General features: G+C 46.9%; 1 pseudogene; it reads right to left on the bottom strand.

Annotated features, from left to right (window-relative positions):
* Nucleotides 1–13763: 13763 nt before the first annotated feature.
* Nucleotides 13764–69687, bottom strand: LOC142258824 (uncharacterized; annotated as a pseudogene).
* Nucleotides 69688–72089: the final 2402 nt, after the last annotated feature.

Below are 72089 nucleotides of genomic sequence, written 5' to 3'. Positions count from 1 at the left end.
TTTTCTCCACTTTTTCCTCCACTTTTTATCCATTTTTTTATCCATTGTTTCTCCGCTTTTACTCCACTTTTTCTCCACTTTTTCTCCATTTTTTTCTCTACTTTTTCTCCACTTTTTCTCCACTTTTTCTCAACTTTTTCTCCACTTTTTCTCCACTTATTCCCCACTTTTTATCCATTTTTTCTCCACTTTTTCTCCACTTTTTATCCACTTTTTATCCACTTTTTATCCATTTTTTCTCCACTTTTTCTCCATTTTTACTCCACTTTTTCTCCATTTTTTTCTCTACTTTTTCTCTACTTTTTCTCCACTTTTTCTCCACTTTTTCTCCACTTTTTCTCCACTTTTTCTCCACTTTTTCCCCATTTTTTTCTCCACTTTTTCTCCACTTTTTCTACATTTTTTTCTCCACTTTTTCTCCACTTTTTCTCCATTTTTACTCCACTTTTTCTCCACTTTTTCTCCATTTTTTTCTCCACTTTTTCTCCACTTTTTCTCCACTTTTTCTCCATTTTTTTCTCCACTTTTTCTCCACTTTTTCTCCACTTTTTCTCCATTTTTTTCTCCACTTATTCTCCACTTTTTCTCCATTTTTTTCTCCACTTATTCTCCACTTATTCTCCACTTTTTCTCCATTTTTTTCTCCACTTATTCTCCACTTATTCTCCACTTTTTCTCCACTTTTTCTCCACTTTTTCTCCACTTTTTCTCCATTTTTTTCTCCACTTTTTCTCCATTTTTTCTCCACTTTTTCTCCACTTTTTCTCCACTTTTTCTCCACTTTTTCTCCACTTTTTCTCCACTTTTTCTCCACTTATTCTCCACTTATTCTCCACTTTTTCTCCATTTTTTTCTCCATTTATTCTCCACTTTTTCTCCATTTTTTTCTCCACTTTTTCTCCACTTTTTCTCCACTTTTTCTCCACTTTTTCTCCTTTTTTTTCTCCACTTTTTCTCCACTTATTCTCCACTTTTTCTCCACTTTTTCTCCACTTTTTCTCCATTTTTTTCTCCACTTTTTCTCCACTTTTTCTCCACTTATTCTCCACTTTTTCTCCATTTTTTTCTCCACTTATTCTCCACTTTTTCTCCATTTTTTTCTCCACTTTTTCTCCACTTTTTCTCCATTTTTTTCTCCACTTTTTCTCCACTTTTTCTCCATTTTTTTCTCCACTTATTCTCCACTTTTTCTCCATTTTTTTCTCCACTTTTTCTCCACTTTTTCTCCACTTTTTCTCCACTTTTTCTCCACTTTTTCTCCATTTTTTTCTCCACTTATTCTCCACTTTTTCTCCATTTTTTTCTCCACTTTTTCTCCATTTTTTTCTCCACTTTTTCTCCACTTTTTCTCCACTTTTTCTCCACTTTTTCTCCACTTTTTCTCCGTTCTTTTTCTATGGTCGGTCTACCCATTAGCTCTGCCATGCATACTGTAGCTCTACACCTACTGCACATGTTACTTTATGATTGACATCTCTTTCGTACCAGAGCTGTCTAAGTCTACTCTGACCCCATATTTGTCATTACTATATTGTCCTTGTACTGTATTATGACATTTGTATCATGTGTTTCATTTCTTGCTGTGTTGCAATTTTTTTGCTGCATCCCAATTGTACCTCTACATTGTTCGAGTTTATGTTATTGTTCTCTCACTCTTATGTGATACTGATTATTGTCATTTTTCATGATTACATGCAGATAAGTCCACTCTGACGAAGGCTCAGGCTGAAACGTCATTTGTAACTTGTTTTGGACAAAAACATATATGCTTATGAAAAAAATTTTTTTCTTAATACGGACCAATAAAGAGTGATTTTGCATTACTATCCGTTGTGACTTACTGACTTAGTCTGGGAGATTTAGAGTGCCGAGGTTACTCACTAATTTTATCTATTATTACCTCTGAGCACCTATATACCAGTGAGCAGAGCTTCCTCTACAGTAGTTCTCCTGATTAGGCATGCCCTTACCTCATGAGCAGGGCATTGCAGCTTTGGTAGCAACCATTACGACATGGACTCTGCTGCTGTGGACCCGGGGAGAGTGAGTGCAGATTCATTGCACCCACACTCCTCACATGAAGGGTCCGCACTCCTAGAAAATGGGGGATACGTTCCCTGAGTGTCTCCCCCCCATATTCTAGATGGTCCAGAGTCGTCGTGGGACCCCTTTATTTTTTTTCTTACAATAAATTGGTGAAAGAGGAAATGTTTTGGGGACTGTTTTTTCAAATAAATTTCTTTTGTCGATTTTTTTTTTTTTGTTAGTACTGACAGTTTATGATGTTGGGTATCTAATAGACGCCATAACATCACAAACTGCTGGGCTTGATCTCAGGTGACTTTACAGCTAGTATCAACCCGATTTATTACCCCGTTTGCCACTGCACCAGGGCACGGGATGAGCTGGGGTGAAGCGCCAGGAGTGGCGCATCTAGTGGATGCGCCACGTCTGGGGTGCCTGCGGCCTGCTATTTTTAGGCTGTGAAGGCCCAATAACTATGGACCTTCCCACCCTGAGAATACCAGACCACAGCTGTCCGCTTTACCTTGGCTGGTGATCCAATTTGGGGGGGACCCTACTTTTATTGTGTAATTATTAATATTTATAAAATAATTATAAAAAAGAGCCTGAGGGGACCTCCACATTGGATCCCCAACCACGGTAAAGCTGCCAGCTGTGGTTTTCAGGCTACAGCCGTCTGCTTTACCCTAGCTGGCTATCAAAAATGGGGGGACCCAACGTCATTTTTTTTTTTAACCATTTTTTAAATAGAAAAAATTATTGGGCTTCCCTGTATTTTGATTGCCAACCAAGGTAACGGCAGGCAGATGGGGGTGGCAACCCATAGCTGTCTGCTTTATCTGCGCTGAGAATGAAAAATACCGCGGAGCGCTACGTCATTTTTTTAAAGATTTATTTTTACAGCACTGTGATGTCTAGCAATCAAAATACAGGGAAGCCCATTTTATTTTTAGTTATTTAAATAAATAATTAAAAAAAATATATATGGGCTCCCGCTGCATTTTTTGTATTGCTAGCTAAGGGTAATCCAAGCAGCTACTGGCGGCTAACCCCCACTGCTTGGTGTTACCTTCACTGGCAATGGAAAATCCAGGGAAGCATTTTTTATTTTTTTTGCCAAAAAACTACAAAAAAAAGGACGTGAGCTTCGCCATATTTTTGTATGCTAGCCAGGTACAGCAGGCAGCCACGGTCTGCCTCCAACCCCCAGTTGCCTATTTGTACCCGGCTGGGAACCAAAAATATAGGGAAGCCCGTTTTTTTTTAATTATTTCACTTATTTCATGAAATAATTAAAAAACAAATGACGTGGGCTTCGCCCCATTTTTGTGTCCAGCCGGGTACAACTAGGCAGCTGGGGATTGGAATCCGCAGCACAGGTTAGCCCGAGGTTTCTGGGCGCCTCTACTGCAGATTTCAGTCCGCAGCCTCCCCAGAAAATGGCGCTCTCATAGAAGCGCCATCATCTGGCGCTGTATCCAACTCTTCCAACAGCCCTGGAGCCGGGTGGCTTGTTGGGTAATCATGAGTTAATACTGGCTTTGTTTTACTAGCCAGTATTAAGCCAGAGATTCTTAATGTCAGGCACGTTTGACCCGGCCATTAAGAATCTCCAATAAAGGGTTAAAAAAACACCACACAGAGAAAAAATACTTTAATAGAAATAAATACACAGACACATTAGATACTCCATCTTTATTACCCCCTGTCAGCCCTCCACGATCCTGCTCTTCTGTCTTCTTTCTTTCTAGTGTAGTAGTAGTGACGATTGTAGTGAGGATGAGATTCACCAGCTCATCACTTGGGGCTGGGGAACCTCCATCCTCACTACAATGCTCACTACAATCCTCACTAGTGTAGTAGTAGTGACGATTGTAGTGAGGATGAGATTCACCAGCTCATCACTTGGGGCTGGGGAACCTCCATCCTCACTACAATGCTCACTACAATCGGGAAGCAGCGTGCAGCCTTCACTCCGTGAGTGATCAGTGCTGGCTGTCAGCGGTAACAGCGGTAACGCTGACAGACGCGTTACCATAGCAACGGTGCTCTCGGAGCCGCGGTTAGCGGTGACATCACCGCTAACTGCGTTGCTATGGCAACGGTGATCTCCGTTAATGACCGGCTGTGACAGCCGGTCCCTAACGGAACGGGGAGTCGACCGTGTGCTAGAGCATGTCGCCGGTACACGGCGATACACATATGTGCACCGTGTACCGGAGAGATGCACTCGCAGGTCCTACATGACGTGTCATAGTCATGTGACCAGTCTGTAGCCAATGAGATAATAGCCACGTGACTGGTCACATGGCTATTCTGACGTCATGACAGGTCCTGCATCTCTGCTGGCAGTGCCGGTCACGGGAGGATTCAGCGATCATCGGATGGAATAGCGGCAGGAGACAGAGTGCAGAAGGGATCGCGAGGACCGGTAAGTGTTATGGCAATGTTTATTAACTGTTTGTGTACATTTATCATGCATTTTTCTGTGTTTGTGATTGCCTCCCATTATAGCCTATTGGCTCGAGTTCGGTTCGTCGAACGTTCGACGAACCGAACTCGAACGGGACACCCGTTCGGCGAGCCGACCTCGAGCCGAACCGCGACCGGTTCGCTCATCTCTACTCAGTGTGCAGAGCGGGATCCCACAAATCTCTGCACCTGCTCTAAGTGTGCCGCCCCCGTGCCAGCAGCCGAGCTGCTCGGATCCGGATCCGCAATGTGGCTCGAGGGGTCTCCGGACCCGGGGGTCTTGCGGACACGTCGAAAAAGGGGATTGTTTATATGTGGGATTTTCAATACAGTCCGTGACGCCACCCACGGTGTGTGGTAAAATGGGGTACCACCGCTGCTATTAGGGAGCTCCTGGGGGAGTTGGGATGGCAGCTAGTTGTTATTAACCCTCCATGGGTAGGCATGGATGCCCCGGGCCCAGTGTCACTGTGCTGACGATGGTGGCTGCAGGGGCCGGCGCGCCCGGTCGGACCGGGGGATGTTAGTGTACTCACAGTCAAGAAATCCCCCAAGTCGTTAACCAAGGTGCCAGTGGCCGGAGCTCCGCGGCCGGGTGTATTCTGGTCCCTCACCCGAGGTGATGGTCTGTGTCACTTTTCTCTGCACTATTGTTAGTTCTCCTTGGACTTCTCGGTATGGAACCCGGGAGTCCGCTCCCAGAACTACGGGTGGGAGCCTTGCCCGCAAACGCTGATTCTTGGGATCTAACGGGCCCTGGCGGATGCCCTATCCCCACGGTGGGCTGCTGGTCTGCTTTTGGGACTTTGGGTGGGACAGGACCTGTAATCCTGTCCTCAACTGGTTAAATAACATAGCCGGTGGTTCCGGTCGTTGCTTCAGGGTCCAGGTACCCCCTCTGTGCACGGTTTCCGGGTCGGTTATCCGGTGTCGATACCGGCGGGCTCCTACCCTGCCCCAGTCCACCTCAGATCTCCGGCAGCCGTCTTCCCGTCTCCTGCAGACACGGACCACCGTCTGCCACCTAGCCAGTACGTCGGGGCTCCAACCTCGACGCATTTCCTGTCTGGCTGACACTCCACTTTCTCCAGGGAGCTCCAACTCCCTCTTGTCACTGTCAACTCTCCTCAGCTTCAACTTAAAACTGCACTTCTTCCCGCCCCGGGTTCTCTAGACCCCTAGGTGGGCGCTCTCCTTCCGCCTGGTCCCGCCCACTGGTGTGTCTTTCCTGTCTTTCCTACCCTGGGGGGATAACTAGGGTTTTGTCTTCTTGGATGTAACTCTGTTAGGGAAGGTGTTGTGTGGGGGCCTATTGTGTGTGACCACCTGGGGGCGCCAGGGCGTCACATTCCCCCTTGGTTTAATACAGACTGTCCGCGGGCTGTCCGACCACTGACATTTATTGAACAGGAACTGCAAATAGAAAAAAGGTAACATGTAAAGCATCCTAAAACATCTCTTCCCTTACGGGAGGCACACTTCTGAAACATTACGGAAACGGACCACATTCTTATTGCACCCACCACCCAAACAAACCTGTTTCCTGGTGCCACCTCTAAAACTGGTTGGCACCCCTTTTCCCAAGTCCAGAAACTGTTCCGGGTGATGCCCACTTGGGCCGGGTAAAAAGTTCCTTACCTGGCAGTCCTTTGCAAGGGCCCCATAGTCCGGGGACCCCTGGCCTGGAGGTTAGTCACCGGTCTTTGTAGTGACTGGGCCTCGGCCTACTCTACCGCAGGCCCTTCCTCCAATCTGCCTCTCCAGAAACCGTGCCGGTGCACAACAAAGAAGTGGTTGGGGATTATTTACAAGGCCCAAAAGTTTTTGGGTTGGCCTGTCAGTTCTCAGCCATGGTCCATATTTAAATCTGTAACAACACAACGGGGAACATAAACAACTGGGGTAGCCGGGAAACCGCTACCACTGCTGCACAGTGCCGTACAGCTCACTCAGCTCTTCAGGGGCAGCATCCCTTGAACAGCCGCAGCACATCCCGGGGCCCTGGTCCTCCATCGGGAACGGAGGCGGTATGGCAGGCAATACCTTCACTTCGGGGAGCTGTGTCGGCTGGTGTTCTGCGGCCATCTTGGGAACGGGCTCTGGCTCCAGGAAGGTCAGCGAGGCCAGGAGTGTCTGTGTTCCTCTCTCCCAACACGACGATGCGTGGGCGCCTCGGTTCTCCCAGGCCCACACCACTGCCACCATTCTCCGTATCTCCGTTTTCCAGTCTAGCACTTGTTGCATCGACTAGACCTGCACCCAGACACAGAACCGCGCTAGTTCTCGCTCTAGCCAGGCAGCGGTCCCTGGTGGAAGGCGGTCTGACTCTTGCTCCAATGCGGGAGCCACCGCTCCACCTCCGTCACTGCGAGGCGCTGCCATCCATCCGGTGCTTCTCCCCCTTGGTTTTTCAGGAGCCGTCCCTTAGCATGTCTCGCTTATTTCGCTTTCAGTTTCAGAGTCACTTCTTTCCGCACGCATTTCCCAGGGGGCGGGGCTTCCTCTTTGCGCTCTTTCTCAGAACACAGGAGCTGTGGAAAATAAGCGCAATAGGGTCTTACCCTTATAGGTACAGGGCACGGGCAGGGGGAGCAATAATACTCACCAACTGTAGTTGTGAAAGTCACAACTACTATAATCGCATGTAGAAATGGACCACGGCAGCAGCAACCCAAGTGGCTGATAACAGAGAGAAGTGTAGAAATAGGGTTTCTATAAGCCGCGCCAATGATCACAGTCAGGAATCAGATTAATGTGACTTTATTGCAGCATAGGTCTACGCGTTTCAGGAGCTCTGCCCCCTTCCTCAGGACCATAGAAAAGACAACATCAAATCTACCATGGTAGATACAAGTGTACATTAAATAGACACAGTGACATCAGAGTACCGCCCCATATAGAAAAAACGAGCGGGAAAGAGAGCATCGTGTTCAAAACATGACGCAATACAAGGGGGAACAAGATAAAGGAACAAAACATGAATATTTGTACAATACAGGTAACCCACGTATTAAATAATCATAATAAATTGGGTGAAAATAAATTATATGTACCCAACCGCATTGTGTGTGATCCAACCATATAAAAAAATATATATGTATATATATACAGTTAGGTCCAGAAATATTTGGACAGTGACACAATTTTCGCGAGTTGGGCTCTGCATGCCACCACATTGGATTTGAAATGAAACCTCTACAACAGAATTCAAGTGCAGATTGTAACGTTTAATTTGAAGGTTTGAACAAAAATATCTGATAGAAATTGTAGGAATTGTACACATTTCTTTACAAACACTCCACATTTTAGGAGGTCAAAAGTAATTGGACAAATAAACTAAACCCAAAAAAAAATTTTTAGTTTCAATATTTTGTTGCGAATCCTTTGGAGGCAATCACTGCCTTAAGTCTGGAACCCATGGACATCACCAAACGCTGGGTTTCCTCCTTCTTAATGCTTTGCCAGGCCTTTACAGCCGCAGCCTTCAGGTCTTGCTTGTTTGTGGGTCTTTCCGTCTTAAGTCTGGATTTGAGCAAGTGAAATGCATGCTCAATTGGGTTAAGATCCGGTGATTGACTTGGCCATTGCAGAATGTTCCACTTTTTTGCACTCATGAACTCCTGGTTAGCTTTGGCTGTATGCTTGGGGTCATTGTCCATCTGTACTATGAAGCGCCGTCCGATCAACTTTGCGGCATTTGGCTGAATCTGGGCTGAAAGTATATCCCTGTACACTTCAGAATTAATCCGGCTACTCTTGTCTGCTGTTATGTCATCAATAAACACAAGTGACCCAGTGCCATTGAAAGCCATGCATGCCCATGCCATCACGTTGCCTCCACCATGTTTTACAGAGGATGTGGTGTGCCTTGGATCATGTGCCGTTCCCTTTCTTCTCCAAACTTTTTTCTTCCCATCATTCTGGTACAGGTTGATCTTGGTCTCATCTGTCCATAGAATACTTTTCCAGAACTGAGCTGGCTTCATGAGGTGTTTTTCAGCAAATTTAACTCTGGCCTGTCTATTTTTGGAATTGATGAATGGTTTGCATCTAGATGTGAACCCTTTGTATTTACTTTCATGGAGTCTTCTCTTTACTGTTGACTTAGAGATAGATACACCTACTTCACTGAGAGTGTTCTGGACTTCAGTTGATGTTGTGAACGGGTTCTTCTTCACCAAAGAAAGTATGCGGCGATCATCCACCACTGTTGTCATCCGTGGACGCCCAGGCCTTTTTGAGTTCCCAAGCTCACCAGTCAATTCCTTTTTCCTCAGAATGTACCCGACTGTTGATTTTGCTACTACTGAGAGTTCCTTAGACCGCATGTTGTCTGGTCACAGCAACAGCTTCCAAATGCAAAACCACACACCTGTAATCAACCCCAGACCTTTTAACTACTTCATTGATTACAGGTTAACGAGGGAGACGCCTTCAGAGTTAATTGCAGCCCTTAGAGTCCCTTGTCCAATTACTTTTGGTCCCTTGAAAAAGAGGAGGCTATGCATTACAGAGCTATGATTCCTAAACCCTTTCTCCGATTTGGATGTGAAAACTCTCATATTGCAGCTGGGAGTGTGCACTTTCAGCCCATATTATATATATAATTGTATTTCTGAACATGTTTTTGTAAACAGCTAAAATAACAAAACTTGTGTCACTGTCCAAATATTTCTGGACCTAACTGTACGTATAATTCCTCCAAAAGTCAGGGCGAGCCTAGAACTCATGACGAATACCAAGCACAAGATCCAAGGTAGGTATGAATATAAGCAGCGGATGCACTGGCCCGCTCAGCCAGGGGAACTGTGACAAGTCTAGCCGTGTGGAGAAAAAGCAAGAAAAAGAACGGCCAAAAAAAATATATATACAAAACCATTCTATTCACTATTTCTTTAATCATAATAGTCAGAATGGTTTTGTATATATATATTTTTTGGCCGTTCTTTTTCTTGCTTTTTCTCCACACGGCTAGACTTGTCACAGTTCCCCTGGCTGAGCGGGCCAGTGCATCCGCTGCGTATATTCATACCTACCTTGGATCTTGTGCTTAGTATTCGTCATGAGTTCTAGGCTCGCCCTGAATTTTGGAGGAATTATACGTATATATATACATATATATTTTTTTATATGGTTGGATCACACACAATGCGGTTGGGTACATATAATTTATTTTCACCCAATTTATTATGATTATTTAATACGTGGGTTACCTGTATTGTACAAGTATTCATGTTTTGTTCCTTTATCTTGTTCCCCCTTGTATTGCGTCATGTTTTGAACACGATGCTCTCTTTCCCGCTCGTTTTTTCTATACGGGGCGGTACTCTGATGTCACTGTGTCTATTTAATGTACACTTGTATCTACCATGGTAGATTTGATGTTGTCTTTTCTATGGTCCTGAGGAAGGAGGCAGAGCTCCTGAAACGCGTAGTCACATTAATCTGATTCCTGACTGTGATCATTGGCGCGGCTTATAGAAACCCTATTTCTACACTTCTCTCTGTTATCGCTCTTTCTCAGGGAAGAACACGCTGGGCTGTCATTTTTCACGCCCAAAGATGGCAGCAAAATGGCGACTTTTCAAGATTTTTACAGCGGAGCACCGCGAACAGTCCAGAACAAGGCACACTTCCACCAGCTAAGTGGATGGGTTCGTAGCCTGCTCGTGACGCCAAGTTTCGAGGTGTGCCGCCCCCGTGCCAGCAGCCGGGCTGCTCGGATCCGGAATGTGGCTCGAGGGGTCTCCGGACCCGGGGGTCTTGCAAACACTTCGAATAAAAAGGGGATTGTTTATATGTGGGATTTTCTATACAGTCCGTGACGCCACCCACGGTGTGTGGTAAAATGGGGTACCACCGCTGCTATTAGGGAGCTCCCGGGGGCGTTGCGATGGCAGCTAGTTGTTATTAACCCTCTGTGGGTAGGGATGGATGCCCCGGGACCAAGTGTCGCTGTGCTGAGGATGGTGGCTGCAGGGGCCGGCGCGCCCGGTCGGACCGGGGGATGTTAGTGTACTCCTAGTCAAGAAATCACACGTCGTTAACCAAGGTGCCAGTGGCCGGAGCTCCGCTGCCGGGTGTATTCTGGTCCCTCACCCGGGGTGATGGTCTGTCTCACTTTTCTCTGCACTATTTTAGTTCTCTTTAGACTTTTCGGTATAAAACATGGGAGTCCGCTCCCAGAACTAGGTGGGAGCCTTGCCCGCAGGCGCTGACCCTTGGGATCTCCCGGGCCCTGGCGGATGCCCTATCCCCCGCAGTGGGCTGCTGGTCTGCTTTTGGGACTTTGGGTGGGACAGGACCTGTAATCCTGTCCTCAACTGGTTAAATAACAAAGCCCGTGGTTCCGATCGTTGCTTCAGGGTCCAGGTACCCCCTCTATGCATGATTTCCAGGTCAGTTCTCCGGTGTCGGTACTGGTGGGCTCCTACACTGCCCCGGTCAACCTCGGATCTCCGGCAGCTGTCTTCCCGTATCCTGCAGACAAGGACCACCATCTGCGACCTAGCCAGTACGTCGGCGGGGCTCCAACCCCGACACCTTTCCTCTCTGGCTAACACTCCACTTTCTCCAGGGAGCTCCAACTCCCTCCTGTCACTGTCAACTCTCCTCAACTTCAACTTAAAACTGCACTTCTTCCCGCCCTGGGTTCTCTAGACCCCTAGGTGGGCGTTTTCCTTCCGCCTGGTCCCGCCCATTGGAGTGTCTTTCCTACCCTGGAGGGGGTGACTAGGGTTTTGTCGGCTTGGATGTAACCCTGTGAGGGAAGGTGTTGTGTTGGTGCCTGTTGTATGTGACCACCTGGGGGCGCCAGGGCATCACATTAGCACGAGACATTGCTCTCTCCACAAATCCAGCGCGGTCACATACTTTTTAAGGTTTTACTGAACTGCTTAAGAAGGATGCAGCAGAGCTGGGGTCGTAGAGCTCACTCTATCACTGTGAGAGTGATCACTGAGGGCACTGGGATCTCACAATCTGGAATCTTTCTTTTGGGGGACATTAGGGGCACTTCTAAAAATTGTCAGAGTAGTTTAGTGAAAGAGGGTGGTGCCTGAATGGTAAGACAGATTCATAATAATTTTTGCCCTTTTTATTACAGCATATAGGATTGGCGCTGTCACCGCCTGATTAACCCAGTGTAGGTTTACTCCTAAATGCTCCCCTGATGAATGGTGTACAAGAAACGCGTCGGGAGAAGGGAGAAGGAGACTCTGGGAGAGGACAGTGAGTCCATTCATAAGGGGTCCTAGACCTGTTTGATGAGGGTCTTTTGGACTACGCCGGATATGAGGACACACTGACCTTCTGGGAAACAAGATACCAGGAATTGGGTGAGATTGTTCCCTTTTAGACAATATCAGGTTAACAAATTGAATTTCTGCATCCCTGGATATTGTTTATCAGTTTCAACCGGATGTGATGTGACCTATTGTATGTTGGAGAATAAGGTCACTTATAAAAACTACCTCTTAATAGCAACTAGAGGATACTATTTGTTGTGAATAACACCACTGCCATTATTGTGAACAAGAGTTTGAATGAGCGGTTGTGTGAACAAACTTGACCATCTCGGTTGAATGTATGTATATATCTGCCAACACCAATCGTTATTTAGGTGTGTTTGCAACTTCACAGGGTCTGCTGATCTCTCCTAATAATCTGGAGAATTTTAGCAACTGATTTAATCCCTGTAGTGATTTTTTATGCATAGGCAAGGTGATCCTTCCCTATTTTTAGAGGAACTATTAAATGTTATATTTTAGGTATTATTGCTGTATTTCAGGTCCTTATAATTGATATACCATACCAGTGGCTGCATTATATTTTGTTCCATTTGTTGACCAATTTTTCGGACTTTGACACATTCACTACCCCCAAAAAAAGTGTAAGGAGGAAGGTTGTCTCATAGTCCAAATGCTCCTGACTGTGGCTGGGTGGGTGGTAGTGGAGGAGTGGGTCACAGGAGGCAGGAACCAGCGCCGGTGCTACCAGGGTGCCCGATAATAACAAAAGTGAATATTCACTGCTGCTCACTCTCATAATCCTGTCTACCTCTAGGCACTGAAGCCGGCATCGAGGGGTGGGAAGAATTATGGGCGTGGTGAGCAGTAACTATTCATTCTCTTTAACAGAGGGCACGCATGACACCCAGCCGCCAACTTAATGCTGCAGCTGGGTGATCATGTGTGTCTGCTTTAGAGAATGAATATTCACTGCTCCCCAAGCCCATAATCCCGGGTGTGGTGAGCAGTGAATATTCTGCCAGGTGATGTCCGCGTGTAACTGCAGGTGCATGGCAGTAACATCATGCGATGTGCCACTTACACACTGACTTCACTTGCCAGCATCAAAGATAACACCGCACACTGGGGGAGCAGAGGGATGGTGAGTGTAATCATATTTTTTTTTATGTCTGCAGTGTGATGAGGGACATATATACAAGGATGACAGCAGGTGCACAAAAATCATTGGTGTAACCTGCACCCAAAGAGGTAAGGGGGTCCAATTTCACCTGTAAACAACAAGATTGGGATCATATATACGAGGATAAAAGACATATATTCCAGAATGGGCCCAGGATGGGGATCATATACGCCAAGATGAGCCCATGATGAGGACCATATATACCAGGATGAGAGCCATACATACCAGGATGAGGATCATGTTTACCATGATGAGGGCCATATATACCAGTATGAGGGCCATATATACCAGGATGGGGATTATATATACCAGGATGAGGGCCATATATACCAGGATGGGACAAAGATGGGGAACAAATATACCAAAAAGAACAACCATCCTTTACACCAGGATGATAGACACATATAACTGAAAGTGAGCCAGGATGGGGGACATTAGTACAGAATTGGGGGTTATTTCCTTCATAACAGTGTCAGCAGCAGATTTCTCCCATAACAGTGCATCATGACTACATTTTTTTCCTTCAATTTGTTTTCCTATTTCCCTCCTCTAAAACCTAGGTGTGTCTTATGGTCAAAATAATACAGTAAGTTTAAAAAGATAGAAAATGGTGCTTTCCCTGACCAATTGTTACTTGAGCAATTGATTTTTGGATAAAACCCTTTGACACAAGGTACATCATGATGCCTTCTCCCATGTAACTTATCTGACAACAAGACCTGACTAATCATAAAAACATTTGCCAAATTCCAAATGCAAGAACGGCTCCTCTACTGTGTGTTTTTTCTCATTGTCGACAAGAATTCACAAGTTAAACATTTAATAATATTTTCCACATTCAGAACATAAAAATGCTTTATCCCGTGTGAAGCTTTCCATGGTCAACAAGAGTTGATTTCCTAGTGAAACATTTACCACATTCCAGGCATGAAAATGGCTTCTCCCCTGTATGAGATCTTTGATGCCTAACAAGATGTGATTTCTGAATAAAACATTTCCCACATTCTGAACATGAAAATGGCTTCACCCCTGTGTGAGATCTTTGATGCACAATAAGTTCTGATTTCCAAATAAAACATTTCCCACACTCGGAACATGAAAATGGCTTCTCCCCTGTATGAATTTTCTGATGTCTAACAAATTCTGATTTCTGAACAAAACATTTCCCACACTCTGTACATGAAAATGGCTTCTCCCCTGTATGGGATCTTTGATGCACAACAAGTTTTGATTTCCAATTAAAACATTTCCCACACTCTAAACATGAAAATGGTTTCTCCCTTGTATGAGATCTTTGATGACTAACAAGATGTGCTTTCTGAATAAAACATTTCCCACATTCTGAACATGAAAATGGCTTCACCCCTGTGTGAGATCTTTGATGTCTAACAAGATGTGCTTTCTGAATAAAACATTTCCCACATTCTGAACATAAAAATGGCTTCACCCCTGTGTGAGATCTTTGATGCATAACAAGTTCTGATTTACAATTAAAACATTTCCCACACTCTGAACATGAAAATGGCTTCTCCCCTGTATGAGATCGTTGATGCCAAAACAGATCTGATTTCCGAATAAAACATTTCCCACACTTTGAACATGAAAATGGCTTCTCCCCTGTGTGATTTTTCTGATGCATAACAAGACTTGATTTTTGACTAAAACATTTCCCACATTCGGAACATGAAAATGGCTTCTCCCCTGTATGAGATCTTTGATGCTCAACAAGTTCTGATTTCCTCATAAAACATTTCTCACATTCTGAACATGAAAATGGCTTCTCCCCCGTGTGATATATTTGATGCACAACAAGTTCTGATTTCCAATGAAAACATTTCCCACACTTTGAGCATGAAAATGGCTTCTCCCCTGTGTGATTTTTCTGATGTCTAACAAGGTGTGATTTCTGAATAAAACATTTTCCACATTCGGAACATGAAAATTGCTTCTCCCCAGTATGAGATCTTTGATGGTTAACAAGATGTGATTTCCTGGTAAAACATTTTCCACATTTTGAACATGAAAATGGTTTCTCCCTTGTAGGAGCCGTTTCATGTTCTACATCACTTCTGTAACTTTTATTTTGCTTAAAATTCTCTGATAAATCAGAATTTTGGACATGTTTGAAAAGATCAGATGATAGAGCTTTCCGAGGAAGGGCTGGAAGTATATCTGGGACAACAGCATGCTCTTCATATATATCATGTGTGATACTTTCATCATCTGTTATAAATTCTGAACATATTAGATTTCCATCTGAACTCCCAATACAGTCATCTGCTAAAAATATAAACAATGTTACTAGTTTTAAATGATATTATCTTAAAAGTACATTTATTTTTTTTTAAACCATAACATTAGAAAATAAATTAAGGAAAAATTATTCTGAATCTGTTTTCCAATTTCGAGATCTAAGGGTAAGTTCACACAGTGCATTTTTCGCGCCGTTTTTGCGCGTTTTTCGGGTGCGTTTTTGCTCAGAAAACTGCATGACTTTGCTTCCCCAGCAAAGTCTATGAGTTTTCATTTTTGCTGTCTGCACACAGCGTTTTTTTTTAGCTGCATTTTTGTAGTGCCCACAAAAACGCAGCATGTCAATTATTTTTGCATTTTTCACTGCGTTTTCCACCCATTGAGTTCAATGAGATGTTCAAAAACGCAATGAAAACAGCAAATTGCAAATATAGCTGCGTTTTACTGCGTTTTTATTACTAAAAACGCAGCTATAAACGCAAGGGGTGGGTAGTAAAGTGACATGTACAGGAAGAGGATTCCTTCTGTCAGTAAACACAGAAGCGTGAATCCTCCCGGTACCATCACCGCCGCTTCCATTTCCCGCCTGGTGCCATGTCCGCTCTCGTGCAGGAGGTGGAAGCGGCTGCTAAATCAAAAGTGAACAGTAGAAAACTGTCATACTCACCTGTCTGCAGACTCCCGGTGCCATGTCCGCTCCCAGCTCCTCTCCCGGTCCCGCCACCCCCGCTCCGGCTGTGTCCCGGCTCCCAGGCACGTCCGATAGCTGCATGAGCTGGCCGTGAGGACCTGGCGGGATCACCAGATGCGGTCACCTGACGCATCAGCTGATCGTAAGTCTCGCGGTGACGCCGGATTTTACCGCCGAGTGACTGATTCCCCAGCGCTTGCAGTCAGTTCATGACAGCTGCAGACAGGCCGGGGTGATCTCCGGAGTTCAGGTGAGAGCACCGGAGATTAGCCCGGGATGTCTGCAGCTGTCATGAACTGAACCGCAAGTGCCTAGGAATCAGTCACTCGACGCTCGCTGTAAAGTCCAGGCTGCACGCCAGAGCTCAGGTGAGAGCTCCGGAGTGCAGTGCAGGTACCTGAATCCAGGCCTGACATTACTGGAGATTCCTCCGGTAGCCAGTCCGACGCTGCACAGAAGTGTTTTTTTTTTTGCACTGATGCATCAGCTGATTGTATAAAAGCCGTTTATACAATCAGCTGCTGTCTCATGTGATTCAGGCCTTGAACCGGACACGTCATCTGATCGCTTTGCCTTCCAGCAAACCGATCAGATGATATTGGATCCGGATTGGACGGCACGGGACCCTTGACCCAGGATTACTGCGGAGGGGGGTTCTTTATTTCAATAAAGATGGAGTCACTAATTGTGTTGTGTTTTATTTCTAATAAAAATATTTTTCTGTTGTGGTTTTTTTTATCTTTACTAGAAATTCATGGTGGCCATGTCTAATATTGGCGTGACACCATGAATTTCAGGCTTAGGGCCAGCTGATAATACACAGCTAGCCCTAACCCCATTGTTACCCAGCAAGCCACTTGGCATCAGGGCAGCTGGAAGAGTTGGATACAGCGCCAGAAAATGGCGCTTCTATGAAAGCGCCATCTTCTGGGGTGGCTGCGAACTGCAATTCACAGCGGGGGTGCCCAGAAAGCTTGGGCACCCTGCATTGCGGATTCCAATCCCCAGCTGCCTAGTTGTACCTGGCTGGACACAAAAATTAGGCGAAGCCCACGCCATTTTTTTTTAATTATTTCATGAAATGATTAAAAAAGAAAAAGGGCTTCCCTATATTTTTGGTTCCCAGCCGGGTACAAATAGGCAGCTCGGGGTTGGGGGCAGCCCATTCCTGCCTGCTGTACCCGGCTAGCATACAAAAATATGGCGAAGCCCACGTCATTTTTTTTGTTTGGGGGGGCAAAGAAATCCTGCAAACAGTCCTGGAAGGAGGATGCTGAGCCTTGTAGTTCGACAGCTGCTGTCTGCTCTCCTGCATACACTATTGGATGGGAGCATGCTGAGCCTTGTAGTTCTGCAGCTGTCTGCTCTCCTGCATACACTAGTGGAGAATGAAGAACATATGGAAGAAGGAAATGACATCAGACCTTTTTTTTTTTTTTTTCCAACAATCTTTAATGGCAATGTTCATTGATAAAAAAAAAACCGCAGAAAAACGCAGCAAAACGCAGCCAAAAACGCACCAAAATGCGGTAACAATGCATGCGTTTTTTCATGCGTTTTTTAAAGACGCTGTGTTTCTGTGTGTTTTTAGCGCTAAAAAACGCACAAAAACGCAGCATCAAAAAAACGCAGTGTTTGCACATAGCCTAAGAGTCACATTTTCTTTAATTCAGACCTCCGATTCCTGTCTCCAAGATATCTCTCCAGTAGTACCAGTTCTCTGGAATGTCCTACAGTAAATAATCTGATTGTCACAATGTGACTGCAGGATAACAAGGGACAGAGGGCTCCTACCCTGTCCCTCACACTAGGAGACCCTAGGCTATCTCTAATCTCTGGATTACCCCTGAAGATAGAGATGCCCTTGTCCTGTACCTTACTATTCTCCTGACTAGATCTAATCTGTGATCCCCCAGGGAAGGAAAGGGAAGGATTATGATGGAAATATAGACTAAGGGGTGCTTCACACATAGCGAGATCGCTACCGAAATCGCTACTACGGCACGGTTTTGGTGACGCAACAGTGACCTCATTAGCGATCTCGCTGTGTGTGACACTGAGCAGCGATCTGGCCCCTGCTGCGAGATCGCTGCTCGTTACACACAGCCCTGGTTCGTTTTCTTCAAAGGCGCTCTCCCGCTGTGACACACAGATTGCTGTGTGTGACAGCGAGAGAGCGACGAAATGAAGCGAGCAGAAAGCAGGAGCCGGCGTCTGGCAGCTGTGGTAAGCTGTATCCAGGGTAAACATCGGGTAACCAAGGTGGTTACCCGATATTTACCTTAGTTACCAGCCTCCGCCGCTCTCACGCTGCCTGTGCTGCCGGCTCCGGCTCTCTGCACATGTAGCTGCAGTACACATCGGGTTAATTAACCCGATGTGTACTGTAGCTAGGAGAGCAAGGAGCCAGCGCTAAGCAGTGTGCGCGGCTCCCTGCTCTCTGCACATGTAGCTGCAGTACACATCGGGTTAATTAACCCGATGTGTACTGTAGCTAGGAGAGCAAGGAGCCAGCGCTAAGCAGTGTGCGCGGCTCCCTGCTCTCGCGGTTATGATCGCTGAGTCGGCTGCTGTGTTTGACAGCTAAGCAGCGATCATAACAGCGACTTACAAGGTCGCTGTTACGTCACAGAAAATGGTGACGTAACAGCGACCTCGTTGTCGCTGTCGCTTAGTGTGAACCAGCCCTAAGCCAGACACTCAGGCACACTGCAAACTCACAGAAATAAACAGTGAGAGACTAAGGAGAAAAGAAAGAGCAGGAAGGCAGAAACAAAAAGACAACAAGGGTTAACACCACAACAGTTCACAGCATTAATTCACAACTACCACTTGTTAGTCTGTATCACAACACCTCATCACCAGACCAGTATAGGTATACTATAGCTGGCATTAATGGAATAATACAGCCAGCATATACAGGAGGGGAGAGAATTATACTGGCTTCCCCGCAGCATGTGATCAAATACACTGCTCACAGACATAAGAGAAATTAGCAGGCAGTAGTTCCACAGATCTTGACACCACCTTGACAGTTTAATACCCTGCAAACATCTCTGTGACATTGATCCACAACATGGAAAAAATCTCTTTGAAATTGTCTAAGATGAAAATAAAATAGTTAAAGACAGATGCTGGAAATTTAACGGGGTTGTCCGGGACTGTAATGTTGATGGCCTATCCTTAAGCTTTATAACCAAAACAGGTAACAGGGTCTTGCTGTCTGTACAGATAAACATTAGGGCTCCAATTCATAAAGACCGGTGATGTACACTGAAAAATGATGTCAGGGACTGGAGTGAGATTTCTGGCATAGGAAACGCCGCAGTTTGTTACGAATTAGAGAAGTGTTGGCATCACAATCTTGTTCTGGCCAAGCTCTGCCCATTTTGGCAAAGCTGGATAAAATTGGCGTGACCACACACAAACACATACACACACACACACACACACACACCAGCCTGTCTCCTCTTCAGCTTGAAACTCCTGCAATTGAAACTTTTGGTCACATGACGTGATGTCACAAAGGTCCTTAAGCGGTCCTTTAATTGGCATAGAAACACTGGGGCTCCTATGAGAATTGGAGCCCTGTGAAACTGCCAAGTTTGCTCTCCTTTTCCCCTAATGCCAGTCCTGCATGCCAGCCTGTGTCCTGTTCAGTTCATTTAGACTCAAGCAATTAAAAGACCTTTGGTTACATCATGTCACATGACTCTGAAGTCACCAAAGGTCCTTAAACAATCAACCTTAGAATACAACTGATGGGGACCGTAAGAGAGTGGGGTTTCTGAGAAATTGTGCAGTTTGACTCCTCCTAACGCCTGACTGTAACTAGGTCTTATTTTCGATACAGGTCTTATTTTCAGGGAAACAGGGAATTCATGAACCCTCTGCAGGTCTCTGAGTTGCCTTCATAATGACATAGAGAAAGCACTAGAAACAAAAGAGCAGAAGCAAAGAAAATACAGCTGAAAAAAACACAGCAGAAAGCCTAAAAATGTAAACACAAAATTAGTGCAGAAAGTACATGAGTAGATATCTCTTACTGGATAGAGCTGTAGGAAACACATCCTGAGGAACATCGGCATCTTCTTGTTTACAGTCCTGTGGGAGAAGAGGACGAGGACATCTCTCTGGTGTTGTCCTCTTACTGGATAGAGCTGGAGGAGACACATACAGGGGCTGAATTAATTCCTTACATACAGATAATTATAGGCCGTGTGTATTTAGTCCTGTCTATTACCTGGTGATGTGAGGGGCTGGGGAACCTCCATCATGACGTCCTTGTACAGATCTTTGTGTCCTTCTAAATACTCCCACTCCTCCATGGAGAAATAGACGGTGACGTCCTGACACCTTATAGGAACCTGACACATACAATGATACCGTCACCCCCAATCCCTTCATAGCGTTACTGTATAATGTCCCAGCATTCCCAGCAGTGTCACCTCTCCAGTCAGCAGCTCAATCATCTTGTAGGTGAGTTCTAGGATCTTCTGGTCATTGATGTCCTCATGTATCGGGGGGTGAGGTGGAGGCCCCGTGATTGGGCTCAGGGGTCTTCCCCATCCCTCAGACACAGGGGCCTGACAGCGCTCACTAGAGGTCTTCTTCACTACTGTGTAATCCTGGTTATGGAGAGACACAGTAATAAATCTCACTCCAGACATTTCCAGAGTCCTCACCTCTCCAGTTCTGTCCATCTGTTATTCCCATAGATAAGAATGATGTAATGTGACGTCATCAGAATCTCTCACCTCTCCAGTAAGCCGGAAGAGGATCTCTAGGGTGAGGTGTAATATCCTCTCCGCCATCTTGTCCCTGTCCATATCCATCTTTCACGGGGCAATCAGGAGAATTCTCTTATATAGAAGATCTCCACTGAGAGGATCCGATATTATAAGGACCTGAATGGGAAGGATATTGTAAAATACTGCAGATAATAAGGGAGGTGAGATATCACTTGAGTAGGAAAAAAATTTCAACATGAAATGTGCTATGTAAGTTGTGAAATCGACCGATAGAAGTCGCACATTATTTTTATAGCAATACACATACATTGAAAAGTGATGAATTATCCATATTGCATCTAATATGGGATCAATGAAAATTTCGCTCATCAAGCAAAAAACAAGTCCTCACTCAACTCCATCGACGCAAAAAGAATAATGTTACCGGTGACAGAAAATGGCGACCCAAACTGATTTTTTCTACAAAAGTGTTTTTTATTCACCACTAGAGATGAACAAATCTGAAGTTGAGTGTTCGATACGAACTCAGCCTTTTCCAAGAAGATGAGGAGATCGGATGCTTTACATATGTAAACCACTCTCGTGAGTATCGCTGTGCTCGGGTACGCTCGGTGCTAAGCCTGGTGTGAGCCGCCTGCAGTGTTTATCGGCTCGCACTGGGGGTAACAACAGCATGATCAGAAGTAGTGTGAACCCCCCCCAAAAAAATAAGAAAATAGAAGAAACCCACGAACTCTCCTGTGGAAGTGATCTGTTTATGGCTGCATGTGGGTGGAGACGCGAACTGCCCAATTAATGACTTCAAATGAAATTAAAGTCAAGTTCAGGTCCTAGCTTCACCAAACACATTTAGCAATGTTTAATAAAAAGAGACTTCAAGCAAAAGTCTCCCTATTAACCTATGGTGGATAAAGGTTTAGCTGCCTGTCAAGCTTCACACGCCTCAGGGCTCGTGTAGGGAGGACAGAACAAGGGCTTATATTTTAAATCTAATCAAAAAGGTCCCCAAAATCCTACTAGGGCTTATTTTCAGGGTTTTACGGAAACAGGGTAGAAAAAGCTGATGGTGCCTTCTCCCTCATACACAGAGGATATGGTCACTGCTGAGTCATTAGATCAGCCCCAGTTACAAGGGAAGTAAGATGAAAATAAAAATTACTTAAATACAGAACTAGCCCCCTCCCCCCAAATGTGTGAAATATAGGAAGATACCACTGTCAATGCAAATCTTATTAGCTCCAATCATCTGGAAAAAACAAAACAAAACAGCCATATATACAAAATAAAAGTGTCACAAAATTGCTAACAATTATTTACCTCTGGTCATAAACATATATTATGACAGTGTCCGGCTTTCAGTCATAGGGATGGCTCAGATGATGTTTTAGTTATTGCTCAGTATACAGTGATCAGTGTTTGTATGCGCACTCTCAGCTCTGACTGACAGCAGGTTCCAATGCTGAGCGGCTGTCAGTCACTGTAGGGGGCTGCAGGGTATATACTGTAGTTTTTATATTATAAGACGCACCGGATTATAAGACGCACCCCAAATTTAGAGAAAAAAAAATAGAAAAAAAACATGGGGTCCGTTTTATAATCCGGTGGTGTCTTACCGGAGGGGTGTAACAGTGGTGGTCACAGGAGGCAGGGGCAGTGCTGGAGTAGGCGATGCTGCAGGTGGTGCAGAGGAGGTCCCAGATACTCACTGCGCTGCTCTGTCCTGGTACTGTGGGTTCTGCTCTTTCCTGGGGCATTGGGCTCTGCTCTTCTCAGTGCTGGGGCTTGTAACAGAGAGTTTGATAGAAGAGGGTTTCTATACCGCGCCAAGGATCACAAGTCTGGATGTCAGATCAATGAGGCTTTATTATATCATAGGTCTACGCGTTTCAGGAGCACTGCCCCCTTCCTCAGGACCATAAAATAGACCACATCAAATCTACCGCAGTAGAAGCATGTATACATTATATAGACCAAATGACGTCATAAACCCGCCCAGTCTAGAAAAAACGGGCGGGAAAAAAATCGTGATCAATACATGACGCAATACAAAAGACATGCATTGAAACAGAAAAAACATAAACATATGTTCAGTATTGATATCCCAGTAATTGCTTAAACGTGATAAAAACAACCAATCTTTGATATTCCCAGTAATAGTCAGTTAACCATCAAAAAAATTTTGAAAAAAATATATATATAATAAAAGTCCAGTCCAGTAGATTACATCGCACATCTCTGATTGTCACATCCTCTGTAGTCTAGCGGGCTTGCTTTCCCAATTCCTTAAATCTCACTCACTCACGGTTATACGGTCGGCATAAGTTCTAGACATACTTTGAGGGTATCGTATCTATGGATTTGGTAAAATATGTCTAGGATAATCCTGGACAAAGGATGTTTAATACATACACTTGTGCACTTTTATTATATATATATTTTTTTCAAAATTTTTTTGATGGTTAACTGACTATTACTGGGAATATCAAAGATTGGTTGTTTTTATCACGTTTAAGCAATTACTGGGATATCAATACTGAACATATGTTTATGTTTTTTCTGTTTCAATGCATGTCTTTTGTATTGCGTCATGTATTGATCACGATTTTTTTCCCGCCCGTTTTTTCTAGACTGGGTGGGTTTAGGACGTCATTTGGTCTATATAATGTATACATGCTTCTACTGCGGTAGATTTGATGTGGTCTATTTTATGGTCCTGAGGAAGGGGGCAGTGCTCCTGAAACGCGTAGACCTATGATATAATAAAGCCTCATTGATCTGACATCCAGACTTGTGATCCTTGGCGCGGTATAGAAACCCTCTTCTATCAAACTCTCTGTTATCAGCTACTGGGTTGCTGCTGCCGGGATCTTATCTCTACATGCGATTACAGTAGTTGTGACTGTCACAACTACAGTTGGTGAGTATATTTGCTCCCCCCTCCTTTGCCCTGTGCCTATAAGGGTAAAACCCTATTGCGCTATTTGTCCACAGTTTCCTATTTCGTTGCAGTGCTGGGGCTTCAAAGAAATGGCGGCCGGAGTCGGCGCCTGCGCTAATGAGAACTTGAGCTGAGATCTCCATCTCTGCACGCGCCGACTCTGGGCGCCATTAGTTGAAGTACTCAGCGCCCTTGGCCGCCCAGATGCCCGCCGTCGTCTGCTACACAGATGCCAGCCGCCGGCTGCACAGATGCTACATTTGGATTTTAAGAAACACCCCTAATTTTCCTCCAAAAGTTTTGGGAAGAAAAGTGTTTCTTATAATCCGAAAAATACGGTATGTGGTAATAACAGACATTTCCCTCATTTTCCCACCAGTATCGCTCGACATCAGCAATAAAAACTCGATGCTGAAGTTGGTTTCTTATTGGTCAGTTTCTTATTCGGGGCTGAAGTCGGTTTCTTATTTGGATTTTTTTCAGGTTTTTTTTTTACAGCTTTAACAACAAATGTAAAACAATCACAATACAGTGTGGAGTCATTAACCCTTTCCATAACGCCCTTCAATGCCACGTTTTATCATTTTTGTTGGTGCTTTTCAGTGTATTCACGTCCGAGCTCCGCACTGCAGTGTAAGGTATTGGTTTTATTTTTCTTGCTAAAAACCTGTAAAAAAAAACCCCTAAAATCAGAAAAGATAATAAGAATCCAACTTCAGCATCATCATAAAAAGCCATTTTTTGTAATTCTGACCAGTGTCACTTTGTGAGGTGATAACTCTGGAGCTTCCTCAGATCCCGGTGATTCTGACATTGTTTTTTCCTCACATATTGTGGACAGTTATAAATTTAGGACAATAATGTTTGCTTTTATTTGTGAAGCAAGCGGCAAATTGATGAAAATTTTGAAAATAATGTTTTAATTTTTCTGCCCATAAACCAGAGAGTTCTGTCACACAAATTGATAATAGATCCCATTCCCCACATGTCAGTTTACATCAGCACAAGTTTTGATACAACATTCTTGGGGTTAGGAAGTTAGAAGGGGTCAAAGTTCATCAGCAATTTCACATTTTATTCAACAAAATTTACAAAAACATTTTTTTAGGGCCACATCACATTTGAAGTGATTTTGAGAGGCCAAGGTGACAGAAAATGCCCAATAGTGACCCCATTCTAAAAACTGCACCCATCAAAGTGCTCAAAACCACGTCCAAGAAGCTTATTAACCCTTCAGGTGCTTCACAGGAACTAAAGCGATGTGGAATGAAAAAAATATATAATTTTACCTAAAAATGTTGCTCTAGCCCCAATTTATTCACTTTTAGAAGAAATAACATAACAAAATGGACCCCAAAATGTGTTCCCCAGGTTTTTCTGAGCGCAGTGAAATCCAACATGTGGTCAGAAACCTCTGTTCGGCGAAATGGGAGGAGCCGGAACAGAAGGAAAAATATTTGAATTTTGTAACAGAAATTTGTCTGAAATAGATTGCGGGCACCATGTAGCATTTGCCAGGCTAATAAGTTACCTAAACAGCAGAAACGTCCCACAAGTGACATCATTCTGGAAACTACACCCCTCAAGGATTTTATCTAGGGGTATAGTGAGCATTTTGAACCCACAGGTACTTCACAGAATTTGACAATATTAGGCCATCATATTGAAAAATGTCTTTTTGTTTTTACAAAAATGTTGCTTTAGCATCAAATTTCTCACTTTTTCAAGAGGTAACACCAAAAAGTGCACACCACAGTTTGTCCTACAATTTCTTATGAGCACAGGGATACCCCACATGTGGCCAAAAACCTCTGTTTGGACAAATGGAAGGGCTCAGAATGGAACGAGCAATATTTGAATTTTGGAAAAGTTGAAATAAATTGCAGGTACCATGTCGCTTTTGCAGGGCCGCTAAGGTAGCTAAACAGCAGAAACCCCCCACAAGTGACCCCATTTTGGAAACTAGACCCCTCAACGATTTTATTCAGGGGTATAGTAAGCACTTTTAGACAATGTGTCCACGATCCAGCAACACTGTGTCTAGGACGCAGTGCCAGCCCTCCTGCAGAGATGTGAGTGTTGTCCACAGGAGAACGCAGCTGCCCCGGCCCACAATCAGGGTTCGGACTGCTTCGGACCTCAGCTATATTGTCAAGGCAGAGAACACTCTCATCCCCACAGCAAACAATTGACATGCTGAGGCTCAGGAAACCACGCCACAAATCAGTTTATGCTACAGAGAAAAGAAGCACAGTGGGCAGGAGATTTCTAAAAATCCTTCCACTGTGCTTGTACTGCACAACGCAGTGTTCTGGACGCAGCCAAAACACTCTGCGTCCAAAACGATGTAAAGACTGATCGTGGACACATAGCCTAAAAAGCTAGGATGGATGGATGGATAGACTGAGGTAAAACACATATATAATGTCTCCCCCCCTGCAAGCTTGCACCCTTTAGTGACTTTCATGTGGCACTAAAGGGTGTTTAGGCTTGCATTTAGCCAAAAAACAAATGATTAAAAAAAAAACGACGTGGGGTTCCACCCATTTTTGATAGCCAGCTAGGGTAAAGCAGACGGCTGCAGCCTGCAGACCCCACCTATCAGCTTCACCTTGGCTGGTGATCCAATTTGGAGGTCACCCCACTTTTTTTAAATTATTTATAAATAATTTAAAAAAAATGTGGGGTCCCCCCCCAAATTGAATTACCAATCAAGGTAAAGCAGACAGCTACGATCTCTCATTCTCAGGGTGGGAAGGTTCATGGTTTTTTGGCACTTCCCAGCCTAAAAATAGCAGGCCTCAGCCGCCCTAGTAGTGGCGCATCCATTAGATGTTCCAATCCTGATGCTTCGTCCCGGCTCATTCCATTGCCCTGGTGCCGTGGCAAACGTAATATATGGGGTAGATACCAGCTGTGTAATGTCACTTGGCATCAAGCCCTGGGGTTAGTAATGTTGCGGCGCCTATCAGATACCTGACATCAATAACCCAGTCAGTAACAAAAAAAAATAAGATGACAAAAAAAAAATGATTTGAAAAGCACCCCCCAATACATTTCCTATTTCACCAATTTATGGAAAAGAAAAAAAATAAACCAGTCCGGCGCAATCAATTTTGGAGGTCCCACGATGACCCTGGACCCCCCAGAATATGGGGGTATGCTCAGGAAACGTATCCACCATTTTCTAGCAGAACAGCTGCAATCCATGTGAGCAGTGTGGCTGCAGTGACCTGAAAATACTGCACTCACACTACCCCGGTCCAATAGAGTGACCTGCAGTATCCTCATTCCAGAATATGGGGGTACGCTCAGGAAACGTATCCACCATTTTCTGGGGGTGCAGGCACTCCATGTGAGGTACGTGGCTGCAGTGACCTGAGAATACTGCACTCACACTCCCACAGTCCACAGCACGGCAGTGTGAGCTGCAGTAAATTCAGTGTCACTGCGTGCAGAGATGGCTGAGAGCCGCTCTGCGCATGAGGCTGACATTTTTTCTGATGACAAGGAGAAGGAGGAGTGGCGAGGGATCGACGCTGCAAGAGAGGTACCAAGGAGACTGGGGATGGACTGGCTGGACCTGGGGATGACTTTTCTGCCTTATCTGATATGTCCGGGGACTGGGGACGTGTCAGATGAGGCAGAAATCAGTGGAGGAGGACGCGTGCAGCCGGCGCACAACACATGTGGTGGCCATGTTAGGTGATCATGAGGGCGAAGGGGGAGGTGGCCGGAGGGTGGGGGGCACTTTGCCACACTGGGAGCGAGGGAGGACATTTATCTCTCATGTGACATTCAATCGGGTGGGAAATAAATCATTATTTACCGACCCTTCCTTTTTCTGCAATGTGATCACGATTCTCCGGTGTATACCGGTGACCACGTGACCGGGGAGCGGAAAAACAGCCCGAATCGTGATCTCCAGGGTCTCCGCTACCCCTGCTAGCTGACACCCCGGAGATTATCTGACGCTGGGGGGCGGTACACACTGTTACCTTACCGCCATTATAATACGGAGATATATAAGAAGTGCCCTTCACTACTGACGTTTTACTCCGTACGGCGATCGTAAAGGGGTTAAACTGCATGTACAAAACAATATGAAAATGATCCCACAATAATAGAGCCCCTGCACCTACCTCCACCTGCAGAGCCGCACACTAGATATATAATACCCTGCACCTACCTCCACCTGCAGAGCCGCACACTAGATATATAATACCCTGAACCTACCTCCACCTGCAGAGCCGCCCACTAGATATATAATACCCTGCACCTACCTCCACCTGCAGAGCCGCACACTAGATATATAATACCCTGCACCTACCTCCACCTGCAGAGCCGCACACTAGATATATAATACCCTGCACCTACCTCCACCTGCAGAGCCGCACACTAGATATATAATACCCTGCACCTACCTCCACCTGCAGAGCCGCACACTAGATATATAATACCCTGCACCTACCTCCACCTGCAGAGCCGCACACTAGATATATAATACCCTGCACCTACCTCCACCTGCAGAGCCGCACACTAGATATATAATACCCTGCACCTACCTCCACCTGCAGAGCCGCACACTAGATATATAATACCCTGCACCTACCTCCACCTGCAGAGCCGCCCACTAGATATATAATACCCTGCACCTACCTCCACCTGCAGAGCCGCCCACTAGATATATAATACCCTGCACCTACCTCCACCTGCAGAGCCGCCCACTAGATATATAATACCCTGCACCTACCTCCACCTGCAGAGCCGCCCACTAGATATATAATACCCTGCACCTACCTCCACCTGCAGAGCCGCACACTAGATATATAATACCCTGCACCTACCTCCACCTGCAGAGCCGCACACTAGATATATAATACCCTGCACCTACCTCCACCTGCAGAGCCGCACACTAGATATATAATACCCTGCACCTACCTCCACCTGCAGAGCCGCACACTAGATATATAATACCCTGCACATACCTCCTCCTGCAGAGCCGCACACTAGATATATAATACCCTGCACCTACCTCCACCTGCAGAGCCGCACACTAGATATATAATACCCTGCACCTACCTCCACCTGCAGAGCCGCACACTAGATATATAATACCCTGCACCTACCTCCTCCTGCAGAGCCGCACACTAGATATATAATACCCTGCACCTACCTCCACCTGCAGAGCCGCACACTAGATATATAATACCCTGCACCTACCTCCACCTGCAGAGCCGCACACTAGATATATAATACCCTGCACCTACCTCCACCTGCAGAGCCGCACACTAGATATATAATACCCTGCACCTACCTCCACCTGCAGAGCCGCACACTAGATATATAATACCCTGCACCTACCTCCTCCTGCAGAGCCGCACACTAGATATATAATACCCTGCACCTACCTCCACCTGCAGAGCCGCACACTAGATATATAATACCCTGCACCTACCTCCACCTGCAGAGCCGCACACTAGATATATAATACCCTGCACCTACCTCCACCTGCAGAGCCGCACACTAGATATATAATACCCTGCACCTACCTCCACCTGCAGAGCCGCACACTAGATATATAATACCCTGCACCTACCTCCACCTGCAGAGCCGCACACTAGATATATAATACCCTGCACCTACCTCCACCTGCAGAGCCGCACACTAGATATATAATACCCTGCACCTACCTCCACCTGCAGAGCCGCACACTAGATATATAATAACCTGCACCTACCTCCACCTGCAGAGCCGCACACTAGATATATAATACCCTGCACCTACCTCCACCTGCAGAGCCGCACACTAGATATAAAATACCCTGCACCTACCTCCTCCTGCAGAGCCGCACACTAGATATACAATACCCTGCACCTACCTCCTCCTGCAGAGCCGCACACTAGATATATAATACCCTGCACCTACCTCCTCCTGCAGAGCCGCACACTAGATATATAATACCCTGCACCTACCTCCACCTGCAGAGCCGCACACTAGATATATAATACCCTGCACCTACCTCCACCTGCAGAGCCGCACACTAGATATATAATACCCTGCACCTACCTCCTCCTGCAGAGCCGCACACTAGATATATAATACCCTGCACCTACCTCCACCTGCAGAGCCGCACACTAGATATATAATACCCTGCACCTACCTCCACCTGCAGAGCCGCACACTAGATATATAATACCCTGCACCTACCTCCACCTGCAGAGCCGCACACTAGATATATAATAACCTGCACCTACCTCCACCTGCAGAGCCGCACACTAGATATATAATACCCTGCACCTACCTCCACCTGCAGAGCCGCACACTAGATATATAATACCCTGCACCTACCTCCTCCTGCAGAGCCGCACACTAGATATATAATACCCTGCACCTACCTCCACCTGCAGAGCCGCACACTAGATATATAATACCCTGCACCTACCTCCACCTGCAGAGCCGCACACTAGATATATAATACCCTGCACCTACCTCCACCTGCAGAGCCGCACACTAGATATATAATACCCTGCACCTACCTCCACCTGCAGAGCCGCACACTAGATATATAATACCCTGCACCTACCTCCTCCTGCAGAGCCGCACACTAGATATATAATAACCTGCACCTACCTCCTCCTGCAGAGCCGCACACTAGATATATAATACCCTGCACCTACCTCCACCTGCAGAGCCGCACACTAGATATATAATACCCTGCACCTACCTCCTCCTGCAGAGCCGCACACTAGATATATAATACCCTGCACACACCTCCACCTGCAGAGCCGCACACTAGATATATAATAACCTGCACCTACCTCCACCTGCAGAGCCGCACACTAGATATATAATACCCTGCACCTACCTCCACCTGCAGAGCCGCACACTAGATATATAATAACCTGCACCTACCTCCACCTGCAGAGCCGCACACTAGATATATAATACCCTGCACCTACCTCCACCTGCAGAGCCGCACACAGATATATAATACCCTGCACCTACCTCCACCTGCAGAGCCGCGCACTAGATATATAATACCCTGCACCTACCTCCACCTGCAGAGCCGCACACTAGATATATAATACCCTGCACCTACCTCCACCTGCAGAGCCGCACACTAGATATATAATAACCTGCACCTACCTCCACCTGCAGAGCCGCACACTAGATATATAATACCCTGCACCTACCTCCACCTGCAGAGCCGCACACAGATATATAATACCCTGCACCTACCTCCACCTGCAGAGCCGCACACTAGATATATAATACCCTGCACCTACCTCCACCTGCAGAGCCGCACACTAGATATATAATACCCTGCACCTACCTCCACCTGCAGAGCCGCACACTAGATATATAATACCCTGCACCTACCTCCACCTGCAGAGCCGCACACTAGATATATAATACCCTGCACCTACCTCCACCTGCAGAGCCGCACACTAGATATATAATACCCTGCACCTACCTCCACCTGCAGAGCCGCACACTAGATATATAATACCCTGCACCTACCTCCTCCTGCAGAGCCGCACACTAGATATATAATACCCAGCACCCACCTCCACCTGCAGAGCCGCACACTAGATATATAATACCCTGCACCCGCCTCCACCTGCAGAGCCGCACACAGATATATAATACCCTGCACCTACCTCCACCTGCAGAGCCGCACACAGATATATAATACCCTGCACCTACCTCCACCTGCAGAGCCGCACACAGATATATAATACCCTGCACCTACCTCCACCTGCAGAGCCGCACACAGATATATAATACCCTGCACCTACCTCCACCTGCAGAGCCGCACACTAGATATATAATACCCTGCACCTACCTCCACCTGCAGAGCCGCACACCAGATATATAATACCCTGCACCTACCTCCACCTGCAGAGCCGCACACTAGATATATAATACCCTGCACCTACCTCCTCCTGCAGAGCCGCACACAGATATATAATACCCTGCACCTACCTCCACCTGCAGAGCCGCACACTAGATATATAATACCCTGCACCTACCTCCACCTGCAGAGCCGCACACTAGATATATAATACCCTGCACCTACCTCCACCTGCAGAGCCGCACACCAGATATATAATACCCTGCACCTACCTCCACCTGCAGAGCCGCACACTAGATATATAATACCCTGCACCTACCTCCACCTGCAGAGCCGCACACTAGATATATAATACCCTGCACCTACCTCCACCTGCAGAGCCGCACACTAGATATATAATACCCTGCACCTACCTCCACCTGCAGAGCCGCACACTAGATATATAATACCCTGCACCTACCTCCTCCTGCAGAGCCGCACACTAGATATATAATACCCTGCACCTACCTCCACCTGCAGAGCCGCACACTAGATATATAATACCCTGCACCTACCTCCACCTGCAGAGCCGCACACTAGATATATAATACCCTGCACCTACCTCCACCTGCAGAGCCGCACACTAGATATATAATACCCTGCACCTACCTCCACCTGCAGAGCCGCACACTAGATATATAATACCCTGCACCTACCTCCACCTGCAGAGCCGCACACTAGATATATAATACCCTGCACCTACCTCCACCTGCAGAGCCGCACACTAGATATATAATACCCTGCACCTACCTCCTCCTGCAGAGCCGCACACTAGATATATAATACCCTGCACACACCTCCACCTGCAGAGCCGCACACTAGATATATAATAACCTGCACCTACCTCCACCTGCAGAGCCGCACACTAGATATATAATACCCTGCACCTACCTCCACCTGCAGAGCCGCACACTAGATATATAATAACCTGCACCTACCTCCACCTGCAGAGCCGCACACTAGATATATAATACCCTGCACCTACCTCCACCTGCAGAGCCGCACACAGATATATAATACCCTGCACCTACCTCCACCTGCAGAGCCGCGCACTAGATATATAATACCCTGCACCTACCTCCACCTGCAGAGCCGCACACTAGATATATAATACCCTGCACCTACCTCCACCTGCAGAGCCGCACACTAGATATATAATAACCTGCACCTACCTCCACCTGCAGAGCCGCACACTAGATATATAATACCCTGCACCTACCTCCACCTGCAGAGCCGCACACAGATATATAATACCCTGCACCTACCTCCACCTGCAGAGCCGCACACTAGATATATAATACCCTGCACCTACCTCCACCTGCAGAGCCGCACACTAGATATATAATACCCTGCACCTACCTCCACCTGCAGAGCCGCACACTAGATATATAATACCCTGCACCTACCTCCACCTGCAGAGCCGCACACTAGATATATAATACCCTGCACCTACCTCCACCTGCAGAGCCGCACACTAGATATATAATACCCTGCACCTACCTCCACCTGCAGAGCCGCACACTAGATATATAATACCCTGCACCTACCTCCTCCTGCAGAGCCGCACACTAGATATATAATACCCAGCACCCACCTCCACCTGCAGAGCCGCACACTAGATATATAATACCCTGCACCCGCCTCCACCTGCAGAGCCGCACACAGATATATAATACCCTGCACCTACCTCCACCTGCAGAGCCGCACACAGATATATAATACCCTGCACCTACCTCCACCTGCAGAGCCGCACACAGATATATAATACCCTGCACCTACCTCCACCTGCAGAGCCGCACACAGATATATAATACCCTGCACCTACCTCCACCTGCAGAGCCGCACACAGATATATAATACCCTGCACCTACCTCCACCTGCAGAGCCGCACACTAGATATATAATACCCTGCACCTACCTCCACCTGCAGAGCCGCACACCAGATATATAATACCCTGCACCTACCTCCACCTGCAGAGCCGCACACTAGATATATAATACCCTGCACCTACCTCCTCCTGCAGAGCCGCACACAGATATATAATACCCTGCACCTACCTCCACCTGCAGAGCCGCACACTAGATATATAATACCCTGCACCTACCTCCACCTGCAGAGCCGCACACTAGATATATAATACCCTGCACCTACCTCCACCTGCAGAGCCGCACACCAGATATATAATACCCTGCACCTACCTCCACCTGCAGAGCCGCACACTAGATATATAATACCCTGCACCTACCTCCACCTGCAGAGCCGCACACTAGATATATAATACCCTGCACCTACCTCCACCTGCAGAGCCGCACACTAGATATATAATACCCTGCACCTACCTCCACCTGCAGAGCCGCACACTAGATATATAATACCCTGCACCTACCTCCACCTGCAGAGCCGCACACTAGATATATAATACCCTGCACCTACCTCCACCTGCAGAGCCGCACACTAGATATATAATACCCTGCACCTACCTCCTCCTGCAGAGCCGCACACTAGATATATAATACCCTGCACCTACCTCCACCTGCAGAGCCGCACACTAGATATATAATACCCTGCACCTACCTCCACCTGCAGAGCCGCACACTAGATATATAATACCCTGCACCTACCTCCACCTGCAGAGCCGCACACTAGATATATAATACCCTGCACCTACCTCCACCTGCAGAGCCGCACACTAGATATATAATACCCTGCACCTACCTCCACCTGCAGAGCCGCACACTAGATATATAATACCCTGCACCTACCTCCACCTGCAGAGCCGCACACTAGATATATAATACCCTGCACCTACCTCCACCTGCAGAGCCGCACACTAGATATATAATACCCTGCACCTACCTCCACCTGCAGAGCCGCACACTAGATATATAATACCCTGCACCTACCTCCACCTGCAGAGCCGCACACTAGATATATGGCTGCTCTGTGCTTACAGGACCTGTGATGATGTCACATGGAGGGGAGGAGTCAGGGTCACATGATCAGCTCCTCAGTGTATGCAGGGCTCTGCTGTGCTGGGTGTCATGGTGCTGGATGAGGGGAAGTTTATGTCAGGGGCTCATAAAGTGCGGCACAGAAATCCACAAACAGACACGTAGCAGAGGTCTGAGAAGATCGGGGACAAGTAGCTGAGATACTGGAGACCTCAGACAGTCACTCCTTTGTGATATTTTGCCGCATTTACTGTAGTGACTTCAGTTGTTGCTTGTTTGTGTTTCTTTCTACCTTACGTTTTGTATTAAGCTTGTACATCTGGTGATTGACTCGGCCATTGCAGAATATTCCACTTCTTTGCCTTAAAAACCTCCTGTGTTGCTTTTGCAGTATATTTTGGGTCATTGTCCATCTGTTCTGTGAATCGCCATGCGATCAACTTTGCTGCAAATGCTTGAACCTGAGCAGAAAGCCTCAGACTCGCCCTGTGCACTTCAGAATTCATCCGCCACCTTCTGTCTTCAGTCACATCATCAATAAACACTAGTGACCCAGGGCCATTGTTAGCCCTGCATGCCCGGCCATCACACTGCCTCCACCATGTGTTACAGTGGCTGTGGTGTGCTTTGGATCATGAGCCGTTCCAAGCCTCCTCCATACTTGCTTCTTCCCATCATTCTGGTACAGATTGATCTTAGTCTCATCTGTCCATAGAACTATTCCAGAACTGAGGCAGCTTCTTTAGATGCTTTTTGAAAAAGTCCAAGCTGGCCTTTTTATTTTTAAGGCTGATTAATGGTTTGCTCCCTTTAGTGAACCCTTTGTATTTGCACTCATGACGTCTTCTCTTTATGGTACTCTTATGTAACACCCCTTTAGGCCTAAGCCACACGGCGAGAAAAGCGGTGCGAGTGGAGTGCGATAAAACATCGCATTCCACTCGGACCAATTTTAGCCTGTGTGTCAGCGCACATGAGCGATTATTTTCTCAGCCCTAATCGGTCTGAGAAAACAATCGCAGCATGCTGCGATTGTAATGCGAGGCTCTTTTCTCTCGCACCCATTCAGGTGTACCACAAGTGCAGAGCAAAAATCGCAATAGCCGGCTACAGAGGAGGAGAGAGGGAGAGAAATCCCTCCCTCCCCTCTGCAGCTCCTGCCCGCCCCTCCTCAGCGTTTGGCAGAGCCCTGCAGCTGAGGTCCGCTCACACGGTCAGACCTCAGTCGCAGGACGCACGCATGACACTCGGCTTTGCTGTGCTGCCAGCGCGAGCAGAGTGTCATGAGAGAGGATCGCAGTAGATCCCCGTGTGGCCCCAGCCTTAATCTGCTGCTGCGGCAGGGTGTTCGGTAGTTCTCACCTTGATATGACGCAGTGCCTCCACCCGAATCTTGCTAGGAACTCTAGGGAAATGCAGAAAGGTCTTTGTCTTCTGCTAGGGGTCGACTCGGGAAACCTCTGCCCACGCTCCGTACACACTAACAATAACAGATGTTAGAAATCTTAACAGGTTTATTTGCAGGACGATGAAAACTGACAATTGCAGGGGAAAAGCAAATAAAAGTGAACAACAGGTAATGTTATACAGTATTCTACAAAAACTAAGGAAGGGCTCTTTGCAATAGACCTGAAGGTTAGGGGTAATGCTTCCTCTTTAACCTACACCACACACTCTGCTGACTAATTACTAGAGATGAGCGAACCGGTCGCGCTTCGGCTCGAGCTCGGTTCGCCGAACGGAGGTCCCGTTCGAGTTCGGTTCGTCGAACGTTCGACGAACCGAACTCGAACCAATAAGCTATAATGGGAGGCAATCACAAACACATAAAAATGCATTATAAATGTACACATACAGTTAATAAACATTGCCATAACACTTACCGGTCCCCGCGATCCCTCCTGCACTCTGTCTCCTGCCGCTATTGCATCCGATGATCGCTGAATCCTCCCGGTGACCGGCACTGCCAGCAGTGATGCAGGACCTATCGTGACGTCAAAATAGCCATGTGACCAGTCACGTGGCTATTATCTCATTGGCTACAGACTGGTCACATGACTATGACGCGTCATGTAGGACCTGCGAGTGCATCTCTCCGGTACACGGTGCACATTTGTGTATCGCCGTGTACCAGCGACATGCTGTAGCACACGGTCGACTCCCCGTTCCGTTAGGGACCGGCTGACACAGCCGGTCATTAACGGAGATCACCGTTGCCATAGCAACGCAGTTAGCGGTGACGTCACTGCTAACCGCGGCTCCGGGAATCACATGATCGGAGCCCTGTTGCTATGGTAACGCGTCTGTCACCGCCAGCAGCCACCAGCACTGATCTCTCACTCCATGAAGGCTGCAAGGTGCTTTCCGTGCAGCCATCACGGAGTGATTTCTGCACGGGAAGCAGCGTCTTCCCCCATTCAGCAGTGATGGAGCAGAGCTGCATTTGTTGAACGAGAAAGACAGAAGACCATGGATCGTGGAGGGCTGACAGGGGGTAATAAAGATGGAGTCTCTAATGTGTCTGTGTATTTATTTCTATTAAAGTATTTTTTCTTTGTTTGGTGTCTTTTTTTAACCCTTTATTGGAGATTCTTAATGGCTGGGTCAAACGTGCCTGACATTAAGAATCTCTGGCTTAATACTAGCTAATAAAACAAAGCCAGTATTAACTCTTGATTACCCAACAAGCCACCCGGCTTCAGGGCTGTTGGAAGAGTTGGATACAGCGCCAGATGATGGCGCTTCTATGAAAGCGCCATTTTCTGGGGCGGCTGCGGACTGCAATTCGCAGCAGAGGCGCCCAGAAACCTCGGGATAACCTGTGCTGCGGATTCCAATCCCCAGCTGCCTAGTTGTACCCGGCTGGACACAAAAATGGAGCGAAGCTTACGTCGTTTTTTTTGGTGGGCAAAAAACTTCTGCATACAGTCCTGGATGGAGTATGCTGAGCCTTATAGTTCTGAAGCTGCTGTCTACTCTTCTCCATACAGACAGACAGCAGCTGCAGAACTACAAGGCTCAGCATACTCCATCCAGGACTGTATGCAGAAGTTTTTTGCCCCCTGAAAAAATTATGTGGGCTTCGCCATATTTTTGTATGCTAGCCAGGTACAGCAGGCAGGTACGGCTGCCCCCAACCCCCAGTTGCCTATTTGTACCCGGCTGGGAACCAAAAATAAAGGGAAGCCCTTTTTTTATTATTTCATGAATTTCATGAAATAATTAGAAAACAAATGACGTAGGCTTCGCCCCATTTTTGTGTCCAGCCAGGTACAACTAGGCAGCTGGGGATTGGAATCCGCAGCACAGGTTGGCCTGAACTTTCTGGGCTCCACTGCTGCGAATTGCAGTCTGCAACCGCCTCAGAAAATGGCACTTTCATAGAAGCGCCATCTTCTGGCGCTGTATCCAACTCTTCCAGCACCTGCCTGCTATACCTGGCTAGCATACAAAAATATGGCGAAGCTCACATCCTTTTTTGTAGTTTTTTGGCAAAAAAAATAAAAAATGCGTCCCTGGATTTTCCATTGCCAGTGAAGGTAACACCAAGCAGTGGGGGTTAGCAGCCAGTAGCTGCTTGGATTACCCTTAGCTAGCAATACAAAAAATGCAGCGGGAGCCCATATATATTTTTTTTAATTATTTATTTAAATAACTAAAAACAAAATGGGCTTCCTTGTATTGCTGGACATCACAGTGCTGTAAAAATAAATCTTTAAAAAAAAATGACGTAGCGCTCCGCGGTATTTTTGATTCTCAGCGCAGATAAAGCAGACAGCTATGGGTTGCCACCCCCATCTGCCTGCCGTTACCTTGGTTGGCAATCAAAATACAGGAAAGCCCATTAATTTTTTCTATTTAAAAAATAGTTAAAAAAAAATGGACGTTGGGTCCCCCCATTTTTGATAGCCAGCTAGGGTAAAGCAGACGGCTATAGCCTGAAAACCACAGCTGGCAGCTTTACCGTGGTTGGGGATCCAATGTGGAGGTCCCCCCAGGCTCTTTTTTATAATTATTTTATAAATATTAATAATTACACAAAAAAAGTAGGGTCCCCCCCCAAATTGGATCACCAGCCAAGGTAAAGCGGACAGCTGTGGTCTGGTATTCTCAGGGTGGGAAGGTCCATAGTTATTGGGCCTTCACAGCCTAAAAATAGCAGGCCGCAGCCACCCCAGATGTGGCGCATCCACTAGATGCGCCAATCCTGGCGCTTCACCCCAGCTCATCCCGTGCCCTGGTGCAGTGGCAAACGGGGTAATAAATCGGGTTGATACTAGCTGTAAGGTCAAGTGACATCAAGCCCAGCAGTTTGTGATATCATGGCGTCTACTAGATACCCAACATCATAAACTGTCAGTACTAACAAAAAAAAAATCGACAAAAGAAATTTATTTGAAAAAACAGTCCCCAAAACATTCCCTCTTTCACCAATTTATTGTAAGAAAAAAAATAAAGGGGTCCCACGACGACTCTGGACCGTCTAGAATATGAGGGGGAGACACTCAGGGAACGTATCCCCCATTTTCTAGGAGTGCTGTCACGCTCCCCGGCTCCCCTGCCACGCTCCCCGGCTCCTTTGCCAGGCGTCCCCCGCTCCACGGCCTCCATGCTCCCTCACCTGCGTCCTCCAGGCAACCCGGTCCCCGGTCCCGGCGCCCATCTGCGATGCTGAGCGCTCCTGCCTCCTGTGCACCGCTCCCTGCTCTGGCTTCTGGCACCCGGGTCTCGCGCATGCGCATTAGGGCGCGCGCGCGGTCATTGACCCTCTCTTAAAGGGCTAGCGTCCTCCAACAGGATATTGAAGATTCAGGTGCAGGGTATACAGGGGGTTCCTTTCCAAGTGGGCGGGGCCTGTTCTTCGTGTTTGCTAAGCTAGGAGTCAGGTCTCCCTGTGCCATTATCTCGTACTTACCTATCTCTCTTGTAGAGCCGCTCCTGTCTCGCCAACCGGTCCTGACGGTTCCAGAACCCCGAATGGACTGTCCGCCATCTTCTCAGTTCCTACCGTCTCAGATCCCTGGATCCGTGTGGTGACCGACCTCCCCGTTCCGCTGGTTTCGGACCCTGCCTGACATCATCTCGGCCTCCGAACCTGCGCTCCGTCACCCGGACTACCTTTAGAGACTCCGTGGTCCCAGGGACTTCTACACCCACTCCTCTGAACAGACTGTCCTGCTACCCGTAGTGCTTCGGCTACCGGGCACCTTGCCCTCGGTGGGGTGCTCAGTCCAGTGGATCCACCTCCTGGGCCTACCCGTCATCCTGGTCCTAACAAGTGCAGACCCTTCATGTGAGGAGTGTGGGTCCAATGAATCTGCACTCACTCTCCCCGGGTCCACAGCAGCAGAGTCCATGTCGTAATGGTTGCTACCAAAGCTGCAATGCCCTGCTCATGAGGTAAGGGCATGCCTAATCAGGAGAACTATTCTACATTTCCAAATATTGGTATTTGCTGATATTATTGCTATTCCACCTACTATATATTGGGGATAGGATCTTGGAGATGGAATACCCCTTTAAGTCCAGTTATCCAGCTGAATGAATACTTAACAACAGAGCTCGCTATTTAGATGTGTTTTCTTGTGGCGTATAACGGACTCTCATGTTTGGTAGTCATTCAGCAGGGCAACTATAAAAGCAAATCCCTCCATTTGGAAATGTAGTATAGCTCTCCTGATCAATTATGTTCCTTACCTCATGAGCAGGGCATTGCAGTAATAATTATAATTTATTCATTTATATAGCGTTATTAATTCCATAGCACTGTATGTCTTTGGAGTGTGGGAGGAAACCGGAGTACCCGGAGGAAACCCACGCAAACACGGGGAGAACATACAAACTCCTTGCAGATGGTGTCCTTGGTGAGAATTGAACCCAGGACCTCAGTGCTGCAAGACTGCAGTGCTAACCACTGAGCCACTGTGCCGCCCATTTAGATTACAGATGCATAACCACCACTCACTGTGTCTGAACACAGGAAGCTGAGCTGACAGCCGCTCTGTGCATGCGGCAGCGTCTATTGTGAAGGAGAGGGCCGCGGGTGATCAACGCTGCACAGGTACCGTGGGACACCGGGGAACACCGGTGGGGTTATAGGGGGTGACCTGGCAGGGCCTGGGGAGGAGTTTTCTGTCGCATGTGTCATGGCACATGCGACAGAAATCAGAGGAGTAGGGTGAATGCGGCCGGCGCGCTGCTGTGCGCGCGGCCATCTTGGATTTCTGGGAGGGCATCAGGGGGGGCACTTTGGCGACATCGGGGGACCGGAGGGGGCCGGGGAGGAGATTTATCATGTTTGTTCATGCCAGATGGGAGATAAATAATTTTTTACCGGCGCTGTCATTTACTGTAACGTGATCATCGGTGTACGGTGTATACCTGTGATCACGTGAGCGGGGACCGGAAAAACTGTCCTGAATCATGATCTCCAGGGTCTCAGCTAGCCCTGAAACCCCGGAGATTTTCTGATGCTGGGGGCGCTATTCACTTATTTCTGCCTGCTGTTTATAAACGGCAGATCAGAATAAGGCTACATTAACACGACCAATCCATTTTTGCGGTCTGCAAAAAACAGTCCGTTTTTTTTCACGGGTGCATCCGTGTGGCATCCGTTTCCGTTCCGTATACGGTCCGTATGTCATCTGTTTGTCATCCGTGTGCCTTCCGTTTTTTTGTGTACTGCAAAAAAACTGAAGGAGGGTAAATGCATAAATTTACCCAGGATCCATAGCTTCATCCTACATGAGGCGGTCACATGTTCACTCCAGTGCCATTTTCTACTGCTTTTCACAGCGTAGAGCGCTCTGGTGATTTTCTTGTTCTTGTGCACTTCATATCAGTCTTTTCTGTCATCATAATGGCAGAAAGACACATAATGTCCCACTCTCCTGCATTTTGTAATTTTGCACCCTTTGGTGCCTTTCATGTGGCACTAAGGGGTGCTTAGCTTTGTATTTAGCCAAAAAAATGAAAAAAAAAAATGACGTAGGGTTCCCCCTAGTTTTGTAGCCAGCTAGGGTAAAGCAGACGGCTGCAGCCTGCAGACCACAGCTGGCAACCTCACCTTGGCTGGTAATCCAAAACTGAGGGCACCCCACGCTGTTATTTTAAATTAAATAAATAATTAAAAAAAAATAACACGTAGGGGTCCCCCCAAAATTGGATCACCAGCCAAGGTAAAGCAGACAGCTGGGGTCTGATATTCTCAGACTAGGGAGGTCCATGGTTATTGGACTCTCCCCAGCCTAAAAATAGCAGGCCGCAGCCGCCCCAGAAGTGGCGCATCCATTAGATGTGCCAATCCTGGTGCTTCGCCCCAGCTCATCCCTGGCCCTGGTGCGGTGGCAAACGGGGTAATATATGGGGTTAATACCAGATGTGTAATGTCACCTGGCATCAAGCCCTGGGGTTGGTGAGGTCAGGCGTCTATCAGATACCCGACATCACCAACCCAGTCAGTAATAAAAAAAAATAGACGACAAACACATTTTTATTTGAAAAAACACTCCTCAAAACATTCCCTCTTTAACCAATTTAGTAGAAAGAAAAACAAATCCAGGTCTGGTGTAATCCAAGGGGTTGCCATGACGATCCACACTGTCCCAGTCAATAAAGAGCAGAATGTTCCCCATTGGCTGGGAGAGCAATGCAGTGACCTGAGCTAACATCAATGGGTCAGCCCAGGTCACTGCAGGGCATGACAAGTGCTGCTGTCAGCGAGGTACATTACCTGCGCTGATCTCCAGCACACTGACAGCACCTGTCACTGAGTTCAATGACCGCCGCCTTCACAGCCAAGTATCGCGAGAGGCCCGTGACGTCACCGCTAGTCAGTCTCGGGTCAGAAGCGAGAGAAGGTGATGTGACAAGCAGCGGCCATGGAGGACAGTGACAGCGCTGAGGTCGGGATGGCGGGACTTCATCACCGCAGGTAAGCCGAGCGGGACCATGTGTGCAGAGTGTGTGTGCAGAGTGTGTGTGTGTGTGTGTGTGTGTACGTGTGTACATGCCGCGGGCAGGAGGGGGCGGAGCAAGCTGTATCCTGCACGTAACTAGGATAAACATCGGGTTACTAACCAAAGCGCTTTGGTTGGATACCCGATGTTTATCTTGGTTACCAGCTTGTGGCAGGTTGCCAGCGATGGCTCCTGCACACTGTAGCTGTAAAAAGCCCTGCTAAAACTATCGAATTTTAGCAAAAAAGCTCGAGTTCTAGTTCGATCTAGAACAGCCCCAAAATCACTTGAACCGCGAACTGGAGAACCGCGAACCGCGCTCAACTCTACTAATTACTATCTACCAACTAACAGCTGCAGCCTCACAAATGACAGTCCCAAATTGGAGCCCCAGTTGCAGCGGTTGTTGGCGCACTTGCTGTACGTTGGTGCACTTAAAGTAATGAAGGTAGTATTTCCCCAGGGCTGGTCCTATGCAAACTCCCAGTTAGTGCAATCAAAAGTCCTCATTAGCAAGGCCTTGTAATTTGCTCCAGCACAGTTCTCAAACACAACAGTGCCTCTTTAACCATGATAGAGACAGAATTGGAGGAGTTGGAAAAAATCTATTAAAAATAACTGCTCAGTTGAGCGGATTACCAGGATGGAAACGGAGATTGAGCAAGGCCTTCCTTTCTAAGTTAGAAAAGGAAATTAGTAGCCTAAAATTAAAGAAATATAATAGGGACCTGTCAGATTACACCAATACGACGGTCTACAGGTGGCACTCTAGATCACGTCTGGGCTATCGAGCCAAGACTTTGTCTCATGGCCAATCAGCTTCTATGTCTTCATTGGTTTCTGTTGGCGGTTCGTCCTCTGGGATGTCAAGTGGAGTATGTGAGTCTGAACAAAGCGTGGGGGCCCGTGTTAAGTCTATCCGGAATAAGCAAACATCAGCTAAATCGAATGACAAACACGGCAAAAAACAAACTACAGGTGATTAACCTTTCCACGCACCCTCTCTGATGCCCAGTTGGACATGCTGTCCAGGGGCCTAACATTTTCACAAACTAATCATTTCGACTTTTTTCAGCATTAAAGGTGTACATTTATTCGCACGCAAGATAGTTTTGAAAAAACTTCATCATAAACGAGACAATAGTGGTTTGGATAGCCCGGCCGAGAGGGAGGCGTTACAGACCCTTGAGGATCTTCTGCTTGAACAGTCCAGTGTCTCTACAGGTGTGTTCCCAAAATCGCTATTGCCCAGATCTACTAGATTTCCCCCCTTGTCCCTTTGTCCTGCCGTTGAGGTTTTCACTAGATTAGTGGTGGATAAGTTTAAACAAATCACGGTTAAGAGACAAGGTGATAACCTAACTCATAAACAAAGATCTGCTCTTTCTGAACTGAGCAATTATAATGACATTGTTATTAAACCAGCTGACAAGGGGGGCAATATAGTGATCTGGGCAGTGGAGAATTACGAGAAAGAAGCTTTACAGAAGTTTCGTGATAAGGACACCAACATGAGGCTGCCATCTAACCCCTTGTAAAATATATACGTTATTCCCAAATAACAATATTAAGATATAAAAATCACACCAGTAGTGTATAATACAAGAAATTTGACCGTCAGGTCACATATATACATAGTACAATATCATTTGAAGGATAGGCATAGATATTCAACAGGGATAAGGTTCACATATAAGGGATCAAATCGGAGCTCAGGACTTAACTTTGAAACCATATTTCGGTTTATTCAGGCAGCGCCACATAGTAAGGGAATGTAGGAGGTTTGCTGTCCATGAAAGTCCAGGTAAGTATATGCTGATGCTCTACAAGTGTCCCCTTATTTTTTAATAATAGCAGGAGTGAGCCATCAAATTCATGGTAGAATTACAACAGTCTCCACCTCGACGCGTTTCCCCACATAATAAACATGTGGTTCATCAGGAGGCCAAAGAGGTATGATATTAGATATGCAGATCCATGGCGCCAGTCAAACAGGATCCATAGCCAGACAGACAATGCTGGAAAGATAATGCTGCCATAGTCCAGAGAGGCGTCATGCCATCTAACCCCTTGCAGCGGTTTTCTATTGACCTTCTGGGGATCCTGGAGGTGGCGTGTGAGAGCGGCATTATTGATAAAAAATGATGGAGGGGCTCTCCACTAAATATCCAAAGGTGCCTACATTCTACCTATTACCTAAGATCCTTAAAGATGCCCTTAATCCCCCGGGGCATCCTATTATGTCCAGCATAGACGGCTTGTGTGATCCAATTTGTAAATTTATTGATTATCATCTAAAATCTCTAGTAGAAACCTTGCCCTCTTATGTCCGTGACACGACGGACATCCTCAGGAGGATTGACGGCATCTTTATGGATCAGGATATGTTGATTGTAACAGCTGATGTGGAGAGCCTTTACACATGCATATCACATTCTGATGGTGTAAAGGCGGTCCGCCTTTTTCTTGAGATGGGCAGTCGTGATGGCAAATTGAACCTCTTCATCCTTGAGCTTCTCCACTTTGCACTTACGTACAATTTTTTTATTTTTAAAGATCTATTTTATCTGCAGCAGCATGGCACTGCCATGGGGGCGGCCTGTGCCCCTTTGTATGCCAACCTCTTCCTTGGCATGTAGGAGAGGTTGGTTTTTGGCGATAGGGGCATCAGTGCCAGCTCCCATGTGCAGTGCTGGCTCAGATATATTGATGATGTATTATTTTTCTGGCAGGGCACGGTGGAGCAGCTTGATGCATTTATGGGTCAATTGAATGCTAATAATCTTAATATAAAACTGACATATAAAAATAGCAGCAGGTGCATTGACTTTTTGGACATCAACATCGAGGTGGATCCTTTGTCATTCATACAAACTAGTATGTATCGGAAATCCACCTCAGTCAATGCCCTGCTGCATGCATCCTCAGCCCATACCTTTGCCACCATACGCGCCATCCCAACCGGCCAATTCTTAAGGATTAGGCGGATCTGCTCCTCTGACCAGTCATTTGAAAAACAGGCCGCAGAACTCAAACGCCGTTTCCAGGATCGTGAATACAGCAATCGCTGCATTAAGAAGGGGTATTTACGTGCCAAAAGAACTCCACGCACACAATTCCTTCAATATAATTGTAAACAACAACAACCACATATTGACCCTCCTATTCGCTTTATAGGAACCTTTAACAACCAATGGCAGACGATGCGGGGCATCCTTGATAGACACTGGCCTGTTCTACGCACAGATCCAATTTTGGCAGACATACTCCCTTCAGGTTCCCTTATGACAGCTCGCCGTGCTAAGAATCTCCGTGACATCCTGGTAAGGAGTCATTATATTCCTCCGCTTTCCAATTAGTTTGGCACTCGCGGCCCGACACAGGGATGTTTTCCCTGTTGGCGGTGTGTCGCATATCCTAATATCCTCCGCGCCACGACTTTCTCATCATCGGACGACACACGGACAATGAATATACAACATCATATCACATGTGCTACCACGCATGTGATTTACTATGCTACCTGTCCATATTCTCTGGTATATGTTGGTCTCACATCACGCGAATTGCGGATGCGTACCAGAGAGCATGTACGGGATATCCGTGCTGCCTCCGATGTGATCGATGTCACTCTCCTGAAGACACTTCCTCGACATTTCAGGAGATTTCATGGATGTGATCAACCCGGCCTCAAGGTACGGGGTATTGATGTTGTTAATGGAGGCTCCAGGGGTGGTGACCTCAAGAAACGTTTAGCCCAAGTCGAGGCTCGTTGGATCACCATCCTTGGGACTTTAACTCCTGGAGACCTGAACGAAAACATCAGTTTTGTGTCTTTTTATAGGGTTTATCTGAGCTTTTCCAAGCATAATGTTCTTCTTATATCACTTGGTCGTTTTTAACATACCATAATTGTTTTAATTTTGTTTTTATTACTCTACCGCTTATCAATTAATTCGTCGGTGGCGAATGTATTTCCCAGTGGTCTTCTTTTATGTATACTTATTCCTCTCTTGTTTATTTCTTTTTATTAGAACCGTCTTTGATGCAATACTAAATTTGTTTTCTGATCTTTGGACGTACCATATAAGATCCTGTTTTCCTATCACCCTACAAGTTTGTGCCGGCATCACTGAACATCAATGATATCTTCTGAAAGGACGTTCCTGCTATTCTACGATCTTAATACCACACATTGATATACTCCTGACATATGTGTGTATTTGTTGTCATATTATTATTGTGTTTGGTACAACAAACGATTATCTTGGAAACATATATATATATGTATATATATCTATTTTTCTATTGGCCTTTTACTATATTTATATTTGAAGTATTTATACTCTATGACCAATGGTATACTTTTAACGTGACATATGATCTAATGATCAGCATGTTTTTTATAAGCCTTCTTTCTATCCTTAATATATATCTCATTCCCCCTACTTTACAAGTTTAGTCTGCTGAAGCAGCATTAATGTTTACTATGTTTGGTATTTTTCTACCTCTATGTTTATACAAATGTTCTTAGTCTGCTGGCAGTTCGTCGCAGGGGCTATTGTTTTGCCCCGCTCGTAATGTGCACCTGGGGCGGTGCACTTGTGTCTTGCAATGTGTTTTGCTGATAATAGGATGTATTAATTTACATCACTTACTACACACCCCCTTTCATGCCCGTCTCAATCGAGGATAGGCCCGGAAGTTACTGTGTTGATGCGTCTCCGGCGCTATAGTCGCCTGCTCTGTGATTGGTTGGGGGCGGGATTTCTGGAACTACGTGCACTATGCGTGGTTTCACGCCCTGACATGCTTGATGTTGGGTTGGCTCACGTGGTTGCCGGGGTTACGCATCCTCAGCACGTGTGCCTTCCTGACTCAGCCTGAGGGCTGGATACTCCAGCAGTGTGGGACACTTCCAGACCATTGGCGCTAAATGATTCCCATTTTATATAACTGTCCCCTTACCTTAGTGGTGCACTGTGCTACTAGTATTATTATGCCTTGCTGTGATTGCGGTTAGCAAGGTGTGTGCTATTTTTATAATCTGTGTCCTATAAGCAATCACTAAGTGACTTATGGTCTTATGTACCTGCCCCGGTGGGGACGTGAATCGGATGTGATAGATTTATGTTTTGTTATGATATGTTGGCAGAAGAACATGCTGATCTATACTAACTAATATATGTTTTCTATAAACTTGTCCTCAATCTGGGATTGGCTGGGTGGTCACTGTGGAGACGTACCTCTCACGTTTTACGTGTCTGCTTTGTGACTGGTTGGAGGCGTGACTCCTGGAAGTATATCCACCATGTGTTGTGTTACGTCCTGTTAGGTCTAATGCCGGGTTGGATCGCGTGATTGCCGGGGTTACGCGTCTTCGGCACCACGTGTTCCTTCCTGACTTGGCTGGAGGGCGGGACATCTGGGTAATGTGAGATAGTCCCCGGTTCACCTTACACTAGATGTTTCACGTCTCTTGTACATTTGTTTTTAATTATCAGTAGCGTACCCTGCTACCAGTGCTGCCACGTCAGATTGCGATTGCTATTAACAATCTTTGTGATCTTCGTATAATCCGCCTTTTTCAGTGATCATCATGTGACCCGTCTTAGGTTTCCGCCCACTATCTAGGTGATGCCCTATCACCTGCTTGATGGGCGTTATTGTTCTCTCCATCACATATCCCTCGGCTGAGGGATTGTTACACCTGACAGCAATGATAATTAACAGAGGCTATTTATACCTACTGGGTTTATACTGCCATTAGGGTCTTCCACCTTGAGAAAGCAACAATACCTCCGTGAAACACGCGTCGGTGGTGATCCTAACTCTTCTGGGTATGTGTACATAGGTGCTACTATGCCTCAGGGTCCCCTGTTTTATTACCTGAACCACAGTTTTTCTAGGTAATTATTTTAACCTATATTTGTATAGATACTTACCACGATTCCTGGATGGCTATGTGCACACGCACTTTACTATTTTAATGTCATGATCTCATCCAGGTTTACCTTGTTATCACGTGGTATACTTCAGGTTAATCTAGGTTAACATCTACACTAGTACTCTGTACTTGGGCCCCTGATTTGTTCCATGCATCCTTGTATTTAATTGGTGTCTACTGATACTGGGGCTAAACTCTCCTTGCATGATGATTATCCTCCCATGATTCTGATTCTCGAACTCGAGGGTCAGAATCCTCTAACCAAATCTTATGCATGAGTGAATGGGTTATGTTTTATACATACCTGGTGACATTGTGGTTTCCCCTGTTACTGTCACCTCATTGTAGGACCTTCTACTCCCAACCTCATAGTTGTTAGTAATTCTATTAAATCATGCAATAGAGTCTGGTCCATGTCATTAAGTGTCTTGCTTACATTATATTTAGTCCCGTCATTTAGACTTTCCCACCTCTTCCACGGCTACTTCAGACAGACAGGAAACTTTTACATTAACCAAATAAATATAAACCTTGTACCCCTTGTGATGTTTTGATTTTCTGGTAGCAATTTTAAGTGTGATTTTGTGCTGTCTTGCGTGTTATCTCCATTAATAAAATTCTTGTATTTGCATATATACTCGTATTTCTCCTTTGTTCACACTTCTCAAACTGTAGAACTACAAGTCACAGCAATGTCCTACTCACTTCTATCTGCAGCAGGTCTCTTTTCCCAGATTATTCCACACTGGAGCTTCTGGATTCAATGGCTTGCAGAAAGTACTGGGTACAGCCAGGGCCGGATTAAGGTTGGTGGGGGCCCCTGGGCAGAAAATCTGGTGGGGGCCCCATAAACGTTAACATTTTTAGCTATAACAGTAGAGCACGAACTGTAGCATTTAGATATAAATTTAATGAACATTTATCTTCTCCTGTTCTGCCACATTCAGATTTACAGTACAAATACAGTCCAGGATCACTCACAGCTGTCACTTATACACACAGTACAATACAGACACAGTCCAGGATCACTCACAGCCGTCACATATACACACAGTACAATACAGACACAGTCCAGGATCACTCACAGCCGTCACTTATACACACAGTACAATACAGATACAGTCCAGGATCACTCACAGCTGTCACTTATACACACAGTACAATACAGACACAGTCCAGGATCACTCACAGCCGTCACTTATACACACAGTACAATACAGATACAGTCCAGGATCACTCACAGCCGTCACATATACACACAGTACAATACAGATACAGTCCAGAATCACTCACAGCCGTCACATATACACACAGTACAATACAGACACAGTCCAGGATCACTCACAGCCGTCACTTATACACACAGTACAATACAGATACAGTCCAGGATAACTCACAGCTGTCACTTATACACAGAAAGTAGAGTTGCTCACATATTTTTTTATTCATCCCAATGTTAAGGCAGCCAGGGCCGGCTCCAGGTTTTTGTGGTCCCCGGTTGAGTCTTAGTGGGCCCCATCCACACACAGACACGCACATACACATACAGGCATACGTACATATACATATTTGAAGACAAATTCACAAAAATACATTTAAACAGACAAATATATGCACAGTCATATACACTGACACACATGCAGACACAGACGCATTAAAGGTGTTAATATGGAGAAGTCACAAGCAGCCTCACTCACCTCCCTCGCTTGTTTCCGTCCAGGTCCTCCAGGACATGTGGCTGTGTTGCATGATGGCCATCACTAACATGACTGCACACCATGCACACTGACACAGCACTGCTGTATATACATCACAGGAGGGGCTAGGGCCTACAATATATACATTACAGGAGGGGCAGGGGGCATAGACGTTACTGGGGGGCATAGATGTTGCTGGAGTGGCAAACAGCTCTGGTGGCGTACACATTACTGGGATGGGTGGCTTAGCGCTCTGGGGTGCTGCACTGACTGCTCTGATTCATATATACACACACAGCTCTGCTTCACACACACACAGCTCTGCTTCACACACACACAGCTGCTTCACACACACAGCTCTGCTTCACACACACACACAGCTCTGCTTCACACACAGCTCTGCTACACACACACACAGCTCTGCTTCACACACACACACACACACACACACACACACACACACACACACACACACACACACACACACACACAGCTGCTTCACACACACAGCTCTGCTTCACACACACACACAGCTCTGCTTCACACACAGCTCTGCTTCTCACACACACACTCTGCTACACACACACACACACACTCTGCTACACACACACACTCTGCTACACACACACACACTCTGCTACACACACACTCTGCTACACACACACACACAGCTCTGCTTCACACACACACACAGCTCTGCTACACACACACACACTCTGCTACACACACACACACACACACTCTGCTACACACACACACTCTGCTACACACACACACACTCTGCTACACACACACACACTCTGCTACACACACACACACAGCTCTGCTTCACACACACACACAGCTCTGCTTCACACACACACAGCTCTGCTACACACACACAGCTCTGCTTCACACACACACACACACACACACAGCTCTGCTTCACACACACACACACAGCTCTGCTTCACACACACACACAGAGCTCTGCTTCACACACACACACACAGAGCTCTGCTTCACACACACACACACACACACAGCTCTGCTTCACACACACATAGCTCTGCTTCACACACAGCTCTGCTTCACACCACACATCTTTCTTCAGCTCTGCTTCACACACACACACAGACCTGCTTCACACTACACATCTCTCTTCAGCTCTGCTTCACACACACACAGCTCTGCTACACACACACACACACAGCTCTGCTTCACACACACACACAGCTCTGCTTCACACACACACACAGCTCTGCTTCACACACACACAGCTCTGCTTCACACACACACAGCTCTGCTTCACACACACACACACACACACACAGCTCTGCTTCACACACACACACAGCTCTGCTTCACACACACACAGCTCTGCTTCACACACACACACACACACACACACACACAGCTGCTTCACACACACAGCTCTGCTTCACACACACACACACAGCTCTGCTTCACACACACACAGCTCTGCTTCACACACACACACACACACACACAGCTGCTTCACACACACAGCTCTGCTTCACACACACACACACAGCTCTGCTTCACACACAGCTCTGCTTCTCACACACACACACACACACACTCTGCTACACACACACACACACTCTGCTACACACACACACAGCTCTGCTTCACACACACACAGCTCTGCTACACACACACAGCTCTGCTTCACACACACACACAGCTCTGCTTCACACACACACACACACAGCCCTGCTTCACACACACACACACACACACACAGAGCTCTGCTTCACACACACACACAGCTCTGCTTCACACACACACAGCTCTGCTTCACACACAGCTCTGCTTCACACCACACATCTTTCTTCAGCTCTGCTTCACACACACACACAGACCTGCTTCACACTACACATCTTTCTTCAGCTCTGCTTCACACACACACAGCTCTGCTACACACACACACAGCTCTGCTTCACACACACACACAGCTCTGCTTCACACACACACACAGCTCTGCTTCACACACACAGCTCTGCTTCACACACACACACAGCTCTGCTTCACACACACACAGCTCTGCTTCACACATACACACAGCTCTGCTTCACACACACACAGCTCTGCTTCACACACACACACACAGCTCTGCTTCACACACACACAGCTCTGCTTCACACACACAGCTCTGCTTCACACACACAGCTCTGCTTCACACACACATCTTTCTTCAGCTCTGCTTCACACACACACCTCTGTTTCACACACACACACACAGCTCTGCTTCACACACACAGCTCTGCTTCACACACACACACAGCTCTGCTTCACACACACACACAGCTCTGCTTCACACACACACAGCTCTGCTTCACACACACACACAGCTCTGCTTCACACACACACACACAGCTCTGCTTCACACACACACACAGCTCTGCTTCACACACACACACAGCTCTGCTTCACACACACAGCTCTGCTTCACACACACAGCTCTGCTTCACACACACATCTTTCTTCAGCTCTGCTTCACACACACACCTCTGTTTCACACACACACACACACACACACACACACACACACACAGCTCTGCTTCACACACACAGCTCTGCTTCACACACACACACACAGCTCTGCTTCACACACACACACAGCTCTGCTTCACACACACACAGCTCTGCTTCACACACACACACAGCTCTGCTTCACACACACAGCTCTGCTTCACACACACAGCTCTGCTTCACACACACATCTTTCTTCAGCTCTGCTTCACACACACACCTCTGTTTCACACACACACACACACACACACACACACACAGCTCTGCTTCACACACACAGCTCTGCTTCACACACACACACAGCTCTGCTTCACACACACACACAGCTCTGCTTCACACACACACAGCTCTGCTTCACACACACACAGCTCTGCTTCACACCACACATCTTTCTTCAGCTCTGCTTCACACACACACACATCTGCTTCACACTACACATCTTTCTTCAGCTCTGCTTCACACACACACAGCTCTGCTACACACACACACAGCTCTGCTTCACACACACACAGCTCTGCTTCACACACACACACACAGCTCTGCTTCACACACACACACAGCTCTGCTTCACACACACACACACAGCTCTGCTTCACACACACACACACACAGCTCTGCTTCACACACACACACAGCTCTGCTTCACACACACACACAGCCCTGCTTCACACACACACACACACAGCCCTGCTTCACACACACACACAGCTCTGCTTCACACACACACAGCTCTGCTTCACACACAGCTCTGCTTCACACACCACACATCTTTCTTCAGCTCTGCCCTTACCTGCTCTGATGCCATCCTCCTGCTACTCCGGTATAGGCCGCCGTCCTCCTGCTGCTGTTCCGGTGCCGCGGCCATCCTCCTGCTCCGGTGAGTCTCCTCTCCTGGCCGCGGCGCCGGTCTTCTCATCTGCGGCCGCGGCGCCGGTCTTCTCATCCGCGGCGCCGGTCTTCTCATCCGCGGCGCCGGTCTTCTCATCCGCGGCCGCGGCGCCGGTCTTCTCATCCGCGGCGCCGGTCTTCTCATCCGCGGCGCCGGTCTTCTCATCCGCGGCCGCGGTGCCGGTCTTCTCATCCGCGGCGCCGGTCTTCTCATCCGCGGCCGCGGTGCCGGTCTTCTCATCCGCGGCCTGGGCGGCTTCCTGCTGTGACGGCCGCGGCATTGGACCCCGCAGCAGAGCAGGGAGCAGGCATACCTCTGACCCCGGAAGTACAAACTACTTCCGGGGTCAATCAGCGTCCTGCGCCCGCAGTTTGTTTTTGCGTCTTAGAGACGCAGATACAAATAAATGTAGGTGTGCACACCTCCCCCCCCCCCCCCCCGAAAACACAGCTGATGTATTAGACTGTCTTTACGGAGGGGGAGAGGGTGTGAAGAAAACAAAAAAAAAAAATTGCTGACGGGTGGCAATTATGGCCTTGGTGGTGGGGGCCCCCTTGGAAGCTCTTATGGTGGGGGCCCCGGGGCTGAAGCCCCGCCTGCCCCGCCTATAATCCGGCCCTGGGTACAGCAGGCAAAATCCTTCTTCGGCATGGTAAACCTGGAGGACAGCAGCTCCTACCCATAGTGCATCCTCTAGCTTCAGAACTCAGTCTCTCATCATACAGAGTGGCAGCTTCACCCCTCCAAGATGGCTCAACTTCCTTCCACAACCCCCTCCCCCCCGTCCTGTTTCCTCCTCCCCCAGATTTGCATGGCACCTTGGGAGTTGTAGTATTCTGCAGTTCAACCAAAGAAGCAACATCTGTAGAGGTGAATGTGGGTGGAATTCTATACATCGCTCCCAAAGCAGGTGCCACACTTAGATACTGAAACGTCTACTTTCTTGAGAATGTTTTTTCACTTGGGTGGATGTTGTGTAGGACTTTTCCTTCACTAAGGAAAGGATTCTGTGATCACCCATCACTATTGTCTTCCTTAGACATCCAGACCTCTTTGAGTTCCCATGCTCTCGAGTGCGTTCATTTGTTATACCAAATTTCTGATTTGGCCACCCCTAACATTACTATTAGCTCTCATTTTTTATCCTAATGATGTTCTCCTCCTTTGACCGCATGTTGTGGATTTACAACAACAGCTTCCAAATGCAAATGTCACATCTGGAATCAGCTCCAGACCTTTTTATCTGCTTAATTTATAATGGATTCATGAGGGAATATCCTACGCAGCCCATTAAAGAGCTTTTAAGATAATTGTCCAGTTACTTTTGGTCTCTTTTTAAAGAGACCGCTACATGTTTATGGGCTGTAATTCCTAAGCCCTGGCTCCAATTAGTATGTTAATACCCTCAAATTAAAGCTGAGAATCAGCACTTAAAAACGCATATCGATTACATAACTGTATATTGAAAATGTTTTGGTAAACAGGTAAAATGACAAAAGGAGCTGTGCTGTCACGCCCCCGTCCCACCCAAACTTTGCCAATTTTAAAGTGAAAATGCCAAAAGCCGCCAAAATTTGGCACCACTTTAAATTGATCCAAATTTTTGAGACTTTTCAGAGTTTTTGTGACAATTTTTTGGCATAAAAGCTTTGATAAATTGGGATCAGAGCATCTTAACAACTTCCACATATCTAGGATGCAGTGTGATTCAATTCTCCCCTCATTATTTTAGTGTGAAATGTCTACAGATGTTCTGAGGCAAAATCATCACATCTAGACAATAGAGAAAGACAGGCATGAAGAATATATATTTACAAGCATTTATTAACAAAACAAAAGCTTTGAAATGCAATTATATACAATGTAATATACTTCAGAGTTCCTATCTCCAATCTGGGGCTGCGCTTTTTAGTAAATAAAGCAGTGGGAAACCTGAGATTAGTGAATTATCCAAATATAATCCAGTATCAAAACCTTTCACAAATGTTCCTAAAGGCTCTCAAAATACCCAACTTACTTGCAAAGTGGAACCTGAATTTCCATTTTGTGGGATCTCAGTGTGCAGAGCGAATCCCACAAATCTCTGCAGCTGCTCTAAGCACGATACATTGCTCTCTCAACTAATCCAGCGCGGTCATATACTTGTTTAAAGGAAAGGTGTCGCAGTTTTTTATTTTTATATTAATAATAGTGATTATGAAAACAAGTATTTTTAATACAAAATTAAAATCACTGCTTATTTAGTTTTTATTTAATTCTAATTTTACTGGAGGCACTGGGCGCTGCCATCTTGGATTTGGTGTTTGTAAGGACAGATACTCACCTCCTTTATGGCAGCCCTCTGTGCATAGACTCTGATAGTCGGGCTCCGACCCCATTTAGTAACATTAGAGAAGGCATCTGCTGTGAAATGCACGCGCCCCCTGGGCTATCCAGATCACAGCAGAGGGAGTAGATCAGCACCATCATTGTGGCGCACACAGCGTATGATGTTTGCTCCACTTTACCCCTGTCAATCACCGGGATGTATGAGTACGGGGCGCCGGGGCGCTTCCCCTCCCCCCGCTGTTACCGATTCCAATGACACCCCCTCCCCCCGCTCTACCCAGCCCTGCTCTCCTCCCCCTCTGCCGCTGCCGGCAAGCATGCAGCAGAGCTGTGTGTGTTTGTGTGTGTGTAGAGCATGTGAGTACCTACGCCCCTCCCCCCACCACCGCCTATGCTACTGTCTCCAATGTTCCAATGATACCCCCCACTCTCCTTGCCCCTCCCCCGCAGCTGCTGCTACCGTGTCTTCATTGACACCCCTCGCTACCCCCCCCATGCCGTGCATCTAATCCTCTCTTGTGTGATACTGCCTGCTGTGCTGTGTATCTAATCCTCTCCTGTGTGATACTGTCTGCTGAGCTGTGTACTTAATCCTATCCTGTGTGGTACCGTCTGCTGAGCTGTGTATCTAATCCTATCCTGTGTGATACTGTCTGGTAAGCTGGGTATCTAATCCTGTCCTGTGTGATACTATCTGCTGAGCCGTGTATTTAATCCTATCCTGTGTGGACCAGTCTGCTGAGCTGTGTATCTAATCCTATTCTGTGTGATACTGTCTGCTGAGCCGTGTATCTAATCCTCTCCTATGTGATACTGTCTGCTGAGCTGTGTATCTAATCATATCCTGTGTGATACTGTCTGCTGAGCCATGTATCTAATCCTCTCCTATGTGATACTGTCTGCTGAGCTGTGTATCTAATCCTCTCCTGTGTGATACTGTTTGCTGAACCGTGTATCTAATCTTGTCCTGTGTGGTACCGTCTGCTGAGCTATGTATTTAATCCTATCCTGTGTGATACTGTCTGCTGAGCTGTGTATCTAATCCTTTCCTGTGTGATACTGCCTCCTGAGCTGAGTATCTAACCCTATCCTGTGTGATACTGTCTGCTGAGCTGTGTATCTAATCCTCTCCTGTGTGATACTGCCTCCTGAGTTGAGTATCTAATCCGCTCCTGTGTGATACTGTCTGCTGAGCTGTGTATCTAATCTTATCCTGTGTGATACTGTCTGCTGAGGTGTGTATCTAATCCTATCCTGTGTGATACGTGTTCGGTGAGACGTGTATCTAATCCTATCCTGTGTGTTACCGTCTGCTGAGCTGTGTATTTAATCCTATCCTGTGTGATACGGTCTGGTAAGCTGGGTATCTAATCCTGTCCTGTGTGATACTATCTGCTGAGCCGTGTATCTAATCCTATCCTGTGTGGACCAGTCTGCTGAGCTGTGTATCTAATCCTATTCTGTGTGATACTGTCTGCTGAGCCGTGTATGTAATCCTCTCCTATGTGATACTGTCTGCTGAGCTGTGTATCTAATCATATCCTGTGTGATACTGTCTGCTGAGCTGTGTATCTAATCCTCTCTCGTGTGATACTGTCTGGTTAGCCGTGTATCTAACCCTGTCCTGTGTGGTACCATCTGCTGAGCTATGTATCTAATCCTGTCCTGTGTGATACTGTCTGCTGAGCCGTGTATCTAATCCTATCCTGTGTGGACCAGTCTGCTGAGCTGTGTATCTAATCCTATTGTGTGATACTGTCTGCTGAGCCGTGTATCTAATCCTCTCCTATGTGATACTGTCTGCTGAGCTGTGTATATAATCCTCTCCTGTGTGATACTGTTTGCTGAGCCTTGTATCTAATCTTGTCCTGTGTGGTACCGTCTGCTGAGCTGTGTATCTAATCATATCTTGTGTGATACTGCCTGCTGAGCCGTGTATCTAATCCTCTCCTGTGTAATACTGTCTCCTGAGCTGTGTATCTAATCCTATCCTGTGTGATACTGTCTGCTGAGCTGTGTATCTAATCCTTTCCTGTGTGATACTGCCTCCTGAGCTGAGTATCTAACCCTATCCTGTGTGATACTGTCTGCTGAGCTGTGTATCTAATCCTCTCCTGTGTGATACTGCCTCCTGAGTTGAGTATCTAATCCGCTCCTGTGTGATACTGTCTGCTGAGCTGTGTATCTAATCTTATCCTGTGTGATACTGTCTGCTGAGGTGTGTATCTAATCCTATCCTGTGTGATACGTGTTCGGTGAGACGTGTATCTAATCCTATCCTGTGTGTTACCGTCTGCTGAGCTGTGTATTTAATCCTATCCTGTGTGATACGGTCTGGTAAGCTGGGTATCTAATCCTGTCCTGTGTGATACTATCTGCTGAGCCGTGTATCTAATCCTATCCTGTGTGGACCAGTCTGCTGAGCTGTGTATCTAATCCTATTCTGTGTGATACTGTCTGCTGAGCCGTGTATGTAATCCTCTCCTATGTGATACTGTCTGCTGAGCTGTGTATCTAATCATATCCTGTGTGATACTGTCTGCTGAGCTGTGTATCTAATCCTCTCTCGTGTGATACTGTCTGGTTAGCCGTGTATCTAACCCTGTCCTGTGTGGTACCATCTGCTGAGCTATGTATCTAATCCTGTCCTGTGTGATACTGTCTGCTGAGCCGTGTATCTAATCCTATCCTGTGTGGACCAGTCTGCTGAGCTGTGTATCTAATCCTATTGTGTGATACTGTCTGCTGAGCCGTGTATCTAATCCTCTCCTATGTGATACTGTCTGCTGAGCTGTGTATATAATCCTCTCCTGTGTGATACTGTTTGCTGAGCCTTGTATCTAATCTTGTCCTGTGTGGTACCGTCTGCTGAGCTGTGTATCTAATCATATCTTGTGTGATACTGCCTGCTGAGCCGTGTATCTAATCCTCTCCTGTGTAATACTGTCTCCTGAGCTGTGTATCTAATCCTATCCTGTGTGATACTGTCTGCTGAGCTGTGTATCTAACCCTATCCTGTGTGATACTGTCTGCTGAGCTGTGTATCTAATCCTCTCCTGTGTGATACTGCCTCCTGAGTTGAGTATCTAATCCGCTCCTGTGTGATACTGTCTGCTGAGCTGTGTATCTAATCTTGTCCTGTGTGATACTGTCTGCTGAGGTGTGTATCTAATCCTATCCTGTGTGATACGTGTTCGGTGAGACGTGTATCTAATCCTATCCTGTGTGTTACCGTCTGCTGAGTTGTGTATTTAATCCTATCCTGTGTGATACGGTCTGGTAAGCTGGGTATCTAATCCTGTCCTGTGTGATACTATCTGCTGAGCCTTGTATCTAATCCTATCCTGTGTGGACCAGTCTGCTGAGCTGTGTATCTAATCCTATTCTGTGTGATACTGTCTGCTGAGCCGTGTATCTAATCCTCTCCTATGTGATACTGTCTGCTGAGCTGTGTATCTAATCCTCTGCCGTGTGATACTGTCTGGTTAGTCGTGTATCTAACCCTGTCCTGTGTGGTACCATCTGCTGAGCTATGTATCTAATCCTGTCCTGTGTGATACTGTCTGGTAAGCTGGGTATCTAATCCTGTCCTGTGTGATACTATCTGCTGAGCCGTGTATCTAATCCTATCCTATGTGGACCAGTCTGCTGAGCTGTGTATCTAATCCTATTCTGTGTGATACCGTCTGCTGAGCCGTGTATCTAATCCTCTCCTATGTGATACTGTCTGCTGAGCTGTGTATCTAATCCTCTCCTGTGTGATACTGTTTGCTGAGCCGTGTATCTAATCTTGTCATGTGTGGTACAGTCTGCTGAGCTGTGTATCTAATCATATCCTGTGTGATACTGCCTGCTGAGCCGTATATCTAATCCTCTCCTGTGTAATACTGTCTCCTGAGCAGTGTATCTAATCCTGTCCTGTGTGGAACCGTCTGCTGAGCTGTGTATTTAATCCTCTCCTGTGTAATACTGTCTCCTGAGCTGTGTATCTAATCCTGTCCTGTGTGATAAGTGTTCGGTGAGCCATGTATCTAATCTTGTCCTGTGTGGAACCGTCTGCTGAGCTGTGTATTTAATCCTCTCCTGTGTGATACTGCCTCCTGAGCTGAGTATCTTGTCCTATCCTGTGTGATACTGCCTCCTGAGCTGAGTATCTAATCTTCTCCTGTGTGATACTGTCTGCTGAGCTGTGTATCTAATCCTGTCCTGTGTAATACTGTCTCCTGAGCTGTGTATCTAATCCTATCCTGTGTGATACGTGTTCGGTGAGACGTGTATGTAATCCTGTCCTGTTTGGAACTGTCTGCTGAGCTGTGTATCTAATCCTCTCCTGTGTGATACTGCTTCCTGAGCTGAGTATCTAATCCGCTCCTGTGTGATACTGTCTGCTGAGCTGTGTATCTAATCCTCTCCTGTGTAATACTGTCTGCTGAGCCGTGTATCTAATCCTATCCTGTGTGATACTCCTGCTGTCCTTGGTGACACTTTAGACATTTGTTGTCACCAACAAAATGGCTGTGCACTGTGATCTAAACTTCATTCTGTGTTATCCTTTGGAATCCCTCAGATTGGGAGGGGAGGTGACATCACACACAGGAGAGCAGACTCCGCCCACTTTACTGCAGCTGTAATCCAGGCTATTTCTACAGTTTCAGATTTCAGCAGCTGCTTCCTCTAGTGTTTCAGAGTGGAAAATATCAAATTTTTTATTTTTTTATTTTGCTCAATTAAAAACAAATAATATTTGAGCAAAACATTAATACTTTACATTTTTAAGTTATTATTTTTTTTTTTTTTTTGGACGACACCTTCCCGTTAAGATTTTACTGAACTGCTTAAGAAGGATGCCGCATAGCTGGGGTCGTAGAGTTCACTCTTACACGATCAGTGATCGCTGAGGGTTGTGGGATCTCACAACCTGAAAGTTTCTTTGGGAGGACATTAGGGACACTTCCAAAAGTTTTGGTACTGGATTATATTTAGAACATTCACTAATCTGCGGCTCTCCACTGTTTTAGTAAATAATAAAGGCAGCAACAGATTTGTGATAAGCACTATTTAAGGGGAAATCCATCAAACACATTGTGCAAGAACTATTGTGTAAAAGTCACACATTTTGTGCATCACACACCTTAACTGTTCAAACATTTAGTGAGTTTTGACATTTTTAGTCTGAAATGTAAGAGAAGTTTAATGAAAGAGGGTGGAGCCTGAAACGGTCAGACAGATTCACAATGATTTGTGCACTTTTATGTTATACGATTTTGATTGTATTGTAATTTTTTACTCTTACTATTTGTTAACCAATTACCATATTTTTCGGACTTTAAGATACACCCTCCCCCCCAAAATAAATTGTGTAGAAAAGGGGGGGGGGGGTCTTAGGGAAAGGGGGGGTGCGTCATAGTCCTGATGTGACTGTGACTGGAGGGGTGGCGGTGGAGGAGTGGGTCACAGGAGGCAGAAACCAGGGCTAACAGTGTGCCCGCTAATAACAAAAGTGAATATTCACTGCTCCCCTCACTTATAATCCAGTCTACCTCAACGCACTGAAGCCAGCATCGAGAGATGAGCGGGATTATGAGCATGGGGAGTAGTGAATATTCATTCATTAATAGCAGGCACACATGATCACCCAGTCACCAGCTAACTGCTGCAGCTCGGTGATCACGTGTTTTTTTATTAGAGAATGAATATTCACTGCTCCACACGCCCATAATCCTAGGTGTGGGGGACCAGTGAATATTCCGGCAGCCGACGTCCACGTGTACCTGTAGGTGCATGGCAGTTACGTCATGCAATGTGCCGCTTATACACTGAAGTCACTTGCCAGCATCAAAGACAACACCGCACACTGGGGGAGCAGAGGGATGGTGAGTATAATCAGTTGTTTTTTTATGTCTGCAGCGTGATGAGAAACATATATGTGATGCCCTGGACAACCAGGGGTCACAGGTTAGTAGACACCACACACACACACCCCCACACTAGGAAGTTAACATCCGTCAATCAAGACCTGATTGCCTCCCTCAGTGTTAGACAGGCACACCGGGTGGGCGGAGTCAGGCGGAAAGACACACCCACCGAGAAGTCTGCTGGCCTGAGGCAGGGAAGCATCTCAGTCCAGTCGTGGACAGTAGTCTGAGTAGTGCAGTGTGAAGTTCAGAGTTGGATAGTAAGGAGTAGAGTCCAGTTGTGGACAGTGAGGAGTACAGTTGGCACAGTTGAGTGGAGAGCAGAGTGTGACACACAGCGCTGCAAGGGGCCTGGGACGGAGCCTAGGACCCTCACACAGTCAGGCAGGCAGGCAGACAGCAGGGGCCACCTGCAGGAGACCGGGAACACGACCGGTGGAACCGTAGGACCGGAACCGGGTTGGAGCCCGCCGGACCCGAACCGGGGAGCCAGCAGTCTACCGGAGCACCAGGAAGGGTACTCAGACCCTGACTAGGCCGTAGGCCACCATATAGTCGAATTTACTGATTGAGGTCTGGACCTCACGGGGTCCTTTCCCAACCAAAGACCTGATTGAAGGCAACAGCCCAACCCGACTGGATAGCAGCCACCGCCAGAGGCCATAAATCCAAGGGCCAGCGCCTGCGGGCAAAGGAGCTCCCACGACATATCCGCCGGGGAGCGGACCACCCGTGCTTAGGCACCGTGGTCCACTTACGTTAGGTGCAGGAGAAAGGGGACCCAGTCACACCGTCCAGTGCTGCAGCCGGCTGTGGGCAGCCCGTTCTACATCTTGTTTGGTTTACCAGAGACCCTGAGTGACTAAATCGTGAGTACCGCATCACACCGCAGCACTGTGCCCCGCACCATATCTCCCCGCAACCGGGCCCCGGGACACACCGCCCCTACCCACGGAGGGGTTAACACCAAAGCTGAGCCCCGACACCGCTCCCGGAAGCCCGCCACCTTCACTGCAGCGGTGCTGCCCAGCATCACTACAACCCGTGGGTAGCGTCACGAAAACCACCCCAACACCAACATACCAAGATGAGAGCCATATATACCAGGATGGGGATCATGTATACTATTATGGGAGAAAGATGGGGAACATATCTGCCCGGATGAGGGACATATACACCAGGAAGAGAGAAACATTACTGAAAGGGGCCTAAATGGGGGACATTAGTACAGAATCAGGGGGGGGATATTACCCCTATAAGGCTGCTTTCACATATCCGGTTTTTCCTGTGCGGCACAATTCGGCGCTTTGCAGAAAAAACGCAACCGTTTTTTTTTTGCCGCCGGTTGCGTTTTTTTTCGCATAGACTTACATTAGCGCCGTATTGTGCCGCATGGCCTTGCGTTCCATCCAGTTTTTGACGGATGCGGCATATTTAGCCGATGCGGTGGCTGGATGGAACGTTGCCTGGCACGGTTTTTTGTCCGGCGAAAAAAACCGCATCGCGCCGCATCCGGCCGATGCGTCGCGATTTCCAATGCATGCCTATGGACGCCGGATAAAGCGTCCTGCGGCAAAAATCACATCCTTTTTTTGCACTACGCATGCTCAGTAGCCAGCCGCAACCGGCAAAAACCAGACGGACCGCATGTAAAAACGTATGCAAAGTATGCGTTTTTTTCGCCGCATCCGTTGCATAGGTTTTAGAACCGGATTGGCCAGCTCTGCTAAAAGCGGATGTGTGAAAGCAGCCTTACCATGTCAGCAGCAGGTTCCCCCTCACAACAGTGCGTCATGACTACATATTTTGTTTCAATTTTTTTTTCTATCTTCCTCCTCTAAAACATAGGTGCGTCTTATGGTCATAATAATACGGTAAGTTTAAAAAGAAAATGGTGTTTTCCCTGACCAATTCTTACTTGAGCAATTGATTTTAGGATAAAACCCTTTGACTCACGGTATAACATGAATCCTTCTCCCATGTGACTCATCTGACAACAAGACCTGATTAATGATAAAAACATTTGCCAAATTCTGAATGCAAGAATGTCTCCTCTACTGTGTGGGTTTTCTCATGGTCAACAAGAATTGTTTTACCAATTAAACATTTCAAATGTTCACAACATGAAAAAGGTTCCTTCCCTGTGCAGCTTCTTCAGATGTTTAACGAGATTTGATTTTGTAAAATAACATTTTCCACACTCTGAACATAAAAATGGCTTCTCCTCTGTATGATATCTTTGATGACTAACAAGATGTGATTTCCGAGTAAAACAATTCCCACATTCTGAACATGAAAATGGCTTGTCCCCTGTATGAGATCTTTGATGATTAACAAGATCTGATTTCTGTATAAAACATTTCCCACATTCCAAGCATGAAAATGGCCTCTCCCCTGTGTGAGATCTTTGATGCCTAACAAGTTCTGATTTCCCAGTAAAACATTTCCCACATTCCAGGCATGAAAATGGCTTCTCCCCTGTATGAGATCTTTGATGCAAAACAAGATGTGATTTCCGAATAAAACATTTCCCACATTCCAAGCATGAAAATGGCTTCTCCCCTGTATGAGATCTTTGATGGATAACAAGAGTTGTTTTCTGAATAAAACATTTCCCACATTCCAAGCATGAAAATGGCCTCTCCCCTGTGTGAGATCTTTGATGCCTAACAAGTTCTGATTTCCAAGTAAAACATTTCCCACATTCCAAGCATGAAAATGGCCTCTCCCCTGTGTGAGATCTTTGATGCCTAACAAGTTCTGATTTCCAAGTAAAACATTTCCCACATTCCAGGCATGAAAATGGCTTGTCCCCTGTATAAGATCTTTGATGCAAAACAAGTTGTGATTTCTGAATAAAACATTTCCCACATTCCAAGCATGAAAATGGCTTGTCCCCTGTATGAGATCTTTGATGCAAAACAAGAGCAGTTTTCTGAATAAAACATTTCCCACATTCCATGCATGAAAATGGCTTCTCCCCTGTATGAGATCTTTGATGCCTAACAAGATCTGTTTTCTGAATAAAACATTTCCCACACTCTGAACATGAAAATGGCTTCTCTCCTGTGGAAGCCGTTTCATGTTCCCCATCCCTTCTGTAACTTTTATTTTGCTTACAATTCTGTTGGACTTGCTCGTCATATGTATCACGTGTGATACCTTCATCATGTGTTATAAATTCTGAAGATATTAGATTTCCATCTGAATTCCCAATACAGTCATCTGCTAAAAATAAAAAACACAATGTTATTATTTTTTTAATATTATCTTGAAAGTATATTTATTTTTTTAAACCATAACATCAGAAATTAAATTAGGAAAAAATGTATTCTGAATCTGTTGTCCAATTTCGACATCTAAAGGCCGCTTTACACACAACGATATTGCTAGCGATCTCGTTAGCGATGTGACACGCCCAAATCGCTGCTACGATTTGCCGAGATCGCTCATAGGTCGTTTTGTAGCGGTCACACGTACCGATCTCACAAACGACGCAACATCTTCAGCAATATATTGTTTGACCAAGGAGGTCGTGTGGACACCGTCACACAGCATTCCTCCCAAAGATTCAGGCAACGACAGAAGCGTATAATTGTCCATAGCATACACCCTGGCGTGTGATTGGCAGGAGTATGATGGAAACACAGATTAAAACAGACAGGAAACACAAATTAAGACAGACGAGACAAATGGCAAACTCACAGAAATAAATAGGCAGCAACAAAAAGACAACAAGGGTTAACACCACAACAGTTCACAGTAATAATGCACAACAACCAATCGTAAGTCTGGATCACAACACCTCACCAGACCAGTATAGGTAACCTAAATGACTGGAGAAAAGAAGGAGATACGGCAAAGAACATGTGTGAAAAATTCCATTTTATTCATAAAAATATCATATATAATAAAATCACAACAATATGTGGTCAAAAGGACAAGGATCGGACAGGAGGTGGGGGAAGGTGGGTTGGGGAGGGGGGGGAGGCTTGAGGATGTGGGAGCAATCCTCCTTCGAAAAAGCAACGCTGCGAAACAGATGTCAGGAGGCTGTTTCCTGCCCCTCGGAACCAACCACCAGGTATACTTATTTATGTTGCCCCTCCATTGTTCTGCCTTCCCTTGGCTGCATGGTGAATTGGATTGGGACTAATAATCGCACAGTAACCCTGTGCCTGGTATTGCCTTAAATTCTCCCTTGGTTCTGTGCAGCACCAGTATTAACTCTTACATGTCTGTGGTGTACATAATGGGAGATTACATGTGTGCTGCCTCAGCCGGTGATTATTTTTGCATGTACACTTTAGTAGCCCCCCTCTGGTTCAGCTCCTTTGCCACAATTATAATTGAGAAAACCTTTCCATATCTTCAGGCCCCTTGATTGCGCAGTGCACCTGGCTCAGACTTGCTGTGCATGTGTATATATATATATACACATTTCTTTATGTGCAAATTGAGGAGTCACTTGGACCTCGCCTGTGGCTCCGCGCAGTCACTTTGCCTTATTTCCACTGTGGTTTCACATTTTCCAGATGGGCTTACTACATGCATGTATACCCACTTGCTGATTGGTTGCATATCTCATGTGGTTCACATGACACATATCCTTCATTTTCTCTCTTGGCCCCAATTCACCACCAGCTCCTTACTATAGGTTGGTCCTACAATTGATGGCAACTCAGTCACTTGATTCTTCACCCTGGTTGCTTCTGAGAGGCAGGTTGCTCCCACATCCTCAAGCCCCCCCCCCCTCCCCTCCCCAGCCCACCTTCCCCCACCTCCTGTCCGATCCTTGTCCTTTTGACCACATATTGTTGTGATTTTATTATATCTGATATTTTTATGAATAAAATGGAATTTTTCACACATGTTCTTTGCCGTATCTCCTTCTTTTCTCCAGTCATTTATGCTTTATGGAGTAGGCAATTCCTTATGGGACACTACTGAGTGGTCCCATAAGTTAATACTTTATTATGGCCAATTTCTTGCTAACAGTATAGGTAACCTATAGCTGGCATTAATGGAATAGCCCAGCCAGCTTATACAGGAGGGGAGAGAATGATACTGGCTTCCCGCAGCATTTGGTCAAATACACCAACTAGCAACCCAGCAGAGGTTAACTCTTGCTAGCCTGCCTAAATCTGTGGTTTGATGCCTGTGTCTCCCTGCGCTGCTCACAGACATAAGAGACGTTAGCAGGCAGAGTGTAGTTTCCACAGATCCTGACACCGCCTTGACAGTGGAATAACCTGCAAACATCTGTGACATTGATCCACAACATAAACAATTTTAAAGAGATTTTTTTTCCAAGACGAAAATAAAATAAAGACAAATGGTGAAAATTTAACGGGGATGTCCAGGACTGTAACGTTGATGGCCTATTCTTAGGCTTTGTAACGAAAGCATGTAGCAGGGTCTTGCTGTCTGTGCAGATAGACATTTGGGCTCCAATTCATCAAGACCGGCTATGTACACTGAAAATGACATTAGGGACTGGAGTGAGATTTCTGGCATAGGGAACGCCGCAATTGTTACGAATTAGAGAACCGGTGGCATCACACCCTTGTTCTGGCCAAGCTCTGCCCCTTTTGACATTTCACACACACACACACACACACACACACACACACACACACACACACACAGACACACACACACACACCAGCCTGTCTCCTCTTCTGCTTAAAACTCCTGCAATTGAGACATTTGGTCACATGACGTGATGTCAATAAGGTCCTTAAACAGTCCTATAATTGGCATATAAACACTAAGGCCACTAGGAAAATGGGAGCCCTCTGAAATTTCCCAGTTTACTCTCCCTTTCCCCTAATGCCAGTCCTGCATGCCAGCCTGTGTCCTGTTCAGTTCATTTAGACTCCTGCAATTAAAAGACCTTTGGTTACATCATGTCACATGACTTTGAAGTCATTGTGACGCCCTGACAAAATCAGGTTGTCACAGAGGACTGCATCCATCTTCCAGGTGCAGGACTCCCTCCTCCTTGGCCTTCCAACACAAAACCCCACACACAGGTATCCAACACCAGCCATCAAACCCTAGTCACCCCCCCAAGACAATAGGGACACAACAGTGGGTGGGACCAGGCAGATGGTGACGCCCACCTAGGGGTTCTGAGGTGTCAGGGGAGGGAAACACACAGAACAGTGCTAGACAGTTGAAGTGAGAGGACGGTGAAGTGGTGCTCAGGGGTTGGAGCCCCGGACTACTTAACCTGACTAGGTTAGGTGGCAAACGGCAGAGCTGGGCCACAGGCGATGGAGATCCGGTCGAGGGAGACCTTAAGTGGACCGGGGCAGGGTTGTAGCCCGCCGGTGCCGACAGCGGGAATCCGGTCCAGAGGCTGTGCACAGTCGGGGTCCCTGAACCCTGGAGCGAGGACAGCTTCAAGCACCTTTCTAATTAACCAGCAGGGGACAAGATTCCAAGTCTTGTCCCACCGTCAGCCCAGATAGAGCGAGACGGAAGCCCAACGAGGGGGATAGGGCGTCTGCAAGTTCCTGTTAAGATCCCACGGTTCAGTTCTCGCGGGCCACAGATCCCACAGAAAAGACACCGGGAGTGGACTTCCCCGTTTCATGCGGACTAGTCAATACACAAGACACAAACCAAAAGTGCAGAAGGAAGGGCCCCTGTTCTGTCAACCGGTGTGCGGGACCCAAGCACACCCCTCCGGAGGCTACCGGTTATCGTCAGTTGGTTTACTATCTGGACTCTGTGTGACTTTATTCAAACAGTGAGTACACTGGTATCATCCGGTCCAACCCCGCAGACTGTGCCCCATCACTCCATCCCACCAACACCTGGGCCCCGGGACAACACCTCCCATACCCGTGGAGGGGATAACATCCTGCTGCCCCGCTCCATCAGCCCCGAGCACCCCCATACCAAGGCAGCGGCGGTGTCACCAACAATCACCGCAACCCACGGGTGGCGTCACTGACAAACCTCCCCTGTATAACTACCCCCTTTTCACTTGCGGGTGACGGACGGCTGCGCCCGGGTCCGGCTGCCACTAGAGCCACCTCAACCGCCCGGATCCGAGCGTCTCGAGTGCCCCCCCTCCTGCTGAAGGTCAATTCCCCGCCCGCAACAGCATCAAAGGTCCTTAAGCAATCAACCTTAGACTACAACTGATGGGGTCCCTATGAGACTGGGGTTTCTAAGAAATAGCGCAGTTTGACTCCTATTGACGCTGGCCCTGACTGTAACTAGGTCTTATTTTCAGGGAAACAGGGCATTCATGAACCATCTGCAGGTCTTTGAGTTGCCTTCATAACAACATAGAGAAGGCACTAGAAACAAACAGCAGAAGAACCAGAAGCAAAGAAAATACAGCTGAAAAAACCCACAGCAGAAAGTCTAAAAATGTAACCACAAAATTAGTGCAAAAAGTACATGAGTAGATATCTCTTACTGGATAGAACTGGAGGAAACACATCCTGAGGAACATCGGGATCTTCTTGTTTACAGTCCTGTGGGAGAAGAGGACGGGGACATCTCTCTGGTGTTGTCCTCTTACTGGATAGACCTGGAGGAGACACATACAGGGACTGAATTCATTCCTTACATACAGATAATTATAGGCCGTGTGTATTTAGTCCTGTCTATTACCTGGTGATGTGAGGGGCTGGGGAACCTCCATCATGACGTCCGTGTACAGATCTTTGTGTCCTACTAAATACTCCCACTCCTCCATGGAGAAATAGACGGTGACGTCCTGACACCTTATAGGAACCTGACACATACAATGATACCGTCACCCCCGATCCCTTCATAGCGTTACTGTATAATGTCCCAGCATTCCCAGCAGTGTCACCTCTCCAGTCAGCTGCTCAATCATCTTGTAGGTGAGTTCTAGGATCTTCTGGTCATTGATGTCCTCATGTATCGGGGGGTGAGGTGGAGGCCCCGTGATTGGGCTCAGGGGTCTTCCCCATCCCTCAGACACAGGGGCCTGACAGCGCTCACTAGAGGTCTTCTTCACTACTGTGTAATCCTGGTTATGGAGAGACACAGTAATAAATCTCACTCCAGACATTTCCAGAGTCCTCACCTCTCCAGTTCTGTCCATCTGTTATTCCCATAGATAAGAATGATGTAATGTGACGTCATCAGAATCTCTCACCTCTCCAGTAAGCCGGAAGAGGATCTCTAGGGTGAGGTGTAATATCCTCTCCGCCATCTTGTCCCTATCCATATCCATCCTTGATAGGTCAATCAGGAGAATTCTCTTATATAGAAGATCTCCACTGAGAGGATCCGATATTGTAGGGACCTGAATGGGGAGAAGATGACGATGTGACATTAGAAAGAATCCTGTATAGTAACATAATTACTGGAGACTTTATATCCGATCACTGGCCGCTGAAATAACGTTAACATGTATGACATGAAGGAGAAGACAAGTCCTGGTCTGGTCCTGAGCACTAATTATAGAGAAGCAGCCAAGAGGCCTATGGTCAGAGGAAAAGCAGGAGAGAACCAGAGCTCAGGGGGAGAATCTGTCCACAGGACAACTATAAGTCATAAACTTTACAAATTTGGTCTTTATAGAATAATGGATATTTTTAAAAGCAAAAGAATAAGAATTGAAAATTTCTTCACAGACGCCTTCATCCAATTTACCTGAGATAGAGCTGTTTTATAAAGTAGCAGGGGCAAAAATGTGACCTGTAGATGTGTTTACCAGCTTTGCACATCCCCCAAGAGACTGGCAGCAGTACTTGCAGTGAAAGGTTTGTCCTGCAAAGTATTTGTGGCGCCCTGGACAAGCCAGGGGCCACAGAGAACAACACCTACACACCCCACACTCCCGGTCAGGCACACCAAAGTCAGACGAAAACCCTTGTTGCCTTCCTCCAAGGGCTGATGTCCACACCAGGGGGTGGGCCAGGTGGTTGGCCCCGCCCACCGAGGAGTTCACAGTCCTGGAGGCGGGAAAAGCAGGCAGATTAGTTTTTGGAGGAGAAAGTGGAAGGAGGAAAGTGGCAGTTAAGCAGCCTGAAGTTGGTCCGGGTGTGTGGCCCGGACGGATCAGCAAGGTTGGCAGACGGTGGTGACCGTCTGCAGGAGTGGCCTATTGGAGCTTACCGTAAAGACCGTGGACGGGCGGTGGCCCGGCGGTACCGGACCGGTACGCAAAGAGAAGCCAGCACCATCTGGCAGGGGCTTGCGGACCCAGGCAAGGCTAGGAGTCGCCGCGAATTTGCCAAATCCGTTAGCGAAGGGAACCTCCTGGGTTTCCCAGCAGCCAAGTCCCGACAGAAGGCAACAGTCCAACCGAGAGAGGGAAACACAGTCACCGCCAAGGATAAAGTTCCCAGGGCCAGAGCCTGCGGGCAAAAGGGGCTCCTCCAGCCCATATCCAAGCTGGGGAGCGGGTTACCGGTGGGAACCCATTGGAACCGTTTACAGTACACAGGTGCAGGGAAAGGCAGTCACCATCAACCTGCCGGGAGAAACAACACCGCAGCCGTCTGTGGGACCCGTCCATCCAGCCGTGTGTTTTACCGAGAACTGTGTCCTCATCAATGGCTGAGTGAGTACCACCGTGCCGTGCGGCACAGCGCTGCCCCCGCGACCCTGCACCTCGCCAGGCCCCGTAACCTGCCTGCCATCCATCCCTACCCCATCACTGGGCCCCGGGACAACCAACCCCCTACCCACGGAGGGGAGAACTAACAACCAAGCTGCTCCCTGTCACCGCTCCCGGGATCCCCGTCTAGAGCAGCGGTGGTGTCACCAATATCACCACAACTGTGGGTGGCGTCACGGACAATAACCAAATCCCCACAATCCAATCCCCACCCTTTTCACTCACGGGCGAGGAGCGCCGCTCGAGTCCCTGGGATCCGGCCCATCGCTCGAGCCACCACCGAGCAGCAGCAGCAGCAGTGGCCGGACCCGAGCAGTGAGAGAGCGCAGCGTCCCCTCCTCCGCCCGCGACATATTCCCTCAGGGGGCTGAATACTAATGCACATCACAATTTTCAGAGTTATATTTCTTAAAATGTTTAAAAATCCGTTTATAGGGGGCGGAGCTAGCCGATGGAGTGTTAGGACACAGAAAGAAGGAGCTCCCACAGACCCACGGCAGAACTCCAATAACACAGGCACTCACCGGGCTCCAGGACGGTAATGGCGCGCAGGAGAGGACGGGCGACGAGCACACAGATCCAGGAGGGAGAAGGTGCTGATATCGCCCGCTTTTTTGGGGCCGCAGCCTCTCAGCCTGACACTACTGCTCTCTCCAAGATGGCGCCGGCAGATACTAAGACAGGAGATAACGCTCAGCAAACATGCAGAGGAGCGACCTCACTGCCCCCACATGTGCCGGCAGCCAGCACAGCTCTAAATGCAGACACATTAAAGCTGGGCACCACAGAGGG

Source organism: Anomaloglossus baeobatrachus, assembly GCF_048569485.1.
Source record: "Anomaloglossus baeobatrachus isolate aAnoBae1 chromosome 5 unlocalized genomic scaffold, aAnoBae1.hap1 SUPER_5_unloc_12, whole genome shotgun sequence".
NCBI lineage: Eukaryota > Metazoa > Chordata > Amphibia > Anura > Aromobatidae > Anomaloglossus > Anomaloglossus baeobatrachus.
The sequence above is the reverse complement of the archived record's forward strand: the minus strand, read 5'-3'. Positions and strand labels throughout refer to the sequence as shown.